At 40.3% G+C, this 71680-nt stretch overlaps 6 protein-coding genes across 10 annotated transcripts in view; 3 read left to right on the forward strand and 3 right to left on the reverse strand.

Moving 5' to 3' along the window:
* Positions 1-26357: 26357 nt before the first annotated feature.
* Positions 26358-30731, reverse strand: LOC116211276 (WPP domain-interacting tail-anchored protein 2). Of its 4 annotated transcripts, none has more exons than XM_031545574.1 (5): positions 30474-30731; positions 29171-29731; positions 27774-28909; positions 27051-27239; positions 26358-26722 (listed from the first exon to the last, which is right to left on the reverse strand). In XM_031545574.1, the coding sequence occupies exons 2-5, from the start codon at positions 29694-29696 to the stop codon at positions 26513-26515; spliced, it is 2061 nt and encodes a 686-aa protein (XP_031401434.1). In that variant the 5' UTR covers positions 29697-29731; positions 30474-30731; the 3' UTR covers positions 26358-26512. The 4 variants fall into 4 exon arrangements, with proteins under 4 accessions (XP_031401434.1, XP_031401433.1, XP_031401438.1 ...); XM_031545573.1 differs by having other exon boundaries at positions 30405-30730; XM_031545578.1 differs by having other exon boundaries at positions 27047-27239; positions 30405-30730.
* A 1072-nt stretch (positions 30732-31803) lies between these two features.
* Positions 31804-34650, reverse strand: LOC116210102. The gene is made up of 5 exons (XM_031543912.1): positions 34223-34650; positions 33484-34139; positions 32765-32873; positions 32358-32678; positions 31804-32077 (listed from the first exon to the last, which is right to left on the reverse strand). Exons 1-5 carry the CDS (start codon positions 34373-34375, stop codon positions 32018-32020), a joined length of 1299 nt encoding a protein of 432 aa, XP_031399772.1. The 5' UTR covers positions 34376-34650; the 3' UTR covers positions 31804-32017.
* Positions 34651-35705: 1055 nt separating this feature from the next.
* LOC116212335 (putative U-box domain-containing protein 42) lies at positions 35706-39961 on the reverse strand. 2 transcript variants are annotated; one of them, XM_031546887.1, is made up of 5 exons: positions 39810-39961; positions 39645-39709; positions 38237-39220; positions 37726-38032; positions 35706-37617 (listed from the first exon to the last, which is right to left on the reverse strand). In XM_031546887.1, exons 2-5 carry the CDS (start codon positions 39648-39650, stop codon positions 35990-35992), a joined length of 2925 nt encoding a protein of 974 aa, XP_031402747.1. In that variant the 5' UTR covers positions 39651-39709; positions 39810-39961; the 3' UTR covers positions 35706-35989. The 2 variants fall into 2 exon arrangements, with proteins under 2 accessions (XP_031402747.1, XP_031402746.1); XM_031546886.1 differs by having other exon boundaries at positions 38237-39382.
* A 10546-nt stretch (positions 39962-50507) lies between these two features.
* Positions 50508-51799, forward strand: LOC116210858. Its single transcript, XM_031544962.1, has 3 exons — positions 50508-50636; positions 51009-51055; positions 51205-51799. Exons 1-3 carry the CDS (start codon positions 50558-50560, stop codon positions 51511-51513), a joined length of 435 nt encoding a protein of 144 aa, XP_031400822.1. The 5' UTR covers positions 50508-50557; the 3' UTR covers positions 51514-51799.
* A 7391-nt stretch (positions 51800-59190) lies between these two features.
* LOC116210856 (UDP-glycosyltransferase 89A2-like) lies at positions 59191-60912 on the forward strand. Its single transcript, XM_031544960.1, has one exon. It carries the CDS (start codon positions 59313-59315, stop codon positions 60726-60728), a length of 1416 nt encoding a protein of 471 aa, XP_031400820.1. The 5' UTR covers positions 59191-59312; the 3' UTR covers positions 60729-60912.
* A 9618-nt stretch (positions 60913-70530) lies between these two features.
* The window catches only part of LOC116210857 (UDP-glycosyltransferase 89A2-like), a 1759-nt gene continuing 609 nt past the window's right edge, over positions 70531-71680 (forward strand). The window contains exon 1 of the mRNA XM_031544961.1: positions 70531-71680. This exon is cut by the window's right edge and continues 609 nt beyond it. Coding sequence (XP_031400821.1) covers positions 70657-71680 — 1024 coding nt within the window. The 5' untranslated portion in view covers positions 70531-70656.

Genomic DNA, 71680 nt, shown 5'->3' on the forward strand with positions numbered 1-71680 from the left:
AATAAAATTAAATAACACGCACATAATATATAATAAAATTGACAAAAAGAATTCAACGATTCCGTGCGACATACAAACTCCATAATTGCTGAAATTTATTTTTTAATTTTTTATGCATAATATATAATAAAATTGACAAAAAAAATTCATCGATTCCGTGCTACGTACAGACTCCATAAATGCTGGAAATTTTCTTTTTAATTTTTTTATGCATAATCTCTTTCCAATTTGATGGACATGAGTTTTTTTTGTGTGCCTCTTTTTTAACTTATGTAGTAGTGTAATAATTTTTTCCTTATCTATTTGTGAAATTAAATTATCATTAGTCTTATATATTAATAGTGTATATCATTATCAATTTTAAATTACAAATTTCAACAACTTATAATAATATTTTATACAATAAAATTAGCACAAATGTAAAATGATAAGATTCTATTCCGTGTAACGCACAAACTTTACGATTAGTTCAATCAATGACAGAGACGGTGATCTTAGGTTTTGAACTGCGATGATTACGTTCTTCCTAGTTCTTCCGAGCTTAAAATTTTTCGTCCTACTGTGCCGGGCCACATTGATGAAGTCCCCCCCGCTCCCTATTCCATGAACTGCAGTCGATACTAGTGTTATTAATCTGTGCGTGTAAGTATCCACGATCCCTTTTGCCCCCTCTCCCCCTCAAAGTAGGTTAGGAACATGCAATGTGTGCTAGTGGTCATTTGTAAGGAAAATGATGCGAAATTTTAAGGAAAATTTGTGGCAAAATTCTTTTCCAGAAAATTTTATTTATTTTTCGGTATTGGGGATATGCACAGGAATATAATTGTATGCGTGTCCCATAATATTGACTCCGTCGACTCTGCCAGAGTATGAAAAGCTTAAGGCTTAAGAACATCGGAAGGTAAAGTTTATTGGTAAATAGATCGAAAAGGGTTCTGAAATCTTCAGGAAATTTTTACGCGTAGAAGAAAGAACAGGGGAAACCTACCTTGATTTCAGAAAGAAATACATTCATTTCTGTAGGTTTAATTAACCTGTTAAGCCACCAGCATAATATTATCCTTTTGATATTTAATCTTTACGAATATACATAAAATTTTAATCAGAGTATCTCCATCTTCATTGAAGCCTCAAATTAATTACATGAACAAGCTGTACCAGGGAGGTCGAGCATGACGGGGGCACATGACTTTTCATGATAAAATTCTACCATATGTAAATCAATCAAGCATGCATGTATGCATGTTAAATTGTCCTTACTTCTTGTATTGAAGATGAAATACAAAGCTAGAAAGGAAGAAGCGAATAAGAATGACATGTACAATAAAGAAGAGAATAAGAGTAACATGTAAAGTATCCCATTTCACATTGAACAATCGCCCCTTCCCCTTAGGAGATCAGCCAAGGAGATTCCTAGAATTTATATTGCAGTTTCCCCTCAGCCAAGGTGATTCCTAGAATTCATATGGCAGTTTCGCCTCACCACCCTCTATATATCTATCACCAACCTAAGCCTCGTTTCCTGATCTGAACTCTGGGCTTCAAACTCCTCAATGAGGTCCAATCCCGTCTCTCGCGGAAGTCAGTTTGAGATGAACATGGAGAATATGTTGCTCTTGATGCTCGCGGTCTACTCTCACATTGCAAACTCCTCATCAGCCCCCGAGGAGGAGGGTGATGAAGAAGCACCTCCTCCTGCTCTCGATCCGGTGGAAGCTGCCCCACCTCCTCCCTTGGCCCAGCATATGGGCCCGAGACTTGACAGTCCATTCGCCTCAACTAGTGGCACATCGAGCTATACCGCACCCTCCGGAGCCAGCGCTCGCCTTTCCCGTGATGTTGATGTTGAATTGGCCTTGGGCGCAGCTCACAGAAGTCTCCTCGGCTCGCCAAGACCCGAATGCCCAGTTCCCTCTGCCGCCCCGCATAGCGCTCCATCACCCCTGTCCATGCAGCAACAGGGGCCCACCTCCGGCTCCAACACCAATGTAGCTGGCGATCCTCAAGCAGTCCGTCTAAGGCTTTACTTGCCCCCTGGCTGGGTAGGCTCAGATTCCCCGCCTCTCTGCCACGTGATCGACATCGAGATGGCCACCACTGACCAGAGACGTCATCGGGTACCATCACCTGTCTACTTAGGTGAGACCTTCCTCGGACTTACTTACCAGGCTGTAGTGGCCTTGGTGGTCTTCCACTTCCAGAGCACCTCGAATGACAACATTTCCTCTAAAGAGCCACCAAAGGGGATGCTCCTTGCGGCTGAGGTGGCAGTAGTGGTCGGGTTTGCAGCCTCGCTGATTGGGATCCTGCTCCGCGAAGTCTGCTGGAAGGTGGCGACGAACATGGAGAGGGCAGGGTCTGTCTCAGCTGCTGCCGGGTTCTTCCTGATGATGGGCATGCTCTCGAAGTCGACGACGATCTCCCAGTGGATTGGGTGGCTCTGTGGCGGGGCTTCATTTGTGGCCTTCATTCTGTCCTTCATTAAGAAGAAAAGGGAGTGAGTGAGGATATTCCAACGGAATTTGACTTGGCAGGAGCTTTACTCCTTGCCGTGACTTTTTTACGTATAAGTATTTTTTTTTCCTTTCTTTTGGTACAGCTTCTCTTTCTCTCTCTCCCTTTTTTTTTTCCGCGGTGTATAAGACGAAGCAAAAGCTCGAAAAGCTTTTCTCCTTTTTCGGTGGACGAAAACCGGGCCATAGATAGAGCCCTCGAGAAGAAAAGAAATTAGGTAAGACTGAGGGGAAATTCTTGGATCTATTTTCAGTCACCGGTCATATGCAAAATCAAAACTCTTGTTCCACAAGAATTTTTAATTTTATACAGAAACATTTTGTACAATTTGTACAAAATTTAAGTCTTGTATAATAAGAGTAAGTGTTTTGCACTTAGAGGATGACTGAAAATTCAGTCATAGAATCCAAACATTGTCCAAGATAAGAATAGTGATGGTAGATGGAAGTCCCTTTTTCTTTTTCTTTTTCTTTTTGGTAATAAACTATAACATTAATTAATCAACGCCTCCTGGAATCAGTCGGGATGCTTTGCAATTATATCTGGATACTCATATTTATCCATGTCTGCCAACTGCGTTAGGAACACTGGTATTCATCGATATTATTGGGATTTTCATGCCATGCCATTGTATTTTTTTAGTTTTTCCTTTATTAGGGTTCGGCCTCTTCTTATCTACCGAAAAATACACACATTCTGGGCATTAGACAAACCCAGCAAAGTAGCAAAAAAAGTGCGGTGGTCGGATAAAGTTTCGACCCAATTTACAAATAGTGGGGTAGAAGCTCCCACAAAATAAGCAAAGAGGACATCATAAAGTCCACAAGGAGGAGATTCAAAATATACAAGATTGCTCCCCATAACGCCAAGGGATTTGGCCTGATAATTAAGGAAGATCTCATGTATCAACCCGATCCCAAGCTCGAAATCCTTTGGAGCCATTGGAGCGCTTTTGATGTGATTAACTGTTTCGTATGCCATCGGAGTTCATGGACCCTTGAGGTTTAGTCGGGTGAAGCCCAAACATCCCTAGTCAGGAGGAAAGGGAAAAAAAAAAGATTAATCCACATCTATTGAATCCGAAAATTTTTCAGTCACGTGATTAGACTTCTAGCCCTATTTTATCTTTTCTAAATGTGTCATATTCCAGTTCATTTGTGTCCGATTCATAAATTCTTCAGACAGTCAATTGCATGTGCGTACATTGTGTACAAAACGATATGATGCAGCCAATAACATGCATATGCAGTCGACTATTTGAATAGTTTTTTTCGAAGTACGACACAAATGAACTGGAGTACGCATGAATACGACACGCTCAGAAAAGAAACAGCACCGCTGGAAGTCTAGCCATGTGGCTGAAAAATTTCTGCTACTAAATCTCTAGCAAATCTAGTAAGGGACCTAAATCTTAATTCAAATTCCAGCAATCCAAAATAAGTGATTTTTAGAATTAGGTCATCCTTAGCATTACCTGAAACTAGATCAAATACCACATCAGCATCTAACTCAACAAGAAAACTAATGCTCAAGTACCGGGCCATTTGTAATCCATCCCTTAAAGCCCAACATTCAGCTAGGAGACTGCTTGTTGTTTGTCCCCAAATCGTGAGAAAAGCCTCGAACCCAATTGGCTTTACTATCTCTTATTGCCCCTCTAGTGCAGCCTTTATTGGCAAGAAGGCCATCCCGTAGCCGAGCCGAAGATAGATGGAAGTCATAACTTTGAGGTTTCTTTTAGTTAATTTCGCATATAGTTCTGATATGGACCAGATGCAGGAAATTAATGAGAAAGCCCTGCAAGAATAAGCCAATTGGGCCGGCCCAAGTATCAACAAGGCCTCGAAGCCCATCATTCGGGGACAACCCAAAGACACCTAGTTTAATAGGAGCCTGCCTGCTATGGAAAGGGCAACTTACTACTTTCCACTCTAAGCAACTCCATTCGATCCTTAGCGCTCTCTCTTGTAACCAATGGGGTGTAGCTCGGTTTATAATGCGCTAGTGTTCCAAATACTAGATTAGAGGTTCAGGTCTCTCTGGAGACTTGAGAAGACTTGGGAGAGGTTAGGAGTTTAAGTCTCCTTAAAGTTTTGGGAGCAAATAAGGCAGGAAGATCCATATATTTGTTATCGAAACCGCTTGCGATAGTATTAATCTAACTATAGACTTCAGATGGATGGTGTTATTTCGATACCTCATTGGGTTGCAGTGACGAGCCCAGATTTTCGAGTCTTGGTATTAGCTATGGGGTTCCTACGCCCTGCGGGGTCGCGGCACCGGTCGCCCCATGACCCCTTTCGCCTTTAAAAAAAGAAAAAGAAAAAGAAAAAAAGGAGTGAGTGAGGCCAAACTCCGATCTCCCTTTCCCCCTCTCGACCTCTCACCAGAAACCGCCATTCACCCCCATCATCACAGCCACTAAACAACCACAATGCATAGAGCTTCACTCTCTTCAAAGTTCATTTCGGGGTGTTTAAGTAACATGGTTTTTTTTAGTTAAAAATTTTAACACTTAATTTGAAGTGTTGAAATTTGAAGTACTTATTAGAATAAGTGCTTAAATGATCAATTAAAAATTGTATGGTGACATAAGTAGGCAAGAATTAAATTTTTTTGATAATATATTTATATGGTAACCTAATAATTTGCTTAATTCTATTTTGACCCAAACTTGTATATTTTTTTGTCATTTTCTAAAAAAATGAAAATTTTAAAAGGAAGGTTCCGATTGTCGAACTCTGATTGCAGAAGAGGGAAGGGGTGGTGGGGCTCCAATCCTGTCCACCACCACCCCTGTTGAGGTCACAAGGGATATCATATGTCATCAGCGACCTCCTCTATGGCTGTGGTGGCTGGAATCAAAGCTCCAATGCTCATAATTCCCCTCTCTTTTATTTCGAAGAAAGAGAGGGAGAAATCGAAGTGGTGGTGGCTTCAATCCTGGCCATCACCACTCTAATTTCTCCCCCTCTCTATCTTCGATCAAAAAGAGAGAGAAAAATTGGAGAGGTGATGGCTTTGATCCCGGCCACCATTGCCACAGTGGAGGTCGTTGGAGATTGCCGTGCTTGTCAGTGACCTCTGTGGCAATGGTGGCTGGGATCGGATTTCCCGTACTTTCTATCTCAATTCTCCTGCAAATGACAAAAGGGACTGATTTATGAGAAAATTCAGGGGCACTGGTGCAAAATATTATAAAAAAGCCCCCGACTGAGCGATTAAGAAAAATAAATAATTAGGTTTTTAGTTGTTGAATCATTAAATGTTTTTTTGATTTATGTTATTAAGTTAAAGTTAATTTAGTTTTTGCTAGCGATTACAAAAAATAAATAATTAGGTTTTTAGTTGTTGAATCATTAAATGCTTTTTTGATTTATGTTATTAAGTTAAAGTTAATTTAGTTTGCGCTCACAAACAGTCTAAATTCAATTAAGTGCCGTAAATTAATTTAAGCACTTAATTGGTGTGAAAAAACATCACCATAATTATATTGTAACCAAATCAACGTAAGTTGGTTCAAGCGGTTCGGCGCTTATTCCGCTTAAGCAATGTTTTGGGTTCGAGTCCTTTTGAATACAGAAAATCTACATTATGAGAACTTTACCTTTTAATGAGACAACCCGACTCGACTTAATTAGTCGAGGTCCATTTGGACTTTCGAATACCATAGTTTACACCAAAATATATATATATATATATATATATGTATGTATATATACGGTATCCAGGAAAATACATGGGATTTTGCTGTAGACAAAGCACATGAGGACATTGACCATGGAACCTCTCTATTTCATGAACATACTAGAAGGAGCACATGGGCGCATAATATGGACTTTACTTTTCGAAAAATTAAGTGCAAGTTCCATAAATATGCTATTTTTAAAATTTTTGTCGTATAAGTATCAATCTGGTTTATTATTTAGTCTTAAAATGTCTTTTGAAACTTTTGGTTCGTTCCTGAGAGCGAGCCTTGCACTTGTAGTGAATATGGACAGTAAGCACCACCGTGATTTACTTCGGCTGCCATAAAAGAAGAAAATTACACGGAATCTCTTAGCTCAGCAATATACAGAACGAGCATCACATGTCCAACTTCAAAGCAAGAACAGGACTGCGAAAGGGCAGAGTTCTTGATTTCTCGTGACGTGGCTCAAATTTTTCGACCGGAGCAATGAAGGCAACCCTGATATGCAGTGGACCAAGGAACACAATCAAAATAAAATATGGCAATGGCAATAGCGCCCTATACAAACCTTAGTCCGGTCGTGTTTTTCAATAATTAGACATAAGTATATTTGGAATATGAATTGGCATAAATACATGCCATTGACGAATATAATACATGTGTTTCTCAATCAAGTCCTTAATTACAAGGCTTCCATATATCATTCCATGTGGTTATTCAAAATTTTGACCAGACTTGAGGATTGTATTAGTCATTTTTATTTTGATTCTATATTTCATTAGGTCCATTCTATGTTTGATTCCATTACATTATTGTTGTAATTGCAGCCTTCGAGACCGAGTCTTGTAGAGCATACCATGTCGATTGGGTACCTTCGTCACTTTATTGTAATTGCAGCTAAGAACGGAAGAAATTATCCGGTATAGCTGCTGTAGGGGCCCTTAGGCGCATTAGACTACCACGGGTTTCATCCAAAAGTGTTGATCTTACTGCCCTAAGATGCCCCTGAACGGTCCAGCACCTAGATCGGATAATCGTCATATAACAAGGTCAGACTAGTTAAGCCGATTGGTAGAGCGGAATTGAGTCGACTATGGGACTTAACCTTGAATCTAGTGCCGACCAGGCCACCAAGCCCCCGGCCACTACCATGGCTAGGCAGGAGAGCCACCGGCAGTATCTCCCCATTTTGGGGCACTTATCGCGGAGCGAGATCGTTACAACGGACCCGGAGAATGCAAAGTTGAGGCACAGTATGAAGGCGTGGAAGTATGCCGGGCGGCCCTTGAAGATGATGGTGGGGACGGGGTTCCCGTCGATCTTCTCGAAGGGGAGGTGGAGGAGGGAGAAGGCCGACATGAAGGCCAGCCAGAAGATCAGCTCCTCCACTGCCGGCGGTTCGATCATGAGGGGATTCATTGATATTTTTATGTTCCTCGGCTGCTAAGAGGGCAGGCCGAGGCTTCAGTGTCGCGGCAGACTGGTTGGCTAGCTCTCACTCAAACAGCAGTGACCAGAGATGAGATGTGGCGGTGGCCCCGTGATCCTCGCGTCGCGTGGGAAGAACTTGTTTCCGATCTTGGCTTTAAATAGATTAAGGAGCCGGAGATTCCCATGGGCCAGAATGGTTCCCCAGGGCATAGGGAACCTTTCATTGAAAAAAAAAAAAAATAGAAAACATTTTTTGTTTTTGGAATTTTTCTGGAACCAATAAAATAATGAAGATATCAGATTACACTCCAACCTTCATAATTTACTCTAGAGTCTCAATATATATATTTTTTTCTTGGCCATATCAGACAGAAGAATAAGAAATATTTGCTGAAACTTTGATGTAATTTATATAGCAGATGAAGCGTATTTGAAAGGAAATCCCATGGGATACCTGTACTTAATTGCTTCCTTTCAGTTGTCAAATTGATAGTATAGAATATGGATCTAATTTAATAATACATAGATGATCAGATATAGGTTAAATGGCCTAAGTACTATAGAGTATGTAATTGGAGCGTGTATTTTTCATTTCCCCTTGCAAGGGGAGATTTTTTTTTTTCAATGGGTAGCAGTGATGGCAACATTGCCGTCTCCCGTTACGCAATGTTTGGGCTCTCGTATTCAATCACAAACATATCAGACGGACTGAACAACTAGTGCAAGCACTGACTCCATCAATATAGCACCATCAAGGGCCAAATATAGCTCACAAAATCTAGAGATGACCCTAGGCCAAGACAAAGAGGCCACCCCAGCATATGTTCCAGGGAAATTTGAACTCAAGACCTGAGAATCTCTAAATCATATGAGAGTAAGCTTGAAATTACTAGGTCATCACTCCTGATGGTCTTACAAGGGGAGATTCATTGCTGTAAAATAACAAATATCCTTTCATCGAAAGCTATTCGTGTATAAAACTTTGGTTTTTGACAGAAATCTCTCGCTTTTTTTGCTTTTGGATTTTCAAATAATAAGACTAGCGTCATCCGAGGCTTCCTTGATTCTGCGACTACTTTGGAATTATCAATATTTTTGGGACTCAGGCTTGGTGCGGTATTATCAAAGACAAGATTTCAGATCATGTGAGGATCGAAGAAGAACGAGAAGGAATAGACAAAGATCGATAGGCTCAGAATAATGTCTGAATGCTGTCGTTTTTATTGACGATAATTTTCAGCCATGAATAGCAACATAAGCGTCTCGGACGATATATATTTGACCCTGTTCTCTTATTATATGCGAAGTAATTCCCACATATATGTATATGTATTACTTATGCAAGCCGAAATATTGGTCTCGTCAAATCTGGATAAAAAATTAATTGAGCGATGATTAATTAATTTGTTGGGGTTTAGGAGTCTCCAAAATTCAATCCTGAAATGAAAATGGCAAGGGATTTATTTATTCTTTCCTTATCCTTTAATTTTTGACAAATTTATCAAGAAAAATTTCACATCATATCAATAAAAATTTCACAACATGGCAATATATATATATATATTGGTTGAATTTGGGGGCCGAAGCCCGAGTGGCCATTCCAATATTAGTTCCACCGATTTGTCTTATGAAAGAAATTTCCAATTTTTATCATCGTGCATCTTTTAAAATTCTTAATTTTATTGATTTAATCTATATATACCTTTGCCGACCAGTGCATGCTTTTAGTTTTAGCAATGACTATAAATGAACATTGAAATGTCCTCCGAGCTACGACTTCCTTTGTCTATGATTAAGTATAATTGGACTTCATATTCGTATTTAGCCTATCTGCTAACTTGGATTAATGCATATCCATGTAATTAGTATATTACTAGGTTAGCTATATATAGAGGAGAAAACAAGTTCTAATTCCGGGAGGAGCACTTGTTAGGTTGAGGGCGAGTGAAGTGAACCATAAATGTTTCGTTCTCTTAAATTGTAAGAGTAATGTCTCTTATAAATTTTTCAAGGGAAAAAAATTAGCCATAGGGAAAGAGATAATACACAATAAAATTACAATTCGGTGGTCAAGAATTTTTAGTGATGAAAGTGACGAAATAATTAGCAGATTGCACCCATGAAAACAGTATGTCATAAATAACTAGATTATGTGTATTTAAGCAAGTTTACATATACGATCTCATTGAAATTTTTCGGTGTGAACTCTGATATTCAAAAGTTCAATTGGGCCCCAACTAATCCACTCGAGCTGAGTCGGCCCATTAAAAGGTGAAACTCTCCAAACATGGATTTTCTGCATTCACAAGTACTTGAACCCGAGACTTAGCTTAAGAGGAATAAGTATCGAACCGCTTGAACCAACCCATGTTGGTATCTCATTGAATTTTTTAATATCAACATATGCATGGTAAAGAAATAAAGTAGTTTGACAATATATAGGCCATCCATAGCTCAGTACGAGGCACAACAAAATTTAGTCTCAATCCAAAAACAGGTGAAACCGTAAGCCATAGGCGTACCATCTGCAAATATCCTCAAAAGCCAAACGAATGGAGAAAATCTCGGTTGTGCTGCTCCTGCTCGTTCTCCTGGTCGCCACCCTTTCGTATCTACGTCACTTCTGCATAATGGTGATTCTTTACGGCTATGTCATATATATTTCTTTCAAGTTAATTAACTGGTGGTGTTTTCTTAACAAGTCCACTAGCCATGAAGAGTGCCGAGGCTAGAAACGTAGCCAAGCCGTGCAACAAAGATGCAGACTAACTATGGTTTGCCGAATTGTCTAACCAAGTATTATGTACTCGTGAAAACTAGCTAAGCGTGTTGGCTGTAAATGAAATAGTATATTGCATACATTCTGTTGACTCTGGATGGAATGCTTAGGATATCAAATAAATTATTTTGCTGTCTCTGCGGTCTTGATGAGAAATCAATGTGTTTACGAGTAAGTAGAGCTTGATGATCGATGTCATCAAAGTAATGGCGTGCACACACACACATATATATAGATATATCGAGGGCATATCATGCTAAATGAGAACAAATTAATTGCCAAAATACTACCCATAGATGGCACTTTTTTTTTTTGGTGAATTTGGGGGCCGAAACCCTAATGCATTAAAATAAATTAAAGATTACAAATATGAGGAATGGAGGCCTCTACTAATATCACGAAAAAGAAGAAAATCAAGACTGACTGAAGACACATCTAATCGGTGGATACCAACGGGAAGTGAAAGCGCATAATTGGCAAGTCAATCAGCACATCTAATCCCTACACAATATACATGCTCCAAAATAACTGATTAAATGCGACTCAGCAATGCTCGGATGTCACTAGCAATAGCACCATTGCTTCCATTTGACCACTGGTTTAAAAGCAAAGTGTGTTGATAACTATCTCGAAATCAGCTTAAAGTATGAAGTTTCCTCACATCTTGTGCCGAAGCCTTCTCAAGGCCTGTTTTGATCGCCCAAAATTTAGCACTAAGTGAGGTCGTGACTCCTACATTATGGGCAAAGCCCGTCACCCACCTGCCAAGTTCATCCAGCAGGAGACCACAAGCCCCAACCTTCCCGGGATTGCCTTTGGACAAGCCATCGGTGTTAAGCTTGAGCCAGCCATGGTGAGGTTTCAGCCACCCCACATTCCTTCATTCCTTTAAGTGTTCCGATATCTTGGTCTGATCTACATTCCCCCGAACAAAGCCACCTGCAACCTTGAAGAGTACAGCAGCATAAGCCTGTGGTCTTGTGAATTTAGATGGGACAATTGGTAATTGTCTATGGATCCAAAACTACAGAAAGTGAGAAAAAATATAAAGAAAGTTACAAAATGTTGAAGTCACTATTATAAAAATAAAAAAAATAAAAAAAGGGAGTGGGGTAGATAATTACAGAATAAAGCGGTTAAGTGTATATATTTTTGAAACTCTAAGAAGAAAGAATTAGAAACTAAGGATAGGAAAAACGAATATAATGGGCGCGATGCCACATCATAACATTGTTGATTATTATTTAGAATTTTCCGTTTTAAATTTATATAAACTCTTCGAATGGAATTGATTTTTCTTCATGTTGTCGATTCATAGTTTTGGAATTGATATGCAAGGCTACAAAAAAAAAGTTTTTTAAAGGGTAAATTACATTATACTCATGGTTTCTTAAATAATTTCACCACACGTCATATTTTCAAAAATTATCACGACACATCACAATTTTTTTTAAAATTTTCACCACATCATATCATTACTTTTCCATCCAAAATTGGATTGAATTGTAATATTACGACATTTTTAGGAACGATTTTGTACAAAAGAAATTTTGAAGGATTTAAATGAAATAAAATGAAAAATATAAAAAGAAAAGGAAAGGAAGGGGCTGATCAGGAGGTCGGGAGGGCCCTGCCGGCCACCTAGTGCCCCCACCTACAGTCTACCCCTCTGACGGTGACCCCAACTGGGGGGTCGACTGGCGGCGGGGGCGCCCCTGACCACCCACCGTAGGCGATCTTCCCCTTCCTCTCTCTCTCTCTCTCTCTCTTTCTCTCTCTCTTTTTTCCCCCTTTCCTTTCACACTTTTCATTTTATTCCATTTTAAATTCCTCAAATTTTCTTTTGTGCAATATTGTCCCTGAAAAATATTGTAACATTACCATTCAATCCAATTTTAGATAGGAAAGTAACGATATGATGTGCGGTGAAATTTTTTTTTTAAAAAATCATGATGTGTTGTTAAAATTTTTGAAAATATAATGTGTGGTGAAATTATATCAGAAATCATGATATATGATGTAATTTACCCTTTTGAAATGATTGTGTTTGCATTAAACTATATATATGTATCGCATTATTATGCATGCAAATATTTTTTTTTAACAAGGAGAGATACATGGATCTAATATGATGAAATAAAAGTTTTAATAATTAATAAAAGAGTAGGATAATAATAAATTCGTACATGTTAATGGAATTTACATTTTATATCACAATTAAAAAATTATTTCACATCACAGTAAATGATGGATTGATTCAGTGTACATTATTCACCGTGTAAGACGTGCGCATAACATTACCTGAAATCGACTTTGATTACTCAGGATCTATATTTTTAGGTTTATATAAGCTCTTTCAATAAACTTGATTATCCCTTGTGTCGCCGAATTATTTGGTTTTGCAAAAACCCATTTTCTCCTACAAAAAATCGTAACTGTTTACCTTACACTATTGGAATATCATCGAAGCAGGCAAATCATTGTTACGATTCTACCAAAGTTAATTATTATGAGAAAGGATTAATAACCCAGAAAGTCACGAATATTTTCATTTTATCACTTATAGCACCAATTTAAAAAAAAAAGTACAGAAAGTCCCCAATTTCGACTTTCTATCCCATCTATTATTGCATCACTTTCCCCATCAACTTTAACTAATTTTGCTAACATGACACTAACAATGCACACATGGTAGTAATTAACGGTAGGTCCATAAATTGTTTAAATAATATTAATATTGTTAAAAATAAAAAGAAAAAAGAAGAAAAGTCCAAAGACTTGAATGAAAGGAGGGGGCCGTGCCGGCGCCACTACCACCCCAATCAAGGTCGCTGCCAATCCCAAAGGGGTGGGGTTTGCGTCGGTGACACCCCCAACGCCCCGAATTTGGAGAAAAAAAAAAGGGAGAGAAAGAGGAGGCGGCCGACGGTGGGGGCCTCTTCGAAGGCTACTGTTCGTCAAATTCGGGTCACCAGTGACATCAGATGTCATCGACGACCCATATAGGGGTGGTGTGGCGCTGGCTAAGGTCCCACCACTCCGATTTTGGAAAACGAAAAAAAAAAATTTGGGAAGAGGAAAAGGAAAGGATCAAGGAGCCAATAGTGGGGGCATCCCCGATGGCCACCGCCCCCTTAATAGAGGTCACCGGCCATATCGAATGTTGTTGGTGAACCCCACTAGGGGGTGGTGATTGTCGGCAAGGCCCCCATGGTACCGTTGGCCCCCTCTGCTTTTCCTCTTCCCGATTCATTTCTTTTTGGTAAATTCGGGATGGTGGAACTTCACAATGCCATGGTATGGGCTCACCGGCCATCCAGATTGGGCTGGTGTGGTGCTGATGAGGCCCTCACTACCAACAACTCCTCCCTTTGTTTAAGTATTTCAGTTATCTATTTTTTTTGGTTTTATAATTTTCGTTCTATTTTATTTTTTAATTTATATTAATATTATTTAAACAATTTATAGGCTCACCTTTAGCGTCATGTGTGCACCGTTAATGCCGTGCAGCAGAATCAATTTAAGTTGATGGGGAAAGTGACAGTATTTTATGCGCGGAAAAAGGTCAAAATTGGTGACTTTTTGTACAATTTTTGAAAGTTGGTGCTAAAAGTAATTAAATGAATAAAGTTCTTTGTGATCGAAAAAATGACTATAGTTTGTGACTTTTGTGGGTTATTAACCCCATGAGAAATTGAAGGACAAATATTATTTTCTTATATATGTATATTTTCTGGGCAAGTTCCTTCTGCACATAAATCCTTTTCCTCTCATCTTCAGTATCATTTATTATTATTATTATTATTATTATTATTATTATAATTTGAACTAGTTATTGATAGATTTGAATTCATATAGAGCACACCATTGTACACATAAAAAATATACCATAAGTAGCTAGATCACACGTAATTAAGAATTGTCCTTATATAATGTTTCCATGGATTCACTAATATCTCAACATAAAATACTGGCTAAATCACCCCAAAACAATGATTCTTGCTAAATAATTGAAGCATCGTTCGGCTTATAAATAGGCCATTTGTAGCACCTTATGACGCATACACAATTTACTCTCAATCGAAAAAGAGGCGAAACCTTGAGCTCCTCGGCATATTATATTACTATTTGCAAATTTTCGAATACTCAAGCAAATGGAAAAAAACTCGATTGTGCTACTCTTGCTCGTTTTCCTTGTGGCCGCTGGTTCTTCTCCTGTAGTCTACCAGAATTTCCATTCAATTATATAACGCTTTCTGATATTATTCAACCTGTCTAATCTTTTATTTCACAAATATTTCGACTAATTAGCTCCTTCAAGAGAGTATATATATATATGTTTCTATATGTATATGTTATGCATGCATTTGCTTTAAACTAATGATTAGTAATTGCAAATAACAAAATGAGATGCATCAATCTTTATAAGCAATGAAAACTTGATAACAGTGATTTATCGATAAATACATGATGATGCCCTATTGCCTACAATAATAGGTAACTTATTTTGATTATTCTTGAAATTGCGGAGAAATGAGCATATATCAACAATACTATTGCAGTATTAGTAGCATATGATTATATGTAAATCGATGAATTAGTTTACCATCCACGTCTTCTACATAATGGTACTTCTACGCCTATTAAGTAAAATTTATGTCTCTCTAATTGATTGGATGTGTCGATATCTTTTGTCCAGGCCCACTATTCATGAAGAATGCAGAGGCTAGAAACGTAGCGAAACCTTGCTCATCAGACGCGGATTGCAACAATCCCCCACCCTCGCCGGGATTCCATTGTTTTTGTAACACTGGGTTTTGCGCCTGCTCCAAGAGTACTCTTACAGCAGACCATGTCCTCGGCCATACCGCCCTACCTCCGAATTAGCATATTTTGTAATTAGTTGGCCGAAAACTTTTGGCAAGCGGAGCCTTGTGAAGTCGCAATAAGTACCATCTGCACATATGTTGTTGGACTTGGTGGCGAATGGAATAATATGTCATCCATAATATTTTGCTATCCTTGTGTCTTAAGAAAATCATTGTGTTGAGCGTAAGTATAGCCTAAAGATTGTCATACCGAGTCATGGCGTGCAAAAATCGGTGCTCGTGAATCAAGTAGAACAAATTAATCTAGAGAAAATAGAACACACATAACACACCATGCACAGATGCAGCACCACCAACTCTTACAATCTTGGATTGAACCAAAACAGGAGCCTAAGAATTTACAAAAAAGAAAAAAATTAATGAAGAAGACAAACACATAAATGAGAAAAATCAAACTGATAAAAGTGAATCCACAAATATATAATAAATTTGTGACTGTTAATGGAGTCTAGATTACAAAAGAGAGAGATGATGTTTGAGTTAAAAATGTGCAGATCGTAAAGGAATGGTTAAATTACCCAGTAATACTCAAAATTTGCACAAAATTTAAATTTCCTCCCCAATTTCATTTCTTTCTTTAACATAAAAGAGTACATATTTTCATCTTGTTTCAGAAATTTATTTCCCAACGTCCGTATGCTTTTTTAACCAACGACCCCACCGCTTCCACTTTTCTCTCATATACCTCTTCTTTCTGTCTTCCTCTCTCCTCCTGCAAGTCCAGCCACCTTAAAAAATATTACTAGTATTTAATAATTTTTTAACTTCAAAAATAAATACTCACATTTTGACGAGTAACACAAAAGAAATTGTTCCTTCATCTTCATTAAAGACATCCAATTAACTTGGCAAAGCGTAGAATGAAATTAATCCTTTGAAGCTATAACTACTTTAGAAAATTATAGAATACTATTCTTAATATGGATTTAATTTAAAAACCGAAAGTATATTCAACTCTGCGCATACTTGTTGTCAGTACCCCATTTCGGTCCATTGGCTCAAGACAGGCAAAATCGTTATTTTTGTCATCCATCTTAGGGAAATATTTTCATCTAATCGCTCAAACACGCACGACTCCTAAAAATGGAGAATTTTCATAATTTAACACAAATTTTATGATTTTTTAAGAAAATAATGCTATTTAGGATTTCATTGGATTTCGCGCGCGTCAGCGTCCATTTTCATGATCCGAGACTAAAATTAAGACCGAAAAATATTTTATTGCATAACATTGATCCATGAATTTTTCTGAACGCAATGTCGGTCCCATATCATTCTTTTCGACATCCAATTGTAAAGACGAGAATTGTAATATCTACGCGCGTTAAATTTGAATTTTTAAATTTCTGAAAAAAAAAAGGCCAGCGGTCAGAACTGATCATCGCCCGCCCCCCCCCCCCCCCCCCCCCCCCCCCCCCCCCCCCCCTTTTTTTTGTCTTTTTCTCCCTTTCTCTCCTCTCCTCTTCTTCTTTTCATCATCTTCCAGCAAAAACAGAAAGGAAGAACCCTAATGGCATCCAAAAAAACGAAAAACCCTAATGGCACCTCTCTTTTTCTCTCTCTCATGTTTGCTCCTCCACGACTCCCTCCAGCTCACAAACAATTGGCCCTCCAAAAACCCTAGCTGCCTCACTCTCTTCTCTCTCTTTTTTTCCTTCTTCCTCTCTTTCCCGAATGAAAGAAAACCCGGAATGAAAAAAAAAAAAACATAATGGGACCCCGAAAAAAACCCTAGAAGAAAAACCCTAAGCTCACACCCGCTTCTTCCTTCGGACCTCATTCAGCCCTCACGAAAAGAAAAAAAAAACCTAGCTCTCTCTCTCTCTCTCTCTCTCTCTCTCTGGGACATTTTCGGATTTTCCCGAAAAAACACACGAAAAAAACCCAGCTTGCATTTTTTTTTTCTCTTCCAGCTCCTATCACCCTAGCTCGACGCTTCCCCCAACTACACACTCACACACAGTCCGCAACTGCCTCCCATTCCTCTCAGCTCACGCTCCAGCCAGCTGCCTCCCTTCCCGAAACCTCCAGCTGGGAAACCCTCAGCCGCCGAACTCCCTCTAGCTCCCAGTTCATCTCCCTCAACTCTTCAACGCTTCCGAGCTCCTCACAGCCTCCCCCAGCTCAACCACGCTCTCAGCCATCAGCTCCCGTCCAGCACACAACCAGCTCCCTCACTCATCCCACCTCTCTCCCACAACTCACTGCAGGTTTCTGGCGCCCGCGAGTATTTTGCTGCAGCATTCAGGAGTCCCTGGAGAGTCCAACGGTCCCTCGCCAACTCGGAGCGGTCGTCCGAACAGCCCAAACCGGCTAACTCCTTCTTCCTGACAGTTTTCCTCCAGTCGGATCTGTCCCGACCCGATCGGGCCACCCGGCTCGACCCGATTCGCTGAACAGACCCGACTTCAGATTTTCCCTTTCCTTCCAGAAATAGGTAAAAATCCCAACTTAGTAGCATGTATAGGACCTCATATTCATATATCGTGTTCGTTTGGATCGTGATAACGTGAAATGAGTGTTTGTGGACCGTGGAGATGATCGGGCTTATTTTGAACCCGGTTTTATATACTTTCCGACCTGTTTCATTTTAGTCTCGGGGACGTTTTCCAAATCTGTTCTGAACTTTCCGATGCGTTTCAATCAAGTCCCAGGTATTTTCAACATTTTCAGTTCAGCCATAGAATTTTCTGATGATTTAAATCAGTCCAGAAAACTTTTAAATTTATTTCAGTTCAGTCCCTGTGACATTTTCCACATTTTCCAGATCAGTTCCGAACTTTAAAATTCGTTTCGGTCAAGTCCCAGTCATTTTCAACATTTTCAGTTCAGCCATAGAATTTTCTGATGATTTAAATCAGTCCAAAAAACTTTTAAATTTGTTTCAGTTCAGTCCCTGTGATACTTTCCACTTTTTCCAGATCTCTCCCGAACTTTAAAATCTGTTTCAATCAGGTCCCAGGCCATTTTTAATTCCCATTCAGCCACATAACTTTTCAGAAGTTCCAATTTAGTCCAGGAAACTTTTCAAGTTGTCTCAAAACAGTCCCCGAGATTTTTGGCCGAATTCCTAAATCAGTCCCTGTTCTATCAAAATTATTTTAATTCGATTCTTGAGCAATTTATGAGATGTGCGTTATGATAATAATTTGATATATGATTGCATGCGACCGTATTTCATGTTTGGTTTTGATTGGATGATAAATTGTAAGTTAAATGCGTTAGATTTAAACAAATCGTTTCGTAAACCCATAGAATCTAAGGCAAGAATACATCAAAACGGTTTAATTAATTACTTGGACTTAAAACCGACGAATTAATTTTATTGTGATCATTTTTGCCCATATTCGTGTGCTGGGAATGTTTGAATGTGTTTTTTTTATTAAAACCTCACATGAATCGGTTTAATCACGTAAAGTTGACTAAAATCGGATTTAATCCCAAGACGGTCAGAAATTAGAGTTTATCGAGCGGCCCACTAATGGTCATTCTGACTGCTCGAAATCCGTAAACTGAAGCATTCGGTAAATTTTTAATTAACTTAAAATTTCACACAATCGGGGCAATCGGGACGTTAAACTTGGCTAAAATAAATCACTTGACTCTTTTAAATGAATTGCACGAACCGGTTAATAATTTGTAATCGCGTTGATAGTTCAAAAACTGTTGGCCATGCCCTTTTTAAAAAATTCACAATTTCAAAAGTACCGAGATACGTGTCACGCGTAGCATGGATATCCAGAGAGTACTCGTATGTCTTGACCTAAATCTAGGTCTGATTTGAGGTTGCTCAAGTCGAGGTATACGAGTCCTTTTTGGACCACTTCCGGGATGAGCGACCGATCTCTCGGCTCTTTTGGGGTCCTCACGACCCAAATGGATCCAAGGGATTGGTCGACACCGGCTACCGACTTTTGATAGTCCGTGTCACGTAATCTTGATTTTTCACACACACACACATATCTTCTAGTTCAAGGGCATGACTACCGATTCTTGATCCACTGACACCCTAGCAGTGTTTCGTGCTCCAATTTCCCTAAGTTTGTGTTTCGAACGGGTTAAAATACGAAAACAGATTAACCTCAAACTCGACTTAACCAAACATGGCCAAATAGTCAAGTAAAGGGTTAGACTTCGGGTTTTAGGTTAAAACACTCTTAATTTGTAAAAGCCACATTTGTCACGATGCAGAACAATTTAAAAACAACCTACACATTCGAGACTTGATTACCGACATCGTGTTTGTCGGGTCCACTAAAATAATGTCGAATGCGACATGCCCTCCATCACCACTTTTGTCTGCTTTACAGTAGGATTTGCATGCCAAGATACCCCGATTAATAATCGATTAATTCACGTAAATTCAGCAATAACAAAACTCCATTGTGTGTTTATTTGTGCTTACTTGTTACTTTCTTACACTTGTTTGTTATGTGGGTCGAGCTCGATCCTTTAGGACACGATTTACTCGGGGTCTAACGCCCCTAACCGTCAATCATGGGGTCCAATGCCCCCATACACCGAGTGTGCATTTTAATTTAATTTTCGGTCTTTTCCAAAGCCACACGGTGATAATGAGTGGAATAATGATCGAATTCGAACCAATCGGGATTCAGTCATTGTAATTTATATTTTTATTTGAGAGAATAATGTAAGGGTTTATGTTGTACATTTATTCATGTGAGAATCCCGGTCGGAGAGTGGATGGTCTGAGTATTTCTTTGAATTTACGGTGTCAAAACGGACGAATCGGGTGCAACCCTAAATCATGCGGTAAATAAATAAAATGGCAAGCCTACCAAGTTAGAGTACCGAAAGGGCGTGTGAGATATAGGTCCACAAGTAATAGAACCTCCGAATTCGAAATTTCTAGTTCCGTACAGACCATTGCCTTAGCACACTAGGTGTATCACATACCCCTAGACCCGAACAACTCACCGGCTCTCGACCTTCGGATCGTAAACCGGTAGTGGCAACTTCTTCTCATGTGCGTCCGTCGGGCGTCCCTGGGAAGGTGCGTCCCTGGGAAGGTGGACACTCCCAAGCCGCGTTGCATTAGGTGCGTGCATGCGTGCTCCGACGAGACGAAATTCGGGTGCGCACACTTATTGATCACATTTTATATATACACGCCGGACTTCTTTACTCTAGGTCGAAAATTTACAATTCCCATAACTTTCTCTACAATATGCGTGTTTATCAATCATAATTCAGCTTGGCTCTAAGGAAACATAACATTTATTACGATCAAACATTTGCCATTAATTTAAGTTTTATGGAGAACATTTTCCCAGCTGATGCCTGCTTGCTTTTAGCTTTTTTTTTTTTTTCAAATCATATGAGAGGTCCATGAGCCTGCATGCTTTTAGCTTTAGCCATACATAGAAACCCATGAATATATTTGCCATGATGGGTACAATCATTGGACTAACATATGAGATTTAGCTTTGTCTTAATTGCAGTCAATAAATATCTACGCGTAATTATGGCAGTGCTAAGTTTGCCTAAGTGAAAGAGATTACTACGGCATAAAATCTAGAATTCGGTGGTCAGGATACGAACTAAATTGACAAATTAATTATTTTAAAATTTTTGAAAAGTATGTGTCTGCGCATGCACTTTTTTTTTTCCAAAAATTTTTTCCAGTGGAATTTCCTACTACACTATTGTACTCATGAAAAGTATGCCATAAAATCCACTGAACGAAAAAAAAAAAAAAGAGTATGCCATAAAGTCTTTATTAAAAGTAATTAAGAAGTGTTCATGTATGACCATTCCGTGGATTAGTTAATCTCAAAATTAATACTTGCTAAATTATCGAAGTATTCTTCGGCCTATAAATGGGCCATTCATCATAACCCATCATCAGGCACAACACAACATCCTCTCAATCGAAAAACAAATGAAACGTTGAGCCCATAGGTGTATTATACAATTACTTGCAAAGCCTTAAAAGCCAAACAAATGATGAAAAATCGATCGTGCTACTGTTGCTCATTTTCCTCGTGGCAACTGGTTCGTACTCTTCCACATATCATTGCAGTTTTCATGCTATACATTGTTTTATTTAATTGGATGTATCTGTTTTGAGCAGGCCGTTTACTATAAAGAATGCAGAGGCTAAAATAGTAGCTAAACCTTACAAATCAGATGTTGATTTTAGCAATCCTCCACCCTCCCCGGGATTCTTTGTTGGTGTAATACTGGGTTTTTGTGCCTGCACACGATGTCTTTGGCGACCTACTTCCTAATTAGCATATTTTGTAAGTTTTTTGCCAAAATAAATTGGCGAAAAATGCACCATGAAATTACACTCAATAGTTACGTACCATCTGTGCGGTGGTTGTGAGAATGAATTATACATCACACGTTCTTTTGTTATCTCTACTTTCTTTTGTTATCTCCACTTTAAGAGAAGAGATTGCATTCACGAGTAAGTAGAGCTTAACAGTTCTTCGTTGATTATGTTCGAAAAAACCATTTCCAGTAGTTGTGTGTCAAATTTTAAAAGGAAGTTGGCACAAGCATTTGATTTCAAAACACTGACTGGCCATAAGAAACCGACCTACTTTCCCAAAGATAATCTAGGACACTGATCACGATTTAATTTGAGAACTCCAATCGATTCCCGGTAATGTTATAAACCCTAGTGAATACCAACCGCCGGCATTATGCTTTGAGGTGATTATTGTTTTATAATCTAAAACTAAGAAACAATACGTTTTGATTTGACATGCAGAAGATGCTAATTCACGTGTTCTTTAATCGTTTATCGAGCCAAAAAAAAAGTGTTCCTTAATCGTTTGCTAATTTGCAGTAAAATGAAAAACTGACAATTGGAGACCATAATGATAATATGCAATTTGAGCAGCATATGCTCCTCTCTTTTAAAAATGTTTGGAAATTATTAAATTTAGAACAATACATATTAACTAAAATTGGCCTTTCGTTGGAGACTTGAAAGCTCATATCTCTCAACCTTGGGCAGCAGCACTGGGCTGAGTCGTTTCGGTAACCTCATGGCATGCAGAACTGTGATCATGGTGCCTGCAGTAGAGCCGCAAAGCACGATGCCTATATAAAATTGAACCGGCAACTGATCACGAGGTTATCAATATGAGCCCCTAGAAAAAAGTTTTACCTGCATCCCGAAACATTTCTGCTGTGTTACAGTTCAATTGCTTGTTGGAATATATTTCAATATATCAAAGATAAAAATCAATCTGTCCAGCAAAAATAAAAATAAAAATCAATCTGAGCATATTCCTATTTAAGACTCACATGGCATACATCATATCCACGGAAAGTTAAATGACGAAGTTTTTTTTTCTTTTTTCTTTGGTCTGCCCTGCCAAAAATCCGCAATTCTAATGGGCCTCTCCATTCTAGTTAGAGTAGGGTGAGCCCATTAAGAAGTAAAATCCTTAAGGTGTAAAGTTATCGCCGTCTGAATTTTCTCCGCTCATGAAACTTCTTTTTTCTTGTTGGATTCTACTCATCAAACTTGAAATTTACTCGTGTGGAGCCATTTGAAATGACCCATGTTGGTAAATAGCGGAACCAATTTGGTATAGATGAAGTGTGTTTGGAGTCCCAAGATCAAAACTAAATCTAAATACATTAATTAAGTTTCCATGTTTTCAATTGGATATCCTTAGTTTTACCCATAAAAAAAAATCTATTGATTCTGTCGTAATAAGTAAAACTCTTTTAAATTGATTGTTTTCCATATTTGGTTGGATTCTGGGATTTAATTTCTCCTTCGTTCATTTTGGGTAAATGTCGTATATTCTTCATTGTAAATCCTACATATGTATATAACACGTTCTCAAGAGTCATCAATATTATGATCCAAAAATTGCTTCTCTTTTTAGTAAAGAACTATGAGAAACCCTTCAGTAAGGCTGGTATTTCTGGTCATCATCGTCTTGCTTTTTTCTTCGGGTATGAAATAATTTGCCTCTCTTTTTTCCACTTCCAGATGATCATATACAGCCAAGCTGTGTTGCACCCGGATGTTAGTCGATGAAATAAGGGATTTCCTGTTCGAATTTTTCAGGGTATGATCAAGGAGCTGAAGCAAGAGGTCCATTCAAATGTCCCAGGATGATCGACTGCAGTGCAGTGTGCAAAGGGTATCCATACAAATGTGTCGATGGGAAGTGTATATGTGGATCGATGGCTTCAAACTCGGATCCTAAGGATAATAACTACTCTGGGTACAAACCTCTAATCTTGTGAACAGAAGGCGCTAGGCTGCAGGGGCAGTATGATGTGTACCCCTTGAATAAGAAAGAAAGGCAATCAATTGTCCGATATATAGACTTTGATTAATTTTCTTCCCAATATTTATCGACTTCTCAAGGTCTTGGTCACAAGTAACTGCAAGCTTTGCATCAAATAGGCGCAACAGTTTTTTCAATTGACTGCATGCGTCATCGCTTTTATTGATTGTTCGCAAGAAATCTCGGAGCTATGTGTTATGAGGATGAGGTGCTTGTCATTTGACCAGACTTGACGAAGTATCTGCATCCGAAAGAAAGCGGACATACGGAGACTAAAAACAGGAGTGACTTTATTTTGCTATCAATTATTTAAAACATTTTAAGTTGACCACTAAATTGAATCAATTCACGTTCCCTTAAATAAGATTTCAGGTTCGAACATTTTGAAGACGAAAATTCACAATAGGAAGAAAGAAGAAGAAGAAGATGATGATGACAATCCACCTGCTTATAGATTAGTATAGAAAGTTGACAATTCTTCCCCTTTTTCTTTTAAAATCTTACCAAAATTAATCTGAAATTCCAGGCAAATCTTTTATTACTCAGCAATGAGTCACTAGACTCTAGAGTCAGAGGCAGGTAAAAATGTCAGCCCTTTCAATTGCTTGTGATCCAAGAAAAAGGGGATATTCTTAGTTCAATGATCAGAGAATTTGTATGCGTCATTGTCTACATAATGAAGCATGCCCGCTCTAGAATTAGACAATATTCAATAGCATAATTGTCGACGAGAATAATCCGAGTTCACGAGTGACTCGACAATTATTTGTTCATCTTATCATCCTGAGCGAACATCAAGCTTTTGATTCTAAAATCAAATACTTAATTTATCACCCTATGGCAGTGCAGCGTAGGTGTCTGTCGAGCCATTACATAAAGTGAAGTGAATACCCTGTTTCTCCCATTTAAATCGGATTGAAGTAAGATCAGGTTTAAATCTTCTGTCTAGCATATCACCAGTTATCAGCCATGTCTATAGCCATTAGGAAGAATATATCGGGCTGAATCTCAAGGTCGGTGTCACGCAATTGGGCCACCGATACTTACAGCCGATTGTCCAGGAAATCCAAGAAACCGAACCCATCATCCCAGGACCACTCTGATTTCAGACCAACTTCTCATCCATTGCCACTGTCCCTCCATCGGCATCAAATCGTTAGCCCTGTCTGGGAATTTACCATAGCAAAGGCCACGGTTCTCTCCCTCCAGCAGACGGAACAAATCCAGCAGCAGCAGCAGGAGGAGGAGGCTGAACACTCGGTTAGAATCGACATACTGCCGAATGATCGGCCTCTGCCACCCATCAATGAAGCAGATCAAGCTCGTGGCCCAGGAGGAGATAACCAGGCAGTGGAGCCCGCTCACTCGCGGGAGCATGAAGTCGAAGCTGTCAATCCAATCTACAGGGTTTCCCAGGAGCAGGAACTTGGCAAAGTCGCCCTTACGGTCACAGTTCCTATGGTCATGGGCCTGTTGGTCAACCACTCCTACGAGAAGCTGAGCCACTTCGAGGCAAGTCTCGTCGGCCTTGCACTCTCCGTTGGCGTTACAGCATCCTGGAATGGCCTGCTCCTGCAGCGGATCTACCCTAGGCTCGCCAGCATAGTAGAGATTGCTGGGGTCTCATCAGTATTGATCTCTCTCTATGGGATCATCGGCTCATTTCTGTCCCCGAGCCTCGTGTGGGTGCCCTGGCTCTGCTGCTGGCTCTGCTGCTGGCTCTGCTGCCTTCCTTACGTGCTGAGCCTACTTCCAGGCCGCTTCTTACGCATTGCTTGCCCTCAAGCCCAAGTTCGAGTATCCTAGGCCTGTGATGTTGTCACTGTAAATTTGCAAACTAATTATTTCATCACTTGTTAGCGCCAGATTACTTTTGATTAGCTTATGGCGCATGTAACAGTGTACACGTGTATTTAAACATGGAGTTCAACAGAAGCTGGTGACGGTATAAACATATCGTGTCGTTTGAGAGTACAACTTTGTCGAAAGACTAGGATTTATCACCACAAACATGTCGAAACTTCCATAAACCTCCTATATCGCTTCTTGGTATAAATCCGTTCCGATATATGGATGGTTTGATAAAATACTGTGTCAAAGTCGGACTTTGTTAACTCTATAATTTGTTCACTGTCGACGACAGTCACAACGCTCTTCAGCGTCACCATAGACAATGTCGACAATTTTTCAGCTGTTGTCCTTGTAGGAGACTCTAGCATAGGCTCAGTGACAATATTTTCGGCACTGTGCCTATGCCAATACGTGCACGGTCAACGGTCAAGATGCTATTCAGCGTCACCATAGACAATGTTGACAATTTTCCGAGCTGTTGTCGTTGTAGGAGACTGTAGATAGGCATGGCGACAATATTTCCCACACCGACGCAGATAAGTATGGCTCAATGCTATAAAAACTGTTGACCTACGTCGGGTCTGGGCCGACATTAGCAAGCGTCGGCCTATGATAAGACTGGGCAGACATACCTAAGGACTGTACATATTGTTCTTGTTACTCGTAGACCAAGAGGCCAGATAATGCTCAACAAACAGGAGGAGCTTACCTCTGATCAATATTTATATGACTAAAGAGTAAATAGGCAAGTACAACATTTTTCCATTTTCTTTTACATTCAACATTCACTAACCTTCTATACTTGGCAAATACATAGGAACTTCCTTGCACAGCTGATTATAGTTTTGCATTAAAGATTTCCTTACAGATTCGGTACGAGCAGCAGTTTGATTATAAGCAACACCACCAAAGAGAAATATGGAACAAACTCGCCGCTGACAAATATTTTATTTATCAATCAATCAATGAACAATGATACAAACAAATATACAATAAATATGCACGGGGTGCCTTTAGGTATTTCTCGTGGAAGGACAAACTAATAACCCTCAAAAAAGGAAAAAAGGAATCATCAATATAGACTCATGAAGCTGGACAGAATACTTTCCTTATACATATATGCGGCCAAAACTGAGGTTAAGGCCATGAAGAATGCCATGGAAATGTACAACAGGATAGTGCGTCTTGCCTTGACGTTGCTGGCTTGACTGGTTGCTGGTGAGGTGAAAGGCTCTTGTTCAAGGCCAGGAGGAGGTGGATCATTCAAGGGACGGTCGTCCACCTGATCGAGATTAATAGATCAGATTGAGCTCATAGAAACCCAAATGATTATGAGTAACAGTTCAAAACCTTTTGCCTTGATAAAAACATGAGAAACAATATACAATTACAGACAATAGTCTAATAGATGAGTGAACAACAATGTCGCTCAGATATCAACTCCATACTACATCTCCCTAAGCAAGTGGCATCGTGTTAAAAAAGCAAACGTATATAATCCATTAAGAATGTTAATGAGCACTATTGATCCTAGAAAATCCCATAATAATGTCCGGACAGAAGTTAGGAGCAAACAATTTGCAGTTAAAGAGCATAGAGGGAATACCTGCCTGGACAGCTCTTGTAGATGGTGGGGACATGGTCTCTTCCGATATAGTGCCATCGCTTGGATCCCTATAACTAAATGAACGCTCTTTCCCTTCAAGGTCACCATTACTGGACATCACCACCATAGAATAGCCTTTCGCTTCCCGTAATTTCTCCACCAAATACATTTTCTCCTTTGCCAAGGAACAGAGCTGCATGTAAACGGTGCAGTCATAGTCTTTTAGTCTTCATTTATGCAATGTCAGTTCGCGTACAGTTTCAAATATCAGTTTCCATCTCTCCAAGGAAATGAATATCGAAATTAGTTGGAAAAGAAAAGAAAAGATTTCTAAAAGAAGACTGACTCTAGGAATGAATGAGACTTCCAACGTTTAAACTCCGTTTGGTTTCGCAGTTAAAATCACAAAAATTTTAACTTTAACTTTAACTCAACACGCTACACAACAAAAATACACATTTCTCAAGTCAAAAATTTTAACTTTAACTTTAACTCGACACACTACACAATCATTTGTCCTTTGAGAAGCATACTGAAAAGCTTTCATGCTTGAGCTTGAGAACGGGTGGTTTACAATGCAGGACCCACTACAAATGATAAATTTAGGACTACTCTACGCACTGGATGCATTGGTCCCTCTCTTGCCATGGTGGGGGGACCCAGGAAGAACTAATGGATCAGGTTCACACAATAATTTTTTTATATACTATGTTGAAAAGTTGAGTACCTGCTTCTGAATGCGCTCCCGCTCAAAGGCGAGTTGCATCACCATATCCATGACAACCTTGACCCTCAAATTAATTTCCTTTGCACGGTCACTTTTAGAATCATTAGCCTCCTCCAAACAAGTCTCTAGCTTCTCGATCTTAGCCCTCAGGAGGCTTACCTCCTCATCAAGTTCAGAGTTAGCCTCCGAGAGCATAACACACTGCTCCTCCACTGTATCGTTCTTGGTCTCTGCCTTTAAGACCTTTGATTTTAGATCCTCGATTAACTTCTCCATGTCCCATATCGCGGTGTACAGCATGTTCTGCTGCTCCTGGCCAACTTCAGAAGATGCTTTCATATTCTGCAATTGTATCTCGAGGTCCCGTACTTGCTTCTCCAGCATGCTCACCTTCTCCGTCTTGCTTGCCACGCTGCCCTTGAGAAAGTTCACTTCCTCAGCTAACTCAACATTTGTGTCAGTCAATTGGGTAACCTTGACTTCTGCTGCATCCGCCCTACTTTCTGCTGCCTCAGTGCTTTCCTTAAGCGACTCCATGAAACTCTCCATCTCGTGTAGTTGCTGCTCATACTCTTCACACGATCCATTAGCATTCTCAAGCTCATGATGCAACTCTGCAAGAAGTTCCTCCAGCTTCCGTAGCCTCTCCCTCAGAGAGAGAACCTCAGAGCTTTTGGCTTGATAATCCATGCTGATACTCTCAAGCTTCTGTATAGCAATATCTTTGTGACTTAGCTGTTCAAGACAGACTTCGAGCTGGGATCTCAAATTAGCTTCATGTTGGAGTAAGCTGTTGAGGTTGAATTGAACTATCTGATGCTGACCCAATAAATCCTTTGAGATGCCCATAAGGACTTCAGAAGCATTTTCTGCCTCGAGAAATCTCCCCCAGACTACTTCAGCCGCTTCTTCCATGTGAAAAGTAACCTGTTCAGTGTAGTGAAGCTTTCGCTTCAGATCCTCCTCGCTTCGTCTCGACCCCGATAGTTTCTTCTCAAGAGCAACCTCTCTCGCCAGAGATTTCTCGAGCATTCTCAAAACATATCTAGGTAATCGACCTCTCCTCATTTTGTGTTTCAAATCGATGTTTGACAATTGATTATCTTCTGATAAATCCTTATCCTTCTCCTTTTCTCCTGCAGATGTACATCCCATATAAAGAATCAGTAAATACGGCCCTTTTCTGCTTTGCCAATGCTCATTTGGCTGCATGAAATACTCTTTTTGCAAAATTTACATGAGTCAACTAAATCAACTTACTCCCAACAATCAAAACACATCTTTACTTGTTTTAAGAATCAACACCAATATTTGCATTCTTAAATGGCAGTTACTGTGCCCTATGTGCACAACATGGAAAAGCCCCAGGAAGTGTTATATGAATAAGATATACTCACGGTTCTCATATCGAACAGCTTCCAAGTCCCCCAGCAACTTGGTTAAATGCAGATTAACCTCAGAGATTTGGTCCTGAGAATGCTTCAGAGACTCTTCACAGTTATGTAACTTCTCTTCCAAAAGAACATACACTTCTGTGACGTCTCTGCATGAAGATATTTTACTATGGGCATCAACAATTTCCGCTGGTAAATTATCCAAGAAATGGGCCACCTCTCTTACCTCAGCATCTAGATAAAAAGACAAATACTCAAGTTCCAAGGTTTTCCCAACAAACTCTGTAGAGAAGTATTTGCTATCGCCCTCCAAGGTCGGGTCTAGATCAATATCCAATGCCAATAGGTGCATCAGGAGAACATGCAGGTTTGATAACTTGTCCGAAGAATTGGTCAAGTCCAAGTCAAGCCGGGTTAAAACTTTAACTGCGTTTGCCAATTTGCAGGGAGCATGTTGACTAGGGGAGACGCTAACTTGTTCAGGAACCCTCTCTGACTCTACAACATGATCAACTGCATAACTCTCCATTTCCCGGTATTCAATTATCGAGCTGCAATAGCAACCTGAAAAAAAGAATAACTCCGCGCATGATTTCGCGAAAAGATCTGGGAATGGGAGATCTTCTAAAGCATGCAATGCTGAAGAAGCAGCAAATTCTTTTAGAAAGCAATGAAATTTCTCGAAATGACAAGTCTATAAATCAAAGGCACTTAAGATCTACAGTCCCCTGCAATCATTCAACTTTAGTAACAAAGAGTTGATCTGAAGTTGCGGGGCCTTCAACTGCTCACACTGCCTGGGAGCTGTTGTCAGAAAATGTCACTGTCAAGTCTCTAGCACAAGCACCCTCTGTCATCCCAGTCAATATTAACTTAAAGCATAATCTTCTGTCAGTTTGGAAGCAAATTGCGAAGATATCGATGAAAATAAGTAACGAACATAAGACCAGTAAGGTTCAGCACTTAATGCATTTGAGATCATTGAAAGATGACATTTTCTGTTTACTTCTGAGTTCAATGCTAAGCAAGTTTCCAATATTAGACCGGTAAAATATGCAACAAGCCTAGCAGGGCTGCCCTTCATCAGAATAATCTACACTACAGAGGAATTTGCAAGGAAAATGACCATCTCCTACGCTCCAGAGAATTAATTATACAGAAATCGACAGCAAGATGAACATATCCTAAGAAGCACAGCATGGGACCTCATTTCAGATGCAACCCAGAATTCATCTACCTAAGGCAGCTCCGATGCATGCAAAATTCTCATGTGGGTCGTCGGCAGAGGGGACACCCGATCGCGCACCTGTCAGAGACTCTTGATCTGCTGCCGGGTCTCTCCCTAATCAAGCTCCTCAACGATCATCATGAACCTCACTCAAAGGCCAAAACTAGACTCTGACCCGGTGAGACGAACGAAGTGAAGAGAAAGGAAAGAGCTGTGGCTTCTCTCTGATCTGTGTGGTCTTGGATTGGAGCGGGGAGGGAGGGAGAGGGAGGGAGAGAGAGAGAGAGAGGAGCGGACAGCAGTGGGTCAACAGCAGGACATTAAAGGGCAAGTAATCCACCCGCTGGGATGGGGGTTGTCTGTCTTTTGTTTTGTTTATTATTAATTAATTGGGGGGGTGGGGCAAGAAGAGGAATTATTATGATTGTGTGGCGCACGTTAGCACCTTAATCTATTCCCCCCCCAATTATTGGCCCCACACCCACGGGCCCCACCCCGGCGCTCAACCGGAAAGTTATTCCACAACTCGACGTTTAAGCCGATGTAGATTCTGTTTATGAAATTCGTGCGGCTTAACCGAGATGATTATTCAAATGAGTGAAGCGGCCGTTAATTGCTACGTTATGACGTCACTACTGATTAGCTTCATATGTTGAAATTTTTTTATCTCAATTCTATGTCCTTGGACAAATTCAATTACTGAGTTAATAGGGAGAATCATTTTCTTGAAAATTACTTTCTAAAAATACTCATAGGATTTGCATTTACGACCGCTGAGACAATAAATAATATTGTCATGGGATTCAGCTGGTTATCTATTGGTTATCTCCAATAGTGAATGGGGGCCAGATTCACTGAATATATTTCATGATCAAGACGAGTCGATCAGAAAAAGGTTACGAGTTCATGTGGAGTGAAATCGGCACCAGAGCGGTATCTTTCTCCTTTTGTTGTTGCTTTTGGACCTTTAGGAGACAATCCCGTGAATGTACTGATACGGAATTTGCAGCGAATTGCAGAATTGCCATAAGCATTGCATGAACGTTACCTTTCAATTTCTTGGAAAAATCTTAGCCCGGGAATACTTTTCTCCCCTTGAGAATTCCTACGTAATTGCCAAACTTTGGACTTTCTACGATTGCTGGGCACACCGTGCCATTTGAAAGGGAAAGTTACGGAAATAAATAACGTATAATCTGCATTTCATTGGGTAAGTTAATGATCCTAAGGCTAAAATAGTTTTCAATCCGAGGTAGCCGTGCCGTGAGGGTATGCCGTGAGATGGGTGGCTGAAGAAAACAACAATCACATAAATGTACAAAGGGGAAGCAATCTGCGACTAAACTTTGTTTATTAGCAGAAGAAACCGATGGTGTTGAGATTAACTTACTTGCATCAGTTGCTAATGGAAATTGAATCTGATTGGTAGAAAGAAATCCTCGTATTACTGAGTAATCTCTAGTCATAACACTGTATCAAGAAACTTCTGAACGTATAAAATTACATGAGTCATGCCCAAAGGGTTGCACACATCAGCGATAATTTAATTAACGATGTAAAGAGAACATTATCTCATGCTCATCATAATGATATGAATACATAAAATTCGTCTAGTTAAGCTTTTATCCGAACTCCTGCGACGATCTGTTCGACTTTGTCCCAGCTTGACTACGTTGTTGGTTCTGCGTCGAGGCAAGTAAGATGAGAGTACAAAAGTTAATGACAATTGAATTGAAGACAAGAAATAGGAAATAAACATGCTTTCAAATCTTCGAGCTTCCATATGGCAATCCCTGAATTATCCCAATTATGCTCGGAAACATGAAGATCTCGTACTTTTTATTATAACAAATTTGAAGATGCAAAAACCGGATCAAATAAGTGTTATATCATCCATGAATTAGTGAAACTTGTTTCCATAAGCCCAAATGGAACGAAACATCTCAAAGCATGCTACATTACCTGCAGCTGGGTACAGATCTCAATGGCTTCAGCGAGCGGCGCCCAGTCGCCGAAATTCCTCTCGATGAACTGGTAAGCAATCCCGCTCTTGCCACTGCCAACAATGAAGAGGCCACCCTTGATCTCACCTTCTCCCTTGAGGTTCTGGTCCACGCCCATGGCCTTGGCTCTCTTGTAATTCGCCCTTGCAATTGGGTTCAACAGGAACCCTGAGAAGAAGCTGTCCTTGAGCAGTTTCCCCCCACCCAGGGCCTTGAAGAACTCACCCCCTCGATCATACAGCACCGCCCCGCCCCAGTATCGGGGCCAAAAATCTCTCACCTGGATCAGCAATGATTGAATGGCGAAGATATGTAGGATGAATCTCGTGGATAAACGATTACGATGAAAGAGCATTGCTAAATTACCTCTGATTCGATGTGTTCGTGCAGGATTGCAAAGAGCTGAACTCCAAGAGCATCGAAGATGGGCTTTCTCGAGTAGAGCTGATGGGCCTCAGCTCTGCACATAATGCACCTGTTTTGGTTTGGGCATTTATAGTTAACTTTGTTAGTTCCAATCTCAGCATTCGGGTACCGAAAGTTCCAGTATCTTCTTCAAAGGTAAACCGGAAGACTTTCCAATGGCTCGTATACCACTTCAAGTCGTATTCAGAAAATTGGACCTTTGATCATAGTCATGCTTAGATTTGCTTGATATGCATATAAATTTCCATTTGCCTTCACAATGGAAAATAAGCCTGAGCAGATGCTAAGAGCATGTCCAGGATGATGTCGTTGGATCCAGATCTTCGGCAAAAGCTTAACTTGGAATTTGATAACAACAAAATCCATATTTGTTTCAAAATATTTCCTTTTATTGGTTGCGAAAATCTACCCCTGAATTAGAAACCGTTTACGAGACATGTTTTTGTGGATAAGTTTGTTGTGTATCATCGGATCCCAAGAGGATCTAGAGTAAATCAATACGGAGCATCCAATGTAACATATTGACAAGGCACGTCATAGTCTTCTGTCGTCGTAAACTATGCTCTTAGATGAGATCGAACACTGATAGCCTGCAGCAAAACTAAATTTGGAAAAGGAAAAGCAAAACATACTAATTAAAAGAAGACAAAGAAAGTTACCCGGGCCGCCGGAGACAGAGGAGCACAGCTGGCTTATCCCGCCAGAGCTCGGAGGCCTTCATAGGTGGTGTCTTAGTCTTCACGAGCCAGTCCATCCCGAGCTTATACTCGGGGGTCAACCTCTGCACAGAGACATTCTCAATAACAGAATATGGGGCAACCTTTTCGGTTACCTGAGGCGCTTGGACACAACCGCAGGCCCTTGGCTCTGCAGGCCCTGCCGCCACGATACCCTTAAACACGTAGCCGTCCTTGATCTTAATCTCGGCCAGGGACTGCTCAAGAGAGCGGTCGAAATAGCTAGGACTGCTCCTCGCAGGTGATTTGGCGAAGCTCAGGCGGATTTTGTTGTTCGAGTTTTGTGATTCAAAGCTCCTGTTGTATATGCTGCTGGTCCTAGAGGGAGCCTGGGAGAGCCCTCCAGCTGCTCCTGGTCCTCTTTTTGACAAGACAACAGAGGACTTGGATAGAGGCTCAGAGGGTGCAGTTCGTTCTATGAACCGGGCAATGTGGCCCCTCTTCATCCCGAACTGACCGTAAAGGTCCCCGCTGCTGAGGTTCAGGAGCTCGGGAAGGCACTTTCCCAAGGCCTCGAGTCTGTCTGCATACTGCATCAGCACTCGGTCATGCAGGTAAGTTCGAATTTCCAGCGCATCCTGTATTGGAAATTAATGCATCTTAAAGGTCTTAAGTTCGAAATCTGATTGAAATGGAAAAGATATATCAATTCCGAGCATACCTTCTGCTGTTGGTTCATGTTGAGAGCGCCCATGTCCTCCGGGTTCATGAGCTTCAAAGTCGGGACGTCATCCCACCCTTCTTCAAGCAGCTTCGGTAGCAATCCCTTGAGAGTTCCATTTCCGACGAAATCATCCAGCGAGAAGGACGCCATTGTCCCGAAGCCAGAGAACTGTTATTCCCAAATGAAAGCTCTGGCGAATTTCTCACCTGAAACTTCAGCTTTATTAAGGAGAGCTCTCTGACTAGGCTTAACCTCTTGGTTACAAGTCGGGAACGGATTTAAATAATCATTGTTGTGGTTACGCTGTCTCTATGAAATTAAAAAACTGTGACCAATAAAAGGGATTTCCAGGTATCGGTGGAAATTATGTTCATGGGACATGGACATGATACATGTGTATGGACCCCGGCGGTATTTATAGAGAACTCGAAGCATTGTCTTCGCAGCTGTTAGTTGGGTATGCTGCATGATTGATTTGCTTCACTCTAGGCTTCTCTTTCTCTGCTAGATTCCGGTACGGCACATGGCCACTATTTATTACGGGGTTATGATTGCACGCGCGGTCTAACATGATATGATCTGAAATTTAAAAGAGCTCATATCCACCTCATTCTCTCCCGACAGCTTCCTAACAATTCGGCAGCGATTGGACTGTTCGTTTCGACTCGGGTTACTCGGGATCCAGTGGATATGCCATAGCAATGTCCGGGTGGGAAGTAAGGAATTATGGAAGAAATACGTAAGGCGATGGCATCGCGACATTCTATTTTCTCATCTGGAGAAGGTCGTAAGAAGACGAAACATAGTCACAAGAAGTGACAAGGAAAGGAAATGAATCACATATAAAACATTAAATAGATAATTTAAGAGCTGTGATTATTAGAATGGACATTGATTTCACTTTGGTTGCCGGCCAAATTAGGAACTGCTGCCCATGTTATTCCATTTCCATTAGGATTTCACGAATGCCGGGATCTAATGAAATTCTAAAAATGGACTACGAGGAAATATACAAACCACGAAGATATACAACTACATTCAGAATTCAATTCCTGCCAGAGCGATTCTCGTACCCCTTTATTCTACTTTTCCCTATTTGTCATGAACTTCCCTTACAACCATATATACGGTTTTCTCATACATATGATGTGTACCTCTGCGGTAGTTCTCACGTGTGCATGCAACGCAAACCTAATCTTTCCACAAGCGAAGGGCATGATCATAACTAGGAAGAACTCCGCAATGAGGACAAAAAGGTTTGCGACGATGAGGAAATTTTAGTTGCATGCTGATGCCGAAAAATTGGTTCTGATTTAAAATTTATGGTTTATGGCCTGAAGCGAATATGTATGTGTACAATCACCAACTCAATAGCAGCAATATACCACCTGATCCAGACAGGAACAGACAACCACACTGACTGTCATCACAAGTTGCCGTTGGAGAGAAACGTTGTAATAGAAATAATAACATTGTTGAATTAACTGTAATGACTGCTTCCTCTGCCCTATGTTTTCTTCAATTCTTCTCTCATTCAGTGATTTATTGCTTTCAACATGACCATGAAAATCCTCAGGAGTTGCTTCAATTTTCTGTTCTTTCAATAGCCGAAATGGCCGTAGGTACAATCCTTGCTTTCAACTCATATTCTTTTGGATTTGCCAAGTGCTACGCATTTTACAAGATTGATGGCATTGGTAGGGATGAATGCCACTGATTACAGAGCTCGACATAAAGTCAGCGTACAGTTCTGCTCTTTTCTCTTCAGAGGGTAGTGCTCATGGATGCTATGCAAATGGAAGAAGAATCCTGGGGCATCTTGTTCAAGTGCCTCAGTATCCTCTCCGCCACTTGCTTTGTTGTCCCGTCCCCTCTGTGGAATGCAGTGATGAGCGCCGTGTGCAACAACCTGTCCTGTGATATGCAGGAGGTGGAGGAGCTATTGTCATCCCCTCCCCTGGCCAAGAACCTCTCGATCATCCAAAATGACTTCTGCCACAGCCTTTCCTCCCTGTGATCCTTCACCACATTCAGGACGTGCTGAACAGCATTCGATCCGTTCAAGACATTCAAGCTCTTGTCCACATCGACCCCGTCATCTAGCAGTGTGCATAGAGCTGACAGCGCAGCCTCAACAACCTCAGCATTCTCGTGCTGCAGACAGCCCAGCAGCCTCTCCACGGCCTTGGCATCGATCAGACAGAATGTGTTCTGCGAGGAACAGGCTCCTCGGTGGACAGGGCAGACTGGCATTTTCAATTTCCTCGATGAGGAGCGGAAGGACAGAGACTGGGGCAGGGAGATCACTTTCATGAACTTGGGTTTCTTCATCTCTGGAGGCTTTGACAGGTTCACAGACTCTGCTGAGAGGTTCTTCAACCCAGTTGCTGACAGCCTTTGGACCTCATCACTCGATGCCTTCGTCAGCAGGTCCGTGAACACTGACGTGAAGTTGTACTTTCTTGCAACAGTAATTATCTGAGGATCATACAGAGTGGTGGTGAATCTAACCAAAATGCCTGTGAGGCCTTCTAAGTAAGTGTTTCCATACTTGCTCGATCTAGTCCCACTTCGTTGTACTTGTTCGATATTATGCAAGATATCGGGTATTAGTCCCTTATTTAGAATGGCGAGGTTGAGAGTCAGGTTCTTGTGGGGAAGTTTGTCAAGAAATTTCGCAGATATCGCTTGCTTCTCCATGATCTGATTATCCATTGAGGGGCCCATCTGGATGAGATTTTCGGGTAAGCCGTTTGTCTTGCAGAGCCTTTCCGATATCATGTGGCCGATATGGGAAGAAACTGTTAGCAGAAGCTTTATAGCTGCCAAGGAGAGTTCTTCCTCTGGATTATTGATCAGCTCAATCAGAGTGTAGCTTCCTTCATTCTCTTTTAGGACAGACACGATCGTGGCCATCAATTTCTCGGACTTGGTCATGCACAGGAGAATCTTGATGAGGTTGATGTTGAGCTCGTCCGGAGTCGAACTCCCCAGCATGTAGACTATGTTGTAGACGATATAGTCTGACGCCATTGTGTGGCCATGAGAGTTCACCTCGATCTTCTCTAGATCTATTCCCGAGTCGATTATATTTGCAAGAATCGAGGCGGCTTCTGCTTTCGAGTTCATCATATCATCAGAGATTTGGCGATTGAACATCTCTTCAATCATGAGTGGGACGATTCCAGCTTCGACGAGAACTTTGCTGTTTGGATGGTAAGTGGAGATCCTGGCCAGAGCTTTAAACCCCGGCGTCCTCATAAAGCCATTACCTCTCTGCACCATTGCCATAAGCGAAGAGGCAGCTCTCTCAGCGACATAAGTCTGTGTGTCGTGATCGAGGTAGATCTCCCCGAGGTAGGTCGCCATCTCCTGCTTAATCTCTTCATTACCTAGTTGTCCATGACAGATTTGATCAAGAAGAAGTTAAGGCATATAATATAATCAAATGACTGGGAGGATGAACGACGACTTCTGCGACTATTTGGAGCATTATATACCTTCAGTAAGATGGTTCAGCAGTGGTTCTACGTATCCATTTTCAGCCATATACTTGATGTTGTTTGGCCAGGACTCGAGATTCCTTAAGATCTCAGTTGCTTTAGCAGGAGCAAATGAGTCAGTAGAATTGTACTTAGTCGAGATCAGAACCAACATTGCTCCATTAACTGAGCCGATCTTTTTGCAGAGTGATTGGGACTTTGAAAGCTCGAGCAATAACAGCAATGCTGCTTTCCTCGTGGCTTGGTGACTGCTTGACAGCATTCTCACTAGTATGGATAGATCCATGGAGTTTGCGATCATTTCCTGCAATATTCCGTGAAAGAGTAAACGATACTTAATCTCGCTATGTTTGTAAGTTTAAAAACAGAATATGCTTTCTGTGGCCATGAAACCGCAAAGGAGGGGAAAAAAGTGTCTGATCAGATGACTGTTGACTGATGTTCAGTTATGGCATGTATATACACTGATAATGCATATGAGACATCGTTTTAAAGTTTGGAATCAGACCTTGCCATCATTGTCATCCTCGGCCAACTGTCGCAGCAAATCAAGCGAAGCACTTCTCACGCTTCTGTCCTTGTAACCCAGAAGCTTGACTAGTTTTGGCAATATTCCTATGTTGCAGACTTGTACCTTGTTGAAGCATTTCCTTTTGCAAATTTGTGCAAGTTCTTCTATTGCTTCAAGCACCATTGTCGGTGAACTAGCCAAAGAGAGTGCGGCACGAGCAATCTTGATTCTCCCTGCTTCATTCCGATCCTTCCACTCCTCTATGGTTGTCTTCAGAGCCATATTTGTGCTCAGGACTCGACTACTCAACTTTTTCCCTGTGGTTGGGCAGAAAAAGTCGCCCGTCTTGTCAAACTTATTAAACCACTCTGCAATCGCTTTCCTTTCATATGTGACTCCAGTCTCAGTAGTGACGGGATCCTCCATAATTTTCTTCAAAAGCGGGCAGTAGAATGTCCCGTACATTGGCTCAACAAACTGATCACCGAATTGGTGTCCTGTTGAGTTCCTGCTCATCCTCCGAGGCTTCATTAAGATGCTACCAATGCTTTGAGAAAATCCACTTGAATCTGATTCAATCGAGAAGTTGGAACTCATCATAGAAACTTCAACATTCACAGAGTAAAGATCTGTCTCGAGTTGTGCTTCTTCTGTTTGTTTAGGCTGAGTTTCCACCTCTCCTTGTTTTTCTGTCTCTGATTGTGCAACTCGGAAGCAGGCATGCTGCATCTCGTCAGACAAGCTTCTGACAGCAACTCTGACATAATTCTGGTCCTCGAATGTTGAAGGTGGTATTGAGCTCAAGTCCTCCCCTATGTGCTTCGTTACTTCCTCAAGTTGTGATACGAGGAGCCTCAGTTCAGCATCAGAAACTGAGGATGTGCCTGTTTGACATTTGGAAACTAAATCCCTCGCAAGATCAATTTTCCGGGAAATTGACTGAAGAATCTCGGCTGCATTTCTTGGAGCATTCTTGGTTGTCTGCAACTCCATGATAGCAGAAGACGCTCGGTAAATGTAACACCCAAATTGAATAAAGGTTTCCCTTTCGATATCTATGCACAACAGGGAGGTGGTGATTTCAGAAATGGATGATAATAAGGACGGCGCAAGACTCAAGGGTGGAGAATTGCCTCTGATCAGCTGCATGACGAACGGACTACTGTTAACTTCGCGGAAAAAAAATCCTTAAGATTTATGTTTCCCTTTCTTTCTAATTGATATTGATATCAAGTATTCAATCAAAAACAGATTGCATAAATTACACTATTACTGGATCGTCTCTAACGGGAATGAACTTTTGCTCTCTGTGCATGTCCACGGATTAGCATATTCCATCATAATGATATGCCGCAGAAAGAGATCACAGCACAAGGGGCTTGGAAAGTGAAGAAATCTAACTTACCGACATCTAACTCATGGACCAGATGCCAGCTACTAAATGAGCTCCCCAGTTTGCTGGCCCGAAATCTGCCAAGAAAATGGTAAACTTAACCTCTGCTGCATAATATGGTTTCCTGAAGCATCCGAGGATTGCTTGTATAGAAAAGGTCAAGGATAAATATTTTACACCGAAAAAGGGAAGATCTAATTTTCAGGGCAGGAGCAATCCTGCAACTGTCCCCAGACTTGGACCCGGTCGCTTGAGCTCGAAAACCATGTTAAAATTACATCATGATTGTTTCGATGCACTAACTCTATTTTTATCGTGTGGAGGAGCAAGACGCAGAGGGTATTGGTTATCAGTGCCTTTCATTTGCATTTCCTTAATGTTTCTGCACCAATCCGATAACGACGCGACGCAGATTTCTTAAATTTAAGTAGCATAGCATTATCACCCATTTTTCTGGCTTTAGTACAACCAATGGAATGATTCGCTGGTAATAGAAAATCTGAACGTCGGCTTTGTTCAGCTGCATTACATACTTATCAACATAGACTGGGTAAGAGAGGAATTTAAAAGGACTTATAACTACTAATATGTTGACTTTCCGTGCCTTCTGTCTGGAAAGGCTTTTTAAGTGGTTGTAGAAATGTAAACCACTGATGTCTCCGCGAAAAAGATTGCCACCTGCAAATTGTTTCGAATAGTTTGCTTCACCAAGCGTCATCTCGAACAAGACACGAAACACGCACGTGCTGCTGAAATCCTTCGAGTTACTGGATGCTCGGATTTATGTAATCGGACAGAGTGATGCGGAGATGATCTAATCTAACTGCATCAAAAGGATTGCTTGGATCACGTAAAGGAGGCACTAGGCAGAGAATCAGATGAAAAAGTGATCAACGAACCGCTAGGCCCAGCCCATTCATTATGACTTTATCTCTTAGTCCTAAGCCCATTTGCCCCAAAATATTATAATTGTTCGTACGATGCTCAAAATTTAAGTATTTTATAGAACAGTCGAATTAACTAGTAATAAGAGCTGGCCCTCCCTGGTGGGCACTCTTTGTAATTCATGCGCTTAGGACCTCATCCCATTCGTTTCTTTAGCAAGAGCCTAGTAAAGAATTTACATCCAGTTCGGCCCCTATCTCCTTATTGAGAAAATAAATTCATACTCAAGTTTTTTTTTTTTTCATTTGGTTACAGATAAGCTAATAGGCCTATTAGGGAATATGGCAGGGCAAACAAAGGGGTATGATTTTATGAGTGTCCTATTTGTGAGGATAATACCCAAGATCTTTTGGTTTCGAGTCAAGAGCGAATGCATTATATTATCTCTTTCTTGATTTGTACTCAATTTAAATTCACATGTCTTATTAAGATCTAATTTTAGAATTTTAAAAATTGAGGGCCCACAACAAGAATGAAGAGTGTCTGCAATTATACATTAAGGCTTTGTTTGGAGGATGGGATATGGATTAGGATTAAAATTCTAAAATTTCGGTTGGTCATCAAGGATGGTGTTAGGGATTAGAAAATTGGTCTGACTCATTCAGCCTGACTTACCATCGTAGGCCGACATTGATACTCTAAATTGGGTAACTAATCCTATTGAGTATATTTCCTTATCTGTATATCATAATATCTCTCATATTATTTTTAGAATATTCTATCAGTATATCATATGAAATATTATTCTATCTCTAGCCACATATATGACCAATACATCTACTTGTTATTTATTATTAAATATTATGCACAGATTACGATATTCCGATACAGATTTCTTAGGACTCCTATAAATAGCTCTCCGGGTACCTCTAAATTTTAAGTTCAATTCTTCTACTTTTATTTGATACATTCTCATTTAAGTAACGGAGAGAGAAATCGAGAGTCTCTCTCGTTCTTCCTCTTTTTGCAGGTCACTCGAGGCTCGTGATCTGCACGTGATTAAGGTTTGAAACCGAAATCCTAACATTGGCACCATTTGTGGGAAAGGCACGAAAAGTCATCACATCGACTGTTTTCCACCACTAAAAAGAAACAATGGTTCTCACGAGGAGAGCAACCACCTCTTAAGCCGGGAACGATAGGACTCGAGGGTTTTAAACCCTCCACAGCAGGCTGCATCCAACTATCCGACACAATTGGCTCTTCAAGATCCGCCATAACACGATCCGAACGTGGTTCGATTAGATCAACTAGCGCCTGATGTTCGACCAGCAATGGAGGCAATCATCATAACCTCTCAGGAGCCACAAGCTAACCTAGACGATCATCTGGCATCGAACCGAAGGCTAAACCAAGTAGAAGAAGATGTTATCTTCTCTAAGCGTCGACTTAAACCCCTTTCACAAAGGGAGCTCTGAGAGTCTGCCTCGCAACATGCCTTCACTGATCACAATCCCCCTACACCAACTGCGATTCTTTCTCCGGAAGAAGTCCAACGTCTCATCGAGGAGAAGGTTGCAAAAGCCATTCAAGCTACTGAGCGAAAGCAGTTAGGCCTTCCATCTCCTAAAGAGAACCTTGAATCCCCTTTGTCGCTGGACATCCTCAACACCAAGGTAACTCGTAACTTTAATTTTCCCCAAATAAGTCATTTTGATGGAAAAATAGATTTGGTCAACCATGGAGCAGAAAGGCGAAAAGATGCTTTGAGTATCGTACGAGCGCTTTTTCAAGGTTGCCACTGAAATAGAAAGCTTAACCCCTCGTGAAGCGATATCTGCCTTCCAAAGAGGTCTCAAGAGAAGGGCTCAAGATGAGTCTCATTGTTACACCTCCGCAGAACTTTGTTGATCCTGCAGCTTGTGCCCATAAGTTCATAACCTTAGAAGAATCTCTCTCGAGTCAGAGTGAACGTGCAGGAGAGAAGCGAAAGGACCATCCCGGAAGTGACAGAAAGGAAGAGCGACGCCCACCTCCACAGTTCGAAAAGTTTACCCCCCTCAATTCATCCAAGATTACTATGCTCTATGAAATTGAGCATCAAGTTCTAGCCACTCCACCAAAAGTTTTCAAGAAATGAGGCTTGGGTCTCGAGTTCGACAAGTACCGTTGCTACCATAAAGCTTGGGGACATGAAACTGAGCACTGCTAGGAGTTGAAGAATGACATAGAGAAGCTGATTCAAGCGAGACACCTGCAATCATTTGTTCAGCGACAAGGTCGAGAGGGACACTCACGAAGCCCTCATCGTTCTCGCACCCCTTATCAGAGAGCATCGCGAGAAGGCACTCCGCGAGGAGTAAATCATTGGTGATCCTACTTCTTATGCATTATTTGTTTCGCTTATGTCTAGGCATAGGATGCTTTTCCATTTGATAGTTCTTTTACTTTGAGGATTTGCTTATATTTAAAGATGCATTTTGAGTGCTTGAATATCAATTTCAATTTATAAGCTCCAACTTTGACAAGATGCTCGCTCTACGTGACCACTGTCACCCTTCCACAACTCTTTGAGAACCTAGGCCTTTGGTTTCCACACCAATGGATTAAAGGGCCTTCGCTTTCTACACCGAAGTATCCCAATAAGCTTTCTCTTTCTACAGCGAAGGGGCCTCACTTTCTATTGCGATGGATTTTCTCACCTCCCATTAGGGACCATGTTCCTCGCTTTCTACACCGAGGATACGATGGCCTTCGCTTTCTACAACGAAGAGCCCCTTACTTTCTACTACATGGGGATTCCTCACATCCGTTTGGGGACCACGGCCATCGTATTATGCAATAGTGGATCTTGGCATTCGCTTTTTACAGCGAATGGTCTATTGCTTTCTACACCAATAGATCTCTTCATCTCTACATCAAGGACTATGACTTTCGCTTTCTACAGCAATGGAATATTGGCGTTTGCTTTCTACAGTGAAGGTCCCCTTTGCTTTCTACAGTAACAAGATTCCTCGCATCAAAGGGCACAACAAACTCAACGCACAACATCACTCCAGCTACAATATAAAAAGGCATCGCCTACGATGCAACATCAACGACGACGCTGATCTACTCCCGCGACCTCTCGAAGCTCGAACTCACAGGAGTAGGGGGCTTATGTTAGGGACCAAAAAATTGGTCCGACCCGTTTGGCCCGACATACCATCATGGGCCCATATTGATACTCTAGATTGGATAACTAAATCCTATTTAGTTTGTTTCCTTATCTATATCTCATAATATATCTCATACTATCTCTAGAATATTCTATCAATATATCGTAAGAGATATTATTTTATCTCTAACCACATATATGGTAAGTACATCTACTTGTTATTTATTATTAAATATTATGCACATATTACGATATCCCAATACAGGTATCTTGTGACTCATATAAATAGCTCTTCATGTACCTTTAAACCTTAAGTTCAATTCTTCTACCTTACTTCGATACATTCTCATTTTAGCATCAGAGAGGAAAATCAGGATTCCCTCCCGTTCTTCCCCCTTTTGCAGGTCACTCGGGGCTCGTGGTCTGCACGTGATTATGGTCCGAAAACCGAGATCCTAACAGATAGGAATAAGGATTGAGATTTGACCAAGTATATATAATCGATCAAAATCTAGTCCTACTGAGGGGTGTTTATCCCAAATTAGGATAATTTTTTACACATAATGTCATAAATGTCCACGCTCTTGTATCCAACTTATAAGATATGCCATTGAATGTAGATAATAGAGGAAATAAGCGCTGGTTGTGCAAAACTGGTGACCTCAACTGGACAATGGCGGTTTGACGTTGAGGAATCGTCTTTCCTCTCCTCTCCTCAAAGATAGATAAGAGAGAGGTGGCAGTGGTGGCTTGAAGCCAACTAGGCAACCACTGTTGAGATATGTTGTCCCACATCGAAAAATTGAGAAAGAAATCACAAACTTATATGAGGATTGGGTCCAGTAACCTATTAGCTTAAGCTTTTGGGTTGCAGATGGGCTCAAGTCCCTGTAGGTCCAAGTAGGTATTTTACATGGTATCAGAGCGGGTTACCCTTTCACGCGCATGTGTGTGGGTTCACATCACGCCAGTTAAAATGTCTCTTTGTCGATGGGCAGCCGAAGTGCGCCCATGTTTGGCCCGAGTGTGGAACTCGTGGTCTCTTTGAAATCTGAGTGCGGAGAGAAACCCGCCTCGTCTTAGTCCGGCCCAATCGTGGCCTCACTGTCAATTGTCGTCCCCCTTTCTCCCGAGCACGGAAGTCCAGTCTTGGCTCGTAGTTAGTTCTTGAGGGTGGGTTGTTCTAGTCCACGTGGCACGTGTAGGTGAATGTCAAAGCCACACGTTGCCACGTGAGAGCGGGTGTTGAGAGTAAAAATCCCACACGGAAAAACTAAGAAGAATCCAATGGGTTTATAAGAGATTGAGTATCACAATCTATCAGCTCGAGCTTTTGGGTTGGAGATGGGCCCAATCGCTTATAGGCCCAATGGATATTTTACATGGTATCAGAGAAGGTTATGCTTCCGCGCGCTCATGTGGGCTCACACCACGCCAGATTCGATTTCGAGGTAGCCAAGAGTGCGCCTCATGTTAATCAAGCCCAATAGTGGTCCAGTTCAGTTCCGAGGTAGCTAAAGATGCACCTCTAGTTAGGCCCAAGTGTGGAGCTCGAGGCTAATTTGGTATTTGTCCCCCCTTACCCGAGCACGGAAGAGGATGCCCGGCTTGGATCAGTTGTTAAGGGCGGGTGTTTAAGGCACGTGGCACGTGTTGGACCACACGTTGCCACGTGAGGGCGGGTGTTGAGATATGTTGTCCCACATCGAAAAATTGAGAAAGAAACCACAAACTTATATGAGGCTTGGGTCCAGTAACCTATTAGCTTAAGCTTTTGGGTTGCAGATGGGCTCAAGTCCGTGTAGGTTCAAGTGGGTATTTTACAACCACCACCACCTCAATTAAGGTTGTCAGTGGCAGTTGGAGCCAACGGGGACACTTAAAGTCACTAACGGCCTTGTTAGGGGCAGTGGTTGGAGCCACTACCACTCCCTCATCGTCCTCTTTCTCTCTCTTTGAAGAAAGGAGATAAGGCAAGATTCTAGTGAAGGCCCAATGCCAACAACCAATGTTCTCAAGGTCGCCAACGATCTTTGGGGACACTAATGACTTCACTTGGGTGGTGGTCACTGGTGTCAAAAAAACCATTGCCCTTTTCCCTACTACTTGCTTCGATCTATGTTTGGATAACTTTATTTTCTAATTTTTTTATTAAGATTTTTTTATTTAATTTTTAAAAAAAAAATTCATACCATTCCACCCTTATTCTTAAATCAAGATATTTTGAGATACTATTCAGCAAAAAAAGATATTTTGAGATATGATTGAACTCTGACGTATTTGTCCTTCAATTAAATTGTCTTGAGAGCTGAATTCTCTCCTTGCAAGTTAACAAGAGAAATGCAATTCCCTAGCGTGGCCATCCACCATATGAAATCGTTTATATTGTTTTATGTTTTATATATTATATTTTGCATATGGGGTGGTGGCTGGAGTAGACAAAAATGCATAGATTTCGTCTTACATGGGAACACGCTTTTTGACTATGGGCTTATAAACCTACTCATTACAATTTGCGCAAGTTTCGAACAAATATGAACAACTGTGCACTAAAAATTTTACAACTAATTCAACCTATATATATATATATGTAGCTAATAATCCACCGACAAAAATATATATAACTAATAAGCAGAAGATATACTAGTGGTTTGCTAATGTGAATAATGACCGTTTAAGATTTTGTCATGAATTATTTATGATAGGAAAAAAAAATTATTATAAGCAAATAGTAAAAAACAATTTTACCCTTTATATTAATATATAATTAATTTTTTTTTTAGTTACGAGAGAGACTGTGAATAAATTAACTTGATCTACAAGTATTTTTTTAGTTCCAAGAATATTTGACATGACAATAGATACAGGTAAATATAAATAGTCACGAAGGAATATAGAGCTCGGGGATTATGTGTACTCGTTTGCTCTACCGGTAGCTTGTTGATCATCAATAACGTACTCCAATTAACTTGGGTAAGGTATTGCAATTTTTGCGCTAAGCTAACTCACGGGACACACATGCCTAGGAGTAATTTATGCCGTTATCGATTCACATACCCTTGTGGCGCAACGAAGGAGATCCCTGGCAGCCCCGATGACTTGACCGGAGCGTTTCCCATCTGCATGAGCTTGAGGATGAACACGACGTTTACTTCAAGTCGGGAAATTAGTGCGAAACCGGGATATTGTGAGCAAGAAATCACTGACAACAACCCCTTAACTACTTCATCCAAAGCGCGATCATATTTTCTTGAATATCTTTTGTTTTTTGGGTTTCAGTGTCACAAGTTGAATTCTGAAATGGACATTTTATCTTAGGAGAAATTTTCCTCTCAAAATTTATGTGATTCTTCTAGACTATATATCGACATTCGAGTGTATATATATATACCGTTGGCTATCCATGGTGAATGGTGATATACCTTCTCAATCTATACTATATATAAAAGTACGAGAAATTTGTCCAATTTTTATTATTTCAAAAATACCCTTATACCTTTATGATTTTTCATTGTGTCCTTTTAGATTCGTTATTTTGGGTTGCATACTTTCATAATGCTTATATTAAGCTTTTTTTTCATTAATTTTTGACATTTTTTCCTCTCACATCCATTTCAATCGACTTAGTCTCTATTGCAGGTACGTTTATCCTATTTTTTTCATATCTATTTATAATTTCAAGGCTTTACTATATCATGTGTTCATTACCTAGCGATTTCACACGGTCTTTGTTTCTTAGACCCTTTTACGCTTTCAATGGCAATATATATATATATATATATGAAGTGTTTCTCCAATTATTATTTCTATTTTTTCGCTCTTACTTAAGTAATGATAGTATAAATTTGCTCCTTTACATAATTAACAAAACTAAATTACATCTTAAAATCATTGTACCTTTCAGTAAATATCCCTACATTCAAATAATATAAGGGAAACAACTTTTCAAATAATATTTCAAGAGGCCCTTGCATCCCCCAAGGCTAAATGAAATTCATACATCACTTATTTTTTTATTAGAAAATTGTATCTTCGTTAGTATAATATAGAATTGTAAAGATCCGATTGGAATAATAAAGAGAAAATTATAATTTAATTAGAAGATAAATTTGATAGTTAAATTAGTGTAAAAAATTTAATCATTAAATAGTATTTCATATTTGGTTAAATAATTCTCTGGTGAAATGATGTAATTTCTAAAGAGACGTGACTATTCAAAGAGATGCATTTATTTCTACTATATATGCATTTCGATTTTCAAATATAGAAAAATTATTTTAACTCCATTCTCCCTCTAGAACTTTTATCCTTGATAGTTTCATTATGAAGTCTCAAAAGATTATCGATGTTATTGCCCGAAAATCTCAATGTTCTTGTTCTTACATTTCAAAAGGTATATCATCTCTTATAAACTATCTATTCACTTATAATTTATATAGTCTGGGTTTTTAATAGAGAATATTTATGTATAATTCTTGAGTAATTCTTTATATATTATTCTTCATAGATTTTAGTCTCTTTTTTTAGGAAATCATAGGTTTCCTTCTCTGTTAAGAGGTATTATTTGATTGTCTTTTAGCTTTTTCTTTCTAATTTTTACTTCATGCTCTTGCTCATAATTTCATATAAAGCAGAAAATTGAACAGTAGGGGCCTTTGGCAAGCAATCACCACCCACCACCGACTTCGCCAAGGGCAATGGTGCCCTTCTACGAACCACCACAGCCAGATATGCTTTTCTCTTTCGTTTTTATAATCCCGTAAGTTTGCTCTTCATGTGTATTTATAGAATTGTTCTAATTTTTCTAGAATTTACAGATTTTAAGTTTAACTTTTGAAATATAAAAATTCAAAATATCGAAAAGGCTTTATTAAAATATTAACAAATATTATGTCCTATTTATATGAAACAAACATTTCAGTTTCAAAGAAAAATATTTCAAATGTTTTTATCTTTTTTGGTACTTATTCCAAATAAAAGGAGAAATTCAAATTATTTGTGATTTACAGATAAAAGAAGATTAGCAATAATTATTCATTACTTTCGAGGTAATTTCTTTTGACAAAGAAATAGAATTATATGCAATTAAACCATATTTATATATATATATATATATTTTTTTTGCTTTTCTCTTATTTTCCTTTAACATTTTTCACTCCTTCTTGCTCTTGATTAACATGATTTTAATCATGTATTCGACTAAGGCTTTTTATATTAATTAGTTATTGCCCGCGTTTTATTTTTGCGTATTTTAAAATTTATTATATGTGTAATACAACAAGAATATTAACTTACTAATGTACTTAAAATGAATATTTATTACAACTTTTTTCGATTAAACATTAGAATTGAATTTATTTTCTTCTTTTGTTTCAATTAACTGCTCAAAATTTCAACAAATATATAATAGTTTGGGAATGTGAAACATTAAAAGGCGATACCTTGACTTCTTATATTAACCTTAATTTTTAAAAGAAAATTGAATTAATTATGGCAAAAAAATTGAATTAATTATTTGTAAATATTGATATTAAATTATGTTATATCTAAATAAAACTTATCAACATACATTAATGATACTAAGTAGTTCATATTTTTTTGATTTGGTACCTTCAAACCAACTAATAAGATTATTATCATGTATTACTACTTAATCGAGAAACCTTTCATGTGTAAAGCACATGTAGATTCACTAGTCCAATTAATCTATCAGTTTTTTCCTTGAACTTTTAAGTCACATCCAATTCAAAGGTTTTAATGAGCGAAACCTTGACTCTTACCTATGCCAGCCTTCACATGCCAACATATAATTTTTCCTCAGTCTCCTTGAAACAAATTAAATGGTAGCTTATCCAACCCAACGTAACTTTATTTCCAAATTTTTCTTGTTAGTTTTCCAATATGCGACACAGATCTTCATTCTCAACACGGGTCAATATTCTCGCTCAATTGACACTACATGATAACACCAAATGTTCAGTTAATTATCACCTTGACTCATGTTAGTCGTTAATTAACGAATCACAAATCTTTTTCAGAAAACCTTATCAACAAAATGGAGCGATAGTAAAATAAAATAAGAAATTCAATATTTCCTCATTTTTTTGTGTAGTTACTTCCCTTGGAGGTTCAATAATTTTTATTATGAGATATTCCAAGAGTTTATTTTTGAAATCGGACCACATAAAAGTTACATGGGAAATAGTAGCCGCCTATGGTGTGGAAATTATTACTACATAGAAATTACTAACGGAAGACAAATTAAACTCCCAAACCCTAAACCTTGGCCGAGCCAAACCAAACCATAACCATTTTTCCTCGTCCGTTGCGTGGCGGCAGACAGGCACAAAACACACCCCCCTTCGGTCGTCTGCATTTTTTACTTTCTTCTTACGTTATGGTACGTGCCATCAAAATTACAAAAGACCCTATTCTTACGTATCTCAAACTTCCATGCATGAAAAATGGAGTCTCCTCAGTTGTCTCCTCTATCGTGGGGCTTTCCTCCTTCGTGTTGGACTCCGAGCATACAAAGAATTTATCATTTTAACTCTTTGTGATTGAAGAAAAACCGCTTCGAGATCCTCGTCCGCGTTGGATCCCTCCGACACATGTGGCTTTCACGACCCTCCATGCACCATTTCTGGGGTTTCAGTGGGCTTTGAATATGAAATCTTCCAAATCAAACATATTAATATTAGAGGGGAATTGTTATGGTGATTGCAGAGAACCACAGTCTCCATAGCTTTGAAATATTAAACTATTTGGCTTTGTATCCTTATAAATACAAAATGCGACTGTCATTAATTCCTCTCTTCTGAAACTCTGGACAACACAGACATACTTAGGAAATTAAGGATAGGAAAGTCCGTTAGGGGAAGTTATGGCAGGTGGAAGAAGGTTCCTATGTTTGTTCATGCTCTGCTCAGTCTCGCTGTTTTCTGGGGCATATGCTCATCAAGGTACGTAAATGTAAATATCTTATAGTACAGAAAAAAAGGCGTAATGCAATCACATACACTCTCGCTTGACTTCAGATTCGATTCCCGTTAATGAGATTACATGTGTCTCATCATTTGACTTTTCATTTCCTCATACTAGACCCATAAGCCTTTTATGCAACCGAAAAGAATACTCACTATGTACATATATAACACCAGATAGACATGCATTTTTTTTTTCGATCCGTAAGCGACACTCCATTAAACTTAAATCATCTAAGAGAATTCCTCAGCTGGGCCACATCACATGCATGATTATATATGAATGATATAAGTTGATATATAGCTGGTATAAATGAACTAACTAATGTATTATTGCCATTCGATTCTTAGCTGATGGAGATGATGGAAGCAAACCAGATGCGGCATCCGCCGAACAGGTCAGTGCATCGTCTATGAAATTTGTGCTATGAATATATAGATATTCCTTTTATTGCCATTTGCTCCTCAGTGAACTGCAACGTAGCCTTCAGTTATATATATCTAGTCGGGGATGCGTCCTCATAATGATAACGTTTATGCTAAACAGCCTGGCACAGAGTACAGGCTGCGAGGAAGAAAACTGGCATCCCCGACCATAGACGATAAAATGAACCTTAAAAGTGGAAATCATGGAGTAAGAACTGTAACCTCGTCGAATATGGATGTAAGTGTGAATGTTCGAGTGTTCAAGAGGTGTGAAGAAGAAAGTCGAGGTCGGGAAGGGGAAGCAAGAAGCGTGGAATGCAAGCAAAGCTTTGACGGTCGATTCTCGCATGAAGAGGTTGACGGGGCTACGTTTGTGGCCTTCAATGCCGACTACAATGCCCCAAGGCATCACCCACCAAAGAATAACTGATTAATTTTAAAATTATATATAGAACTAATTAAGGATATATAAATAAGAGATGCTTTTAATTAATATTATATGGGGATCGATCTTTTTGGTTTACCAAGAGAGATTTTTGTTTAGTTGGAAAGAATATGGTCTTCATTTTGTACTGAGCTAGAAGACCGTGCAATATGTGATGTCTCGTTAGTCCATGTTTGCTTTGTCTTTTTCCCTCTGTCTTTCCAATTTCCATGGCATACTTCTGCACATTAATTATTAAGTGCAGTAATATATGTAATTTACATAAAATGAATAAATTAATGATGTTTGTGGTGCACAAAGCAAATATAACTTGTGTTTAATTGTAATTACGAGTATGTGATTGTTTGTAATCCAAGACGATTTTATGTGCAGTTGAACTGACTATTAGATTACCTAGAAAACATGGAAGTACACTTCAAATGATCAATCCAAAAGTAAAGATCAATTGCAATTTTGACGATCCACTTGTTTTTGGTGTGTACCATGATATTTGGAAGTCCAATGAGAACCCGATCAATCCAGTCGAGTTGGATCGGTCTACTAAGGGTAAAACTCTCCCAACTTGAATTTTTTCACAAAACTCGAATTCGAGATCTTATTTAAGGTGAATAAGCGCTAAATTATTTGAATCAATCCACGTTGACGTGGACCACTTGTTAATGGCCTTTCTTAGTGAAAAAGGAGAATTTCCTTATTGTTAATGGCCTCAGAATATATCTTGTAAATGAGAATACATATGAAATATTAACGTGGGTTGGTTTAAGCAGTTTAACACTTGTTTCGCTTAAGCAGTTTCTCAGGTTCGAGTTCTTATTAATACAAAAAATTCACGCTATGAGAGTTTTACCCCTTAGTGGGATGATGATCCGGCTCAACTGAATTAGTCGAGATCCAATTGGATTTTCGGATAATAAGATTCATACTAAAAAAAAATACCGAGCTAATTAAAGTTGGGTAAATTTTCATTCTGTATTTCTGAGTAAGTATGCCACAATTTATAAAATATAGTTGATAATTCACATTAAACAATAAGTATATTATGTTACACTCTAGTTTAGGCGACTCAAAAATTTGGCATAGTTTTTATATTTTTACATGTCATAGAAGCGGTGTATAAAACACCCACTTGGGCCTACACGGATTTGAGCCCATCTGCAACCCAAAAGCTTAAGCTGATAAGTTATTGGACCCAAGCCTCATATAAGCTTGTGGTTTCTTTCTCAATTTTTCGATGTGGGACAACATATCTCAACACCCGCTCTCACGTGGCAACGTGTGGTCCAACACGTGCGACGTGCCTTAAACATCCGCCCTTAACAACTGACCCGAGCCGGGCATCCTCTTCCGTGCTCGGGCAAGGGGGGGCAAATACCAAACTAGCCTTGAGCTCCACACTCGGGCCTAACTAGAGGTGCACCTTTAGCTACCTCGGAACTGGACCGGACCACTCTTGGGCCTGATTAACATGATGCGCACTCTTGGCTACCTCGAAATCAAATCTGGTGTGATGTGAGCCCACATGAGCGCGGAAGCATAACCCACTCTGATACCATGTAAAAATACCCACTTAGGCCTATACGGACTTGAGCCCATCTGCAACCCAAAAACTTAAGCTGATAGGTTACTGGATCCAAGCCTCATATAAGCTTGTGGTTTCTTTCTCAATTTTTCGATGTGGGACAACATATCTCAACAGGAAGCGTAAGATTTTATCGGTTTTTGACGTTTTGATATAGGATATCACAAAAGAGCAACAAAGGTTAAAAAAATAAAATACAAAATTGATTGAAAGTAGGAACAACTGAATTAATGTAGCAAAATAATATTAGAAGTAGAAATTTCCATTAAGATCAGAAAATAATCCACGTAGAGATTAAAGGCTACAATCTAAATGAACTTGAACTAAAAAGAAACGGGGAATTTTTTTATGAAAACATAAGGGGAAAAAAAAGGCAAGAACACGGGGGAAAAAGAAACCGATCGTAAGGTTGGATTAAATTCAATTTTACTTGGTCGTAAGGTTGTCCAATCTTATCAATTTTTCGTAATAATTTCTGATATATAAATTACTCATGACCAGTGCCATTATGTATCAAAATGCGAAATGTGGTCTAAGCTTCACCTCGGCACACGCGAGGAAATAGGAATGACTATGACGTTTTCTCCTTATTTTCATCCCATGTTCTCAGTTTTATGTTCGACCAGAGTGGACTAGGACTATACGGAACATGAATATTGTGCTTGCGATGGACATGAGGGGAAAAATAATCTATACATTATATTAATGCTTCGCAATATCAATTGCTTTCAATTTATATCAATTTTAATATTTTTATAAGAAAAAAAAAACATTGCAAGATTTTGATCGATTTAAGCATTTCTCAAGTTGGCCCAAAAAATTTAATTACCAAAAAAAATATGACTTTTTTTTTTGGTGATAGTTGAGGGCAAAAGTCCTTACAAGAAAGAAATTACGCTATACAAAAACGGGGTAAGGAAGCCCCTGCAAGATCGCCCTCAAGGAGAGTGTGAATACCAATGAGGGGAGCAACTAAGAAATGTGAACCCAATGAGAAGGAAACCGCCCATCGAGCCATCAAATCAGAGCACGTGTTCCCCTCGCGGTACGTATGACTGACTTCTACATGTCAGTCACGGTGGAGAATATCGCTAATGCTGCTCACCAGCGATTCAAGACATTGATTGTGAGTTGCACCATCTGATAGCAGCCGCTGAACCACTTGGGAGTCGAGTTCCAAGACCACGTGCCGGTAGCCATGGTCCCAAGCTAGCTGTAGTCCTACCAGAGCACCCCAAAGTTCAGCTGTCGTTGAGGTTGCAAAGCCGACATTGTGCAAAAATCTACAAATCCGGTACCCGTCATCATTTCGTAGTAGACCTCCAGCCCCTACAATTCCCGGATTACCTCGCAATGCACCGTTCGTATTAACCTTAACCAACCTTGGGGGAGGCCGCCTCCATCGAATCCACCTCCACTCCCTCCTCGGCTGAGAGGTATTGGACCGCAGATCCCTCGCTTGTTCGAAGCTGTGCGCTGTTGCATGAATAGCTCGAACTTCATCCCTCGGTCGAACGAAGTCCTGTTCGAAGAGGCCTTTGTTACGCCATCCCCAGAACAACCAGTACCGCCACACCAAACAAAGTTGCCCACTTCTCGTCACAACTCCCCAGATTCAACATCAACCAAGGCTTAAGGGGTTTTGAAAAAAACCGACCACGAATATTCCTCCAAACTAGTCTGTACCATGCCAAGCGTGTACCTGGACAGTCTTTTAGCACATGCAAGATTGTTTCCACAGTAGAGGAGCAGAAGTCGCACGGCCCTGAGACTGCTAGATGTCGTGATACTTGCAGGCTATTTGTTAGTAGTTTCTCATGAGCCACAAGCCACAAAAATATTTGAATCCTTTGGGGCCCTCGCCATTGCCAAACCAGTCGCCAAATAGGCTCTTACATACTCCACAGTGGTTCCGCAAGCAAGTAATAAGCTGTTTCCACTGAGAATATGCCTGAGGGTTCAAATGCCCAAGAGATGTAGTCGTCTCACAACTCAGGAACCGGCGGTTGTTGCGTTGCCACCCTCAGGAGAGTGGAATGATCGATCATGTGCTCAAACTTGCTCCAATCTCATCTACCTGTATTCGTAGATACGTACTCACGGACTCGCGAGCCCGCAGCAACAGCATCGATGTCGGCGATTGTAAAGGCTCAGTCCCTCGAATCCAACGATCCTCCCAAAACTGCACTCCTTCACCGTTCCTTACACTCCATACCGCCCCTCCTGCTACCAAGTTCCATGCCTTAGCAATGCCCCTCCATTGCCATGAGTCCGTCGATTTATAGGATAGCGTCAATGAAGAATCCGACTTGTCACCATACTTGCCCCGGAGGACTTGCACCCATAGAGCCGACCTTCTGGTCAAAAAACCCCAACCCTTCTTGGCGAGGATCGCTGTGTTAAAGAGGGCCATGTCCCGCAGCCCCATTCCACCACACTTGGTCAGCTGAACAATAGTCGCCCACTTCACCAAATGGAGTTTTTATTGGTTCGTTGAATGTCCCCAGACAAAGTCACGACATATTGGTTGGATCTCCTTGCTTACCAAAACTGGAAGTTGCATCGTGTGCATAGCGTACGACGGCATTGCTTAGATAACGGACTTTGTAAGTGTAATCCTCCGAGCCATCGAGAGTGACTTTGAGGCCCACCCATTCAACCGTGCCTGCACTCTGTGGATAATCTGGTTAAAGTACTCTTTAGATACTCTCACATGTACAAGCTGAACCCTAAGGTAGCTTCCCAATGTGTTTGTGGCAGTAAAGGAACTAACTCGACAGATGGCCTCCCAGTCTTCCATTGCAACATTCCTAGAGAAAAAAAATGGAGGTATTGGCTGTACTAACTTTCTCTCCGAATGCCTGACAAAAACGTTCTAGGACCTCCCATACCAATCGCATCTGATCAACCGACGCATTAGCGAATAGAAAGAGATCGTCAACAAACATTAGGTGGGAGATGGAGTGATGGACGGCCCCCTCCTGCCCACCTTGATAGGCTGCCAGCGACCATCATCCACTACATCTTGACTCAAATGCTCCAACCGCTCGATGTCTAATAGAATATCATTTATTCCGTTAATTTTGATGAAATTTGCCGATGTGGCACACTGACGCTGGCCAAGAGGGCCTTAATTGAATTTTTAATAACACATTATAAAAAAGAAAAATTGAAAAGCCTAAGGAGTGGGGCCGGTGGTGGCCACCGGAAAAGAAGTAGAAAAATAACAAAATCGTGAGACGAAAAGAAAGTCAAGGCCAATCACGGGTCCAGCCGATGCTCAACCCCCAATCAAGATGACTGGCAACCGTTGTCACCAGCCATCCTTATTGGGAGTGGTGACTACAACGAGCAATTGAAATTAAAGAACACCCAAATTTTGATCAGGTGAGGTGCTTTCAATTCTGATTAATGAGGTTTCGATGCGGCCTCAAAACTCACACAAACGTCCCTTGGATCTCAAATGTCACCAACGACCCCGCTAGGCCCTTTCTTTCTTTAGGCCCTTGGATCTCAAACGTATGGACAACAAGGCTCCCATCGTTGGGCCCTTTCTTTCTATCCTTGTAACTTGTTTTTTTTGTTCCTTTTTCTTTTTAATTAACTTTGAAGCACTATGGGGAATTGCAAGCGGCAACCGTCACCTGCTATAATTGCCGTAGGGCCCCTTCTGCAGACCTAATGAAAGTCCTACCATAAGAATCAAAATTTGAAGAGCGTGTATCATGACATTGCTCTCGTTTTTCCTACTTAGTCAGCTTTTGTATGCAACGTTAAGTGTTACGTCGGTAAAATCGGTCAAAATTACTTAAAAGAATGACGTCGTGGTAGACGCGCAACTAATTAAGTAATTTATTTTTTCCTACGCAAATTGGACATGGCACAGCATCATCTACCCCCTAAGCAGCGTTCGTATGCCATGTAAGCAAATTTGATGGAAAAAGGGATGGGCTATTTTATTCTTTTTATTTTTTAATTAACAAAAAGAAGTATTTCTCATTGGGGAAGTGACCGCACGATTAAATGGAAAAGAAAATAATACCGTACAACACGCTCTTTTGACGCTTTTGATATTGTAACACAAATTAAAATAACTTACCATACAACACGAAAAGAAAAAAAATTTATATGCACAGTACGTCGTCGGTATTTTGTCGGAAAAATGAACCAAATACTAACGTGGCGCCTTTTTTGAGGTACTTTGGATGACAACTTAACGGATCTAAAATAAAATAAATATAAAATAATATAAACTTTTTGAAAAAAGGGGGAAACATTGAGATTAGGATTGGAGATAAGGGTGGGGACGTCACGCCGGCCACCATCCCTTGATAGGGGTTGCCGACCGACTCAGACAATGATGGCGACCCTAATCGAAGGACAGGCGAGTTGGAGGCCGACAACCCTGATCCAGGGATGGGTGGTCGGTGCGCCGCGCAGTGCCGTGCCCCCAACTCCCCATTTTGATCAATGAGAGGGGGCGTGGTCTGAGCCGGCTGACAACCCTAATCGAGGGATGGATGATCGACGAGGGCGCCCCCATTCGCTTTTTCAATCCTAGCCTCGATTTGTCCTTTAATTATTTAGTTTAATTTGGTTTAGGTTCGTTAATTGCCATTTGTGTAAATTCCCTCAAAAAAGATTGTCACGTCAACATTCCGTCTGTTTGGACAGAATACCGATGGCATGTTTGTGTGGTGAAATTTTTTTTCATGCTGTATAATTGAATTATTTCAATTTGTGTTGAAACGTGAAAAAAGGGAAAAAAAACATCATATTGTCCCATGTTATGTTTATTTTCCCCGAATGGAAAGCAACCATCACCGTCTGAATATTAAATAGCACGTGGCATCAGTCAATGCTGCAGAAGCCCCTGAAACTATTTTAGGGACTATTTCCTACAATAAATTTCTTCACAAACTATTTTTATAATAGATTTATAGTATCTTTCATTTACTTCTAAAGTCCCGGAAACTTTTTCCTCATTTCATTTTAAATCCCTTTTCTAAATATAAAAGAATGAAAACTTATAATAAACTAAAAGGAGACACGATAAAACAAACGGAAAGAGGAGTAGTGGGCCCCCCTAAGAATGGGCATAATTCGATTTATTTCAAACAACCGGCCAAATTGAAAATATAATTCAATTATTTTGAGGTATAAGCCCGAACTATAATAAGCTTATGAGGAAAACCAAGCAAAACATAACCAATTTTCCATTCGACTGATTATTCGTATTTTCAAAAGAATAACAAAAACTAGATAAAAATAAACAAGTTTCGCTTCATAAGATGCAATTCTTACTGGTCAAATTTTAACATAAAGCCGATTTTTATTGGATAGTAATGTTTTATTGATTTATTTTTAATTTTTAAAAAATTTATTTTAATATGAAAGTAAGATTTTACTTTAATTATTTTAGTATTTTCATTTTCAAAAAAAAAAATCTTAACCAAAGCCCTTAGGTTCAAAAAACCGTGTTTCAACAAAGTGAATATAATAAGTCATTAATTGAATCTTTTTTGGATGAAAATATTGCATTGAATTAGGCTTGTCAACCGATTTGAGTATTTCGATTCTTTTCTATTTGACTCGGTTCGACGGTTTAGTTTGAGTTTTTGGTCTTTTTACATGCCTAGCGGTCCTATCCCGACATCGACCACTACCATCACGAATGGATTGATCTTTTCTTTCTTTTTTAACTTTCCACACTTTGAATTTGAGAAAGAAACTTAAAATTAAACAATGAAAGAGTTTTAGGCAGCGTTTGATGATGGAGTGGAGTTTAACTCGACTCTATTTTAAATATTTATATATATATATATATATTTATTTATTTAAGTGGGATAGTAATAATAATTAGTAAAAAATTATGTGTGATAATTTATTATTAAATAAGAAAAAAAGTAATGATTATATTCGATTAAATCGCAAAATAAGAAAATTTATTATTAAAAAATTAATTATAATAATGATTAGAAAGAAATTTGTGAAAATTTATTATTAAATATATAAAAATAATAATGATTATATTATTAAATAAAAAAAAATTCGAGTGTACTCAAGGGAGGTCATCTCCAATTACCAAGCAACCGATGACTAAGACTGAAAGTCCTCCCGCACAAGTCCATCGTCTCATCTTGATCTTATCCTTTTCCTTCATCAGTATGGTGGGTGCAGAGGTGAGCTTGGCTGCAAAGCAGAAATGGAGGAGAAGCCCGTCCACTTGCTCGTGTTCCCGTACCCAGCCCACGGCCACAGTCGGGCGCTGCTCGACCTCGCCCACCACCTGGCCCTCCGACCGGGCCTCACCCTCACCATCATCACCACCCCAAAAAACCTCCCGGACCTCTCCCTGCTCCTCTCCGCCCACCCCTCCACCGTCCGCCCCCTCGTCCTCTCCTTCCCACCTCACCCCGCCCTACCTCCCGGCGTCGAGAACGTCCGCGACCTCGGCAACCGCGGCAACCTCCCCATCATGTCCGCCCTCCAATCCCTCCGCGGTCCCATCTCTGATTGGTTCCACTCCCACCCAGATCCCCCCGCCGCCATCATCTCCGACTTCTTCCTCGGCTGGACCCACCACCTCGCGGTCGACCTCGGCATCCCCCGCTTCGCTTTCTACTCCGTCGGCGCCATCCTCGCCGCCGTCAGCGACCACTGCTGGCTGAATATAGCTAGCGTGCTGAAGCTGGAGGAGGTGGCGTTCCCGGACCTGCCGAATACGCCGTCGTTTAGGGAGGAGCACCTGCCCTCCGTGGTCCGCCTCTACCGAGAATCCGATCCCGATTGGGAGAACGTCAAGGATGCCATGATGGCAAATACTTCGTCTTACGGGCGCATTTTCAATTCCTTCGAAGCCCTCGAGGGCCCGTACTTGGCCCACCTCAAGAGGAAAATGGGCCACGACAGAGTCTACGGTGTGGGCCCGCTCAGCTTGGTGGGCCTGAACAATGCACCGGCTCGAGCCGACCCGGACGATGTCGTGCTACGGTGGCTCGACGGGTGCCCGGATCAGTCCGTGCTCTACGTTTGCTTCGGGAGCCAGAAGGTCATGAGAAGGGATCAGGTGGAGGCTCTAGCTTGCGGGCTTGAGAACTCTGGGGCCCGTTTTGTATGGGTTGTGAATATGGGCTCGGCCCAAAAGGTGGACGACGGGCTTGGCCCTCTAATGGATGAGTTCGAGACACGGGTGGTCGGTCGAGGCAAGATTGTACGAGGATGGGCCTCCCAAGTGGCGATACTCGGCCACCGCGCCGTGCTTGGGTTCCTGACTCACTGTGGATGGAACTCAGTCATAGAGGCTATAGTGGCGGGGGTGATCCTGCTGTCCTGGCCGATGGAGGCGGACCAGTACTTGAACGCGAGACTTCTGGTAGAGGACATGGGGGTGGCCTTTCGAGTTTGCGAGGGCGCGGATACGGTGCCTGACCCGGAGAAGGTGAGTCAAGCAATCGCGGGATTAATGAGAGAGGACACCAGAGAGAGGGCTAGAGCAAAGGAGTTGACTGACAAGGCATTGGCAGCTCTGAAGCCGGAGGGCAGCTCCTCTAGGGACTTGGATGCCTTGGTGAAAGAAGTGTTCGTACTTGGTCAAGTGAAAAAAATGACCAAGGCGTAAGCTTTACTACGTTACCATCTAAGCAAATGGGAGGTCCGAAGCTCGGAATCTCATCCTATCTCAGGCAAATGAGCATCTGTACTGTTTACCGACAAAATGAGCATTTATATTGTATAAATAAATTAATATAAACATGAGTGTTTTCACGCCTCGGCGGAAATTTAAGCCTCAATATATATATATATATATATATATATATAATTATGGGGACAATTTTTGTTACATATTATTTATCCAAAAATTTCAAATGCGAGCTTCTCATTTATCGACTTTTCGTATGGCTAGTGTTTTTGTAACTTCCACAAAAAAATAAATAAATTATCATTATTGTTATTTATTATTTATTATTTATTATTTTTATTATGATTATTATTGTTGTTGTTATATAATTGCTGGGGAGATTATATTAAGCGAATCTATATTAATATTATATAATTTATGGGGAGATTGTCATTACATGCCATTTTATACTTAGTTAAAATAATGTATAATTGCTGATAAGATTATTATCAAGTCAAATGGGATACTATCGGGAAAAAATATTTATTCATTTATTTATTAATATTATGTTATATTTCTGTAAACGTATGTCGAATTTTAACTTAGTGTATTAGAGTGAAATGCTATACAAATTTAATTTAAAACTCAAAATAAACATGAGCATTCAACATTATAATTAAAAAGAAATTAATTATTTAAAACTCGTGAGTTTTGAATAATTTAAATTTATACACATTAGTACCTTATACATGTAAAATATTTCAGATTTTAAATTAGTGTACTAAAGTTAAATAATTATAATTTAAGTTGAAACTCAAAATTATAGACATAAATATTCATATTCTATTTAAAAAGAAACTATTTATTAAAAGCATGAATTTTGAAATAATTTAATGTTATATACTATACTAACTTATGTATATAAAAATATATCAAATTTTAACTTAGTATATCAGCGTGAAATAATTTATGAATTTAATTAAAAGTCAAAATAAATTTTTAGAAATAATTACTTGCTCGAAAATGTAAAGGGATTGTTAGAAAAATTAATAACATTTTTTCATTTTTTGTATAAAAACTAATATATCAAGAAATTGAAACGTCTCATGATTAGAAATTAAATAATTTTAATTAAAGTTCAAAGTAAATCAACATTATTGAGTTAAAAAATTTAAATTACATGATTGATCCATTATTATTTAGAACATTTGAGATCTATAAAAACAAAGTGACATTTACAATATTGATGCAAAAATTTTAAAGTTTTTTTTTTTTACAGAATCTAGAAACCTAATTATTTACCTTAATTTTAATTAAAATAAAATCATTAATTATATCTATAAAATATATAGATTTAGTCATTTAAGTATTTTAATAAATTTAGTTCAATGTGTTATATTTAATAAATAATTTATATTCAATGTTAACTTGAAAATTATTAAGAGCCAAATTATATATAATCATAAAGCAATTAAATTTTATAATCAAATTAAATTATAACATATGTTAAAATCTATCACAAATAATAATTTCGCATAAAGCGCGGGTGAATTGACTGGTACTTGATTGACGCTGGAGATAATTGATTAAGCAAGCAATTGCTAGATAAAAATCTGTCATCCGCCGGCGACCTTTGTGCTAGTTTCACCAGGCGCAACGGAAGCGTAAAAGGAACAGAAATTCAAAATTTCCTACCCGTGAAACTAATTCCAAGACCTACTAGAAGAATAAGAGTAAATAAAAGCGTACCTGGAATATTTAAAGTTGTCGACCGAGCGTCCCACGCGTGACGCCTCTACTGGTATCCACACCGACTTTGTCGACGAGTTTTCGAGATCGGCGGTGCTAGCGACCAATACTCGAAAGAAATACCGATGCGACACTCGAAATTTATTAAACTAGTAAGATTAATTAAAGTTGAACAATTCAACTTTGACTTTTCCTACAATTATATGCTCATATGTATACACATATCATATATGTATATGAATATGCCTGCACGTATATATATATCTTAATACACTTATTGCCCCCATTCTTTTATAAGGAATAGCGGAGCCGAAACTTCAAAGTTTCACCGATGTGGGACAAACTTTGTATATAAGAGCATATATGTACAGCACACACATATATATCCCTGCCGATCTATATATATCTCTATATATATATTACATACATACACATTGCATCGTGTGTCAATTTGGTCTATTTAATCTAATAAATCGAGTCTAATTAATCGACAAATTTAATTTCATTAAATATCCGATTAATCAGTCGCACCATAAATCATCTAATCTCTATTAGACGATTTTATTGTTTCAAAATATCCCGTCGATTTAGTCGTAGTGTGTGACCCTGTAGGTTCCCAATTACGTTGATAGTAATATCGAAATCTCTATTTCAATATCACAAACAGTGAGCGGCATCTAGCAATGCATCGCTGTTACTCAAGTAATCGGAAAGTCAATTTCTCGACGAACCTTGTGACTTACGTTACCGTGTAATATAATCCCTTTGTCCTCTATATCTCTATTGAGTCCAAGGCATGGTCGATGACATTCTTGTATGGCTCAATATCTCTCTTTCTTGGTTTACCGGGTAAGTCTATCAGAACAAATGAGCTCGATATCATTATATCGACTCATTTGGGTATGCATACACTTTTAGACTTAACCACCAAGTGGCCGTGAGATATTGCTCCCGTTTCGTAGGAGGGACAAATCCTATCTTGGTCACTCACATTCTTTTCCATGCTTTGTGGCATACCCAATAACTATCTTTATAACCAGCCTGTTACGGTGGCGTTTGACAGTATCAAAATATACGACATTACACGTAGGAATCCATGGTGACCTCAAGTCAAAAGACCATTACACTATAGTCATTTTGAGATATGCTAATGACAGTCACGTAACAACCCATGTAGCAATCTCATGGCGGGTCAGTCCAATACACATTACTCTTAATGTATACATGTGGTGTGATTTGATATCTCCATATCCATGACCTATGAGATTTGGTCATCAATCAACACTCACACTAGTCTAACCGTATTATCGTTGTCCTAATTAACGATAATACTTTGACTATGGACATTTAGGAATAATGTTCATTAATTATAGTATCTCACAATCAAGTCACACTTGATGCCTATTGAACCTACTATTCCAAGGACATTATTGTGTAAAATCATATTTAGCGCAATCTACACAATAACAGATATGCCTCGTAATATCATGAAATAGATATCATATTACAGAACTGATTATAGATTGCCTCTAGGGCATACACCAATTCCCAACAATCTCCCACTTGCACTAGAGCCAATCTGGCATCTGTCTAATGCCAATAGATCTAGTGTGAGCCTCGTGCTTGCGCTGCACAAGAGGCTTCGTAAGTGGATCTGCGAGATTCTCATCTGTTGGTATTCTGCAAATCTTCACATCTCCTCTGTCGATGATCTCGCGAATGAGATGGAAGCGCCTGAGTATATGTTTAGATCGCTGGTGAGACCTGGGTTCCTTAGCTTGCGCAATGGCTCCATTGTTGTCACAATAGAGATCCACTGGGTCTGCGATGCTAGGAACCACAACAAGTTCTGTCACGAACTTCTTGATCCAAACGGCTTCTTTTGCAACGTTAGAGGCAGCAATATACTCGGCCTCTGTGGTAGAGTCGGCTACTGTCTCCTGTTTGGAACTCTTCCAACTCACAGCATCTCCATTCAGGCAGAACACATACCCTGACTGCGATCTACTGTCGTCCTTATCGGTCTGGAAGCTAGCATCGGTGTAACCTCTTACAACGAGCTCTTCTTCGCCTCCATATACCAAAAACATCTCCTTAGTCCTTCGTAAGTACTTAAGGATGTTCTTTACTGCGATCCAGTGTCTCTCACTTGGATCTGATTGGTATCGACTCGTCATACTCAAAGCATACGAGACATCAGATCGAGTGCATAACATAGCATACATGATGGATCCAATAGCCGACGCATATGGAATCCTATTCATGCGGTCCCTCTCCTCTCGAGTAGAAGGACTCTGAGCCTTCGAAAGGCTTATGCCATGTAACATAGGCAGTGACCCTTTCTTAGAATCCTGCATGCTAAAGCGCCGAAGCACTTTATCTATGTATGCACTCTGACTTAAGCCAAGCAGTCTCCTGGATCTATCTCTATAGATCCTGATACCTAGCACGTAAGTAGCTTCGCCTAAGTCCTTCATAGAGAAACACCTTCCCAACCAAGTTTTCACAGACTGTAAGAAAGGAATGTCATTCCCGATTAGAAGTATGTCGTCTACATACAACACCAGGAAGATCACTACGCTCCCACTAACCTTCTTGTAAACACAGGGTTCATCTTCATTCTTAATGAAACCAAACTCTTTGATTGCATCATCAAAACGAAGATTCCAACTCCTAGAAGCTTGCTTCAGCCCATAAATAGACCGTTGTAGCTTACAAACCTTTCCGGCACTATGTGGATCGACAAAACCCTCAGGTTGTGTCATATACACATCCTCGAGGAGCTTCCCGTTCAGGAAAGCAGTTTTGACATCCATTTGCCAGATCTCATAATCATAATAAGCTGCAATTGCAAGCAAGATCCTTATGGATTTAAGCATAGCTACCGGGGAAAAAGTTTCGTCATAGTCAACACCATGAACTTGTTTGAAACCTTTTGCCACAAGTCGGCCCTTAAAAGTAATCACATTACCGTCCATATCAGTCTTCTTCTTGAAGACCCACTTACACCCAATGGGTTTTGCCCCTTCAGGTGGATCAACCAAAGTCTATACTTGGTTAGTGTACATGGACTCCATCTCAGATCTCATGGCCTCCAGCCATTTCTCAGAGTCAGGGCCTATTACGGCTTCCGCATAGGTTGTAGGCTCATCATTATCTATGAGCAATACGTAATTGTCTTGAGTCACGAGAAATCCATATCTCTCAGGCTCATGACGTATCCTACTAGACCTACGAGGCTCCTGTGTCACCTGTGTAGAAGATTGTGCCACAACAACTTGTGGTACTTGTTCTGCAACATCGCCCGTCGATTGGTCAATGTCATTTTGTGGTAGAACTTCCCCAAGTTCTAATTTCCTCCCACTAGTTCCTTTGAAGAGAAACTCTTTCTCAAGGAATACCGCAGTTCGAGCGACAAACACTTTGCCCTCGATGGGATTATAGAAATAGTATCCTCGAGTTTCCTTAGGATACCCTACAAAGTAACATTTGTCCGATTTAGGGCCAAGCTTATCCGAAGACAATCTCTTCACATAAGCTTCGCAACCCCATATTTTTAGAAAAGACATCTTGGGACGCTTCCCATACCACATCTCATATGGTGTCCTTTCAACTGATTTCGACGGAGCATTGTTTAATATGAGAGCAGCTGTCTATAGAGTATATCCCCAGAAGGAGTCAGGTAAGTTTGCATGACTCATCAAAGATCGAACCATATCTAATAAAGTTCGATTCCTCCCCTCAGCTACACCATTCCACTGTGGTGTTCCAGGTGGAGTCAGTTGAGATAAAATCCCACACTGTTTAAGAGAGTCAGCAAACTCATAGCTTAAATATTCACCTCCTCGATCTGATCGAAGAACTTTAATGCTCTTACCCAACTGATTCTCCACTTCATTCTTAAATTCTTTGAACTTTTCAAAGGATTCAGATTTGTGTTTCATCAAATATACATATCCAAATCTACTGAAATCAAAATTAAATGTAATGAAGTAGAGATACCCACCTCTAGCAAGCTTGTCCACTGGTCCACATACATCAGTATGTATGAGACCCAGATGATCACTAGCTCGCTCACCTTTTCCGGTAAAAGGGGCCTTAGTCAGTTTCCCCATTAAGCAAGGTTCGCATGTCTCGATCGATTCTAAATCAAACGAGTCCAGTAATCCATCCTTATGGAGTCTAGAGATGCGATTCTCGCTAATATGGCCTAAACGACAATGACAGAGGTAAGTCAGGTTCGAATCATTAGATTTGAGCCGTTTGGTTTCCACATTATAAATAGGCGTATCTAGATCAAGAACATACAGACCATTACTTAAATGTGTACTGCCATAATATACATCATTCATGTACATAGAACAACACTTGTTCTTGATAGTGAAACAAAATCCCTTCTTGTCCAAACAAGAAACAGATATTATGTTTCTACTAATAGCAGGTACATAATAACAGTCGTTAAGATCTAATACTAGCCCAGTAGGCAAAACTAGGTGATAAGTCCCTACAGTTAATGTAGCAACTCTTGCTCCATTTCCAACTCGTAGGTCCACTTCGCCCTTTGCCAACGATCTACTGTCCTTTAGGTCCTGCATATTTCCACAAATATGAGCACCACACCCGGTATCTAATACCCAAGATATAGAAGTAGTAGATACATTAATCTCTATAACATGGATACCTGAAGTGGAAGTCTCACTTCCCTTCTTCTTCTTCAACTCTTCCAGGTATATCTTACAATTCCGCTTCCAATGTCCAGTGTTGCCACAATGGAAGCAGTAATCATTCTTCGCCACCTTGGCTTTAGGCTTCAACGCACCCAAGTCATACTTGGATGCACCTTTAGCCCTCTGGCCTTTACTCTTGCCCTTGCCCTTTCTTTTGGTCCCCTGGACCATTAGAACAGACGTCCCCTTGCTGATATCATGCTCAGCTGTTCTCAACATGTTAAGCAGTTCAGGCAATGGTTTATTGTAGTCATTCATATTATAGCTCATGATGAACTGACTATAACTGCTGGGCAGCGACTGTAGGACTAAATCTGTGGCAAACTCTTGACCCAGAGGAAATCCCAGTCGTCCTAGAGTCTCGATGTACCCAATCATCTTGAGTACATGAAGACCCACCGGGCTACCCTCAGTCAACCTTGCCTGAAAAAGTGCTTTAGAGATCTCGAATCTCTCATGTCGGGCCTGCTCTTGATAGAGCTGCCTTAGATGCACGATCATATCGTACGCCTTCATGTTCTCGTGTTGCTTCTGAAGCTCCGAGTCCATGGTGACTAACATGAGACATCCGACGTTTACGGCATCATCATGATGCTTACTATATGCATCTTTCTCAGCTTGGGGGCATCGTCAGGTGGTGGCGCAAGAAGAGGTTGCTCTAAGACATATAGTTTCTTTTCTTGGGTGAGAACAATTCTCAAGTTTCGATACCAACCAAGGAAATTATTCCCTGACAGTTTTTCTTTATCAAGGACGGATCGCAAACAGAAAGTACTAGAGGTGCTCCCTGCCATGGTAACTACCACAAAAAAATATGCAAAATAAGTATTATGACACTACAATATTTAATGAGGACTTTATTAAATATTGCTCCCACTATTTATATCAAATCAATGACCCTGAATATTGATTCAGAGAATATCATTCTCATAGTAGTTCAAGATCCATATCTCACCAAGCTCTGAGTCAGCGAGGGCTGATTCACCCAAAACTGGCTATTTAGGTAGGGAACTCACTTTCCCAATTGCATCACATGCAACTCTTGATTAGTTGGGTGAATAACTCCTTATTCAAATTTATCTTGTAGATCGATGCCCAACTACATGCCTCTGAACTCCTAATCCTATTAGGCTTGCTCAGTTAAGTTCGACCCATTGGTAAACACCACGTCTTACTAGGATAGATGAGGGCATCCTGCGAAGGCAAGGTCTACACACTCATCGATCTTGGTCTTGACGAGCGTTACACGGTGGAAGGATATGGACTTAATATTTTGAGGGATTTTATTTAACATTTAATCGATCTCACCATACACTATTATGTAACAATTACATAATAGTCCACACGTATAACTATTATACTAACACAACTAGGACCTAGTCCATGTCTAACAGTCATGCACCGCAAATATCAACCATAATCATACCAGTACCAAGCATAAAATCATATTTTATGCTATTATCTACTCAGATTCTAACTAGCTAGGCTCTGATACCAATTGCTAGTTTCACCAGGCGCAACTGCGTAAAAGGAACAGAAATTCAAAATTTCCTACCCGTGAAACTAATTCCAAGACCTACTAAAAGAATAATAGTAAATAAAAGCGTACTTGGAATATTTAAAGTTGTCGACCGAGCGTCCCACGCGTGACACCTCTACTGGTATCCACACCGACTTTGTCGACGAGTTTTCGAGATCGGCGGTGCTAGCGACCAATACTCGAAAGAAACACCGATGCGACACTCGAAATTTATTAAACTAGTAAGATTAATTAAAGTTGAACAATTCAACTTTGACTTTTCCTACAATTATATGCTCATATGTATACACATATCATATATGTATATGAATATGCCTGCACGTATATATATATCTTAATACACTTATTGCCCCCCATTCTTTTATAAGGAATAGCGGGGCCGAAACTTCAAAGTTTCACCGATGTGGGACAAACTTTGTATATAAGAGCATATATGTACAGCACACACATATATATCCCTGCCGATCTATATATATCTCTATATATATATTACATACATACACATTGCATCGTGTGTCAATTTGGTCCATTTAATCTAATAAATCGAGTCTAATAAATCGACAAATTTAATCTCATTAAATATCCGATTAATCGGTCGCACCATAAATCATCTAATCTCTATTAGACGATTTTATTGTTTCAAAATATCCCGTCGATTTAGTCGTAGTGTGTGACCCTGTAGGTTCCCAATTACGTTGATAGTAATATCGAAATCTCTATTTCAATATCACAAACAGTGAGCGGCATCTAGCAATGCATCGCTGTTACTCAAGTAATCGGAAAGTCAATTGCTCGACGAACCTTGTGACTTACGTTACCGTGTAATATAATCCTTTTGTCCTCTATATTTCTATTGAGCCCAAGGCATGGTCGATGACATTCTTGTATGGCTCAATATCTCTCTTTCTTGGTTTACCGGGTAAGTCTATCAGAACAAATGAGCTCGATATCATTATATCGACTCATTTGGGTATGCATACACTTTTAGACTTAACCACCAAGTGGCCGTGAGATATCGCTCCCGTTTCGTAGGAGGGACAAATCCTATTTTGGTCACTCACATTCTTTTCCATGCTTTGTGGCATACCCAATAACTATCTTTATAACCAGCCTGTTACGGTGGCGTTTGACAGTATCAAAATATACGACATTACACGTAGGAATCCATGGTGACCTCAAGTCAAAGGACCATTACACTATAGTCATTTTGAGATATGCTAATGACAGTCACGTAACAACCCATGTAGCAATCTCATGGCGGGTCAGTCCAATACACATTACTCTTAATGTATACATGTGGTGTGATTTGATATCTCCATATCCATGACCTATGAGATTTGGTCATCAATCAACACTCACACTAGTCTAACCGTATTATCGTTGTCCTAATTAACGATAATACTTTGACTATGGACATTTAGGAATAATGTTCATTAATTATAGGATCTCACAATCAAGTCACACTTGATGCCTATTGAACCTACTATTCCAAGGACATTATTGTGTAAAATCATATTTAGCGCAATCTACACAATAACAGATATGCCACGTAATATAATGAAATAGATATCATATTACAGAACTGATTATAAATTGCCTTTAGGGCATACACCAATTCTCAACACTTTGTCGCCAAGTCGATGACTGGCGGGAATGCCCCGTCCCTTTCTCCAATCAGCATCTTCTCTTTTCTTTTAAATTTATTAAATTTCTTTATTTTATATTATTTTGCTAATGTGGCAAAATTAGACGGAAACTTGGACAGATGATAGAAATGACAACCGAATTTAAGTCCGTAACACGTTGCTTCAGTTAACGCCGCAGAAGTCTTCCTTCTCCATCTGTTCTCGTCTCCTCTCAGTCTTCTCTATCGCTATGTGTGCAGACTGCAGAGGAGCGGAGCAGAGCAGAAATGGAGGAGATGCCCGTCCACTTGCTTGTGTTCCCGTACCCAGCACAGGGCCACACCCGTCCGCTGCTCGACCTCGCCCACCGTTTGGCCATCCGCCCGGGCCTCACCCTCACCATCATCACCACCCCAAAGAACCTCCCCGCCCTCTCCCCGCTCCTCTCCGCCCACCCCTCCACCGTCCGCCCCCTCGTCCTCCCCTTCCCACCTCACCCCGCCCTCCCCCCGGGCGTCGAGAACGTCCGTGACATCGGCATCCACGCCAACCCCACGATCATGTCCGCCCTCCGCTCCCTCCGCGGTCCCATCTCCGATTGGTTCCACTCCCACCCAGACCCCCCCGCCGCCATCATCTCCGACTTCTTCCTCGGCTGGACCCACCACCTCGCGGTCGATCTCGGCATCCCCCGGTTCGCCTTCTTCTCCTCCGGCGCCTTTCTCACCTCCGTCAGCGACTACTGCTGGCGGAATTTGGCGACCGTGCGATCGCTGGAGGTGGTCCCGCTCCCGGATATACCTAATACGCCGTCGTTTAGGGAGGAGCACCTGCCCTTCTTGTTCCGCTTCTACAGAGAATCGGATCCCGATTGGGAGAACATCAAGGATGGGATGATCGCAAATACTTCTTCTTACGGGTGCATTTTCAATTCCTTCGAAGCCCTCGAGGGCCAGTACTTGGCCCACCTGAAGAGGAAAATGGGCCACGGCAGAGTCTACGGTGTGGGCCCGCTCAGCTTGGTGGGCCTGAGCAATGGATCGGATCCAGCCAACCCGGACGATGCCGTGTTCCGATGGCTTGACGGTCACTCGGATGGCTCCGTGCTCTACGTTTGCTTCGGGAGCCAGAAGGTCATGAGAAAGGATCAGGTGAAGGCTTTAGCTTGCGGACTCGAGAATAGCGGGGCCCATTTTATATGGGTTGTCAAAATGAGCTCGGCCGAAGAGGTGGACAATGGAGTTGGGCCTTTCCTAGATGAGTTCGAGATGCGGGTCGCAGGTCGGGGCATGATTATAAGAGGGTGGGCCC

This window comes from Punica granatum, chromosome 6 (assembly GCF_007655135.1).
Source record: "Punica granatum isolate Tunisia-2019 chromosome 6, ASM765513v2, whole genome shotgun sequence".
In the NCBI taxonomy this organism is placed as follows: Eukaryota; Viridiplantae; Streptophyta; class Magnoliopsida; order Myrtales; family Lythraceae; genus Punica; species Punica granatum.

Bases quoted from the DNA above. Each gene is read 5' to 3' on its own strand.
- LOC116211276 (XM_031545574.1), bottom strand. From the start codon at position 29,696: ATGGAGAGTTATGCAGTTGATCATGTTGTAGAGTCAGAGAGGGTTCCT. The intron at 28,910-29,170 runs GTGAGTATATCT...GTACATCTGCAG, and splicing joins AGCTGTTCGATATGAGAACC to GAGAAAAGGAGAAGGATAAG. The intron at 27,240-27,773 runs GTACTCAACTTT...GTTTACATGCAG, and splicing joins GGGAGCGCATTCAGAAGCAG to CTCTGTTCCTTGGCAAAGGA.
- LOC116210102 (XM_031543912.1), bottom strand. From the start codon at position 34,375: ATGGCGTCCTTCTCGCTGGATGATTTCGTCGGAAATGGAACTCTCAAG. The intron at 34,140-34,222 runs GTATGCTCGGAA...TTTCCAATACAG, and splicing joins ACATGAACCAACAGCAGAAG to GATGCGCTGGAAATTCGAAC. The intron at 32,874-33,483 runs GTAACTTTCTTT...AAACCAAAACAG, and splicing joins CTCTGTCTCCGGCGGCCCGG to GTGCATTATGTGCAGAGCTG.
- LOC116212335 (XM_031546886.1), bottom strand. The intron at 38,033-38,236 runs GTCTGATTCCAA...GGAATATTGCAG, and splicing joins AGGATGACAATGATGGCAAG to GAAATGATCGCAAACTCCAT. The intron at 37,618-37,725 runs GTATATAATGCT...ATGGACAACTAG, and splicing joins GCTGAACCATCTTACTGAAG to GTAATGAAGAGATTAAGCAG.
- LOC116210858 (XM_031544962.1), top strand. From the start codon at position 50,558: ATGGCAGGTGGAAGAAGGTTCCTATGTTTGTTCATGCTCTGCTCAGTC. The intron at 50,637-51,008 runs GTACGTAAATGT...TTCGATTCTTAG, and splicing joins TGGGGCATATGCTCATCAAG to CTGATGGAGATGATGGAAGC. The intron at 51,056-51,204 runs GTCAGTGCATCG...TATGCTAAACAG, and splicing joins ATGCGGCATCCGCCGAACAG to CCTGGCACAGAGTACAGGCT.
- LOC116210856 (XM_031544960.1), top strand. From the start codon at position 59,313: ATGGAGGAGAAGCCCGTCCACTTGCTCGTGTTCCCGTACCCAGCCCAC.